The following is a 71,714-nucleotide window of genomic DNA, read 5'->3' on the forward strand; positions in this document are numbered from 1 at the left end:
CCACGGTTTGTGGCAGTGTGCCTGGTCCCCAGGGTCCCCCCGGGGTCCCCCAGGGCCCCCCGGGGTCTGTGGGCGGTTGTGAGGCTCCGCCCCTGTGCTCTGCCTCCCTGCAGCCATGCACGGGACCTTTGTCATCCTGCTGCCGCTCAGCCTCATCCTCATGGTCTTTGGGGGCATGACGGGCTTTCTGAGCTTCCTCGTCCGAGCCCACCTCCTCTTCCTGCTCGCCGGGGCCCTCTTCCTGTTTGGAGGTAGGCGCTCCAGGACTCGGTTTCCCATCTGTGATGTCCGCCCCAGGAAGGGAGCGTGGCTTTGGATGCAGGGCCCTGGCTTGGCCACTGGGTTCCCAGCGAGAAGCCTTGGGGGTGGGGGTGGGGATGGGGTGGGGGATGGGGAGTGTGGCGGGGGATGGGGTGGGGGTGGGTGGGCCGGGCCCTGAGAGCTGGTTCTTGGTATTTCCCACAGAAAGCTGGGTGTTGGCTGTGCTCCTGGCTGCCTGTGTTAGCACCCAGGTTTGGCAGGCGAGCTTCGTTCCAGCCACCTGACCCCTCTCTCATCCCGTGTGTGGGTGTGACTGAGACCTGTGAAGACACAGGCTCCCACGGGGTGGGGGTGGGGTTGGCGGAGCATTGCATTGGCCGGGCTGAGTTTTTGAAGTTCAGCCTCAGGCGGTGGCTGTCAGCTGTGCAGGCACTCCACCCCGCCTGCGAGTGTGAAATGGCTCCCGGGTAAAATACAAAGGAAGAGAAAGATGCTCACACACAGACACAGCTGTGCACATATGTGTACATGCACAACCCCCACACGTATGCGCAGCGCCCATGAATGTGTAGCTCATGATGCACATGCATGTACACACACGTGTAACAGCACACACGTAACACGCGCACGCACACCCATTAGAACACACATGCATGCACACACAGATGCACACACATGCATGCGCATACACACACAGATGCAAGAGTTTGATCCACAGGGAAGAATGAAAGCCCTTCTGGAGGTGGCAGTAGGGTGACGGCCTGGGCTCTTCCTGCCCCTGTGGTGACCGTCATCGACAGCAGCCAGGGCGGTTTGTCCAGTGAGGTCATTCTCCAACCCCACGCCCCCCTGGAACGACGAACCCTGATGCGGGCTGTTCAGCTTGGTGCTGTCTGTTGGAGCCACAGACCCTGCCTGGCTTCTGAGCCCGTGGCCTGTGGAAAGTGCCAAAGGAGACTGAACCGTCAGCCCCCCAGGGCTTGGCATTGGCAAGCACCTGTGAGCAGCGGCCACTGTGCTGACCGAGCTGCTCTGAGCCCTGCCGGGCGCTCAGTGGGGTGTTCTGGGACTCACAGTCTGGGGTCTACTCAGGAGATCACAGTAATTGCAGGGGTCTCCCCAGGAACCCCGGTGCCATAGTGGTTACACATTGGCTTGCTAATCACAAAGTCAGCAGTTTGAAACTGCCCGTCACCTCCTGGGAGAAAGATGAGGCTTTCTATTCCTGTACACAGTTCCAGCCTGAGCATCTCACAGACAGTTCTAGCCTGCGTCGCAGTCGGCATCTACTCTGTGGCAGTGAGTTTGAGGTCTTCGCCAGGAAGGCTGTCAGGAGGGATGGTGCTGGCCATGGCCCTGTGGTGACTGGTGGACGGTGGGCCCGGGGGCCAAGTGGGGCTTGTGAGTCTAGCCTGGCTCCCCTGTGGCTGCTGGGCAGGGCGGGCACAGTGGGCGGTGGGTCTGACTGGGCCCCTGCCGCCCCTGCAGCGGCGGTGACCCTGGCCGGGATCAGCGTGTACATCGCGTACTCGGCAGCGGCCTTCAGGACGGCGTTGTGGCTCGTGGAGGAGAAGGCGCTGCTGCAGCAGCTGGACGTCCGCTTCGGCTGGTCGCTGGCCCTGGGCTGTCTCAGCTTCCTCGCCGAGCTGCTCACCGGGGCTGCCTTCCTGGCTGCGGCCCGCGAGCTCCGCCAGAGGCCGGGGCAAGACCAGGCCATCTGAGCCCGGGCAGGTGGGGCCCTCCCCTCGCTCATGGGCGACAGCGCTCACTGTCCCCAGGGATGTCGCCTCTGTGCATGTGTGTCCCGTGGTGTCCCCGTGCCCGAGGACCCAGCGTGCTGTGTTCGCATCACCATCAGGCGATGTTGATGTTCAGACTCGTAGCGATGCTGCCTGTCCCCCACCCTCACCACGTGGGTGTTTGCAGCCAAGTCTCCTCAGTGGGAGTCAGGCCCCTTTGCCCCACCCCCGCCACTGAGGTTGGCTCCACTGGAGGAGGCGGATTTCTGTTACGGCTCAGAGCAGCCGACTTCCAGGCTGGCAGTGGGAAGCCCACAGCGCCTCTGAGCTGTGGCAGCCTGGGAAGCCCCGGGGCCCTTTCTACTCTGTCCTGCCCAGGCCCATGGGGCGCTGGGAGTCGGAATCCGCTCCATGGCAGTGACTGGGACTCCTTGCCCAGCACTATTCAGACGAGGTACCCCCGGTCCTCAGGCGGCTCCCTGTGACCCCTGCTGTCTGAGGCCCACCTCCAGGCTTCCTTGTCTCCCTCAGTCTGGAAGCCCCACAGAAACCAGCCCCCCACGGGGCATTGCTGGCATCCGAAATAGCGGTGACATTGCTCCCAGCATCCCAGCCACCACAGTGGGACCGACTGACGGACAGATGGGTGGTGAGCTGTCCTGTCCTGACCTCTGCTCCAAGCTGTACTCAATGCAAGTCAGATTGTACTCAATAAATATCTGCGTGTCTGGGGGCCGGCCTCAAAATGTGCCTTTTGTCTGAGGAGGATGGTGTGGGGGGCTGGCACGGGGGCCACACGGAGCAATGGGGGTTTGTGAAGCTGACACACACGCACAGATGTACCTATGCACACGCATGCAGCACACACGCGCACACTGGCACAAAATGCACGGCACGCTCAGAACGCACGCACGCATGCACGTGTATGTCCAGGGTGCACACGCCCTTTCAGAACGTGCACCTGTGCAGGAGGCACATGCTCCCCCACCCGCCGCAGCAGCGTTACCCAGGCCCTTCTGCACGAGTGAAGGAAGCCTGCTCTCTCGTGACACCAGGGACAGCTGTTCCTGTGACATGATGATGGCTGGAGAAGGACTCTGGCTGTACCGGATGTCTCCCGAGAGCTGTGCCCCCATTGTTTGGGGGCTGTGGAGGGTAGCCATCTTATGACTGGCTCTGGGGTCCGGTCAGAGGTTGGGTGGTCCTCAGTGATGAGTCACCCCCTCCCTCCCTTTCCAGAACAACCCACCCCTCCCATGTCCTGGTTTCTCTCTCTTGGGATTGGGGTCCCCTGGACAGCTGACTGTCTAAGGAGGTCTGCTGGGCTGGTGATAGTGGCCCCCGGGCCCCCGTTTCAGGTTCAGAAGGGCTGGCCCGGGGCCTGGGAATGCACATTTCTAATAAGCCCAGGTGCTGCTGCGGCTGCCAGGTGGGCAGCCAGCTCTGAGTCAAGTTCACCCATTCCCACCCCCTTACCCCACCCCTGTCCCCTCAGCCCCTGAGCATTTGTGTCAGGGCAGTTTCGGCTCTTCCCCTGGGGGGCTACCTCTTAGGCCCACCCCCAGATCCGAGCTCACTTGCAGCAGGAGGCCCGGCACTGGGCTAGGGGCCCCACGAGGCTGTGAGATTCCACATTGTCAGTGGTGGGAGGCCGGGAACCCCCCCCCCCCACCCCGTGAATGAGCCCCCAGGGATGCTGCAGCATCAGCAGGTTTGGGGGCCATTGAGGGTGGTTATCAGATGATACATTGTTTCCCCCGTGACCTCGTCACCACGCAGACACCCCTGGAACGAGTACTGTACACCCCACAGTTCACTCTGCCGGGCCTGCCAGTCACTCTGCCATGAGGTGGACGGGCACACAGCCCCAGAGAAGAGACACAGGCTCAGGCCGGGCAGGTGCAGTCAGCCTCCCAGGGGCCTGTGGAGAGAAAGGGCTACACTCGGACCCACACGAGAGCTGCCTGGATTCTGTGGCTGCAGTGCGGTTGGTGCACACAGCTGCTCCGCTTTTTGGGCCTGGGAAATGTTCAGACGTTGCAGGTCGTGGCTCAGGGCCCTGGGGCTGCGAGTTTAGCTCTAGGTCCTAGACAACCAGAGCGATCCATGGAGACAACCGCAAACATTGCGCACAGCGAGGGCACCCGGGCTAGCGAAAGGGCGGTCTTTGCTTCCACCTGCTGGCCATATGGCAGAACTACATCAAGAGCAGGATTTGATGAATCACATCCAAGGACATTGTTTTTCATCCTCTGAATGCCCAGCCCAAAGAACCCTGATAGTGCAGTGATTATTTGTTGGTTTCCTAAACACAAGGTCAGCAGTTAGAAGCCACTAGCTGATCCACAGGGGAAGTATGAAGCTGTCTGCTCCTGTCAAGATTTACAGTCTTGGAAACTCTCTCTTCATGGCATCTCAGGGCCTCTGCGTGTGATGTCTCCACATGGGCTGTCCTGGGGTTCCTCACAGCATGGTGGCCCAGGGAAGCTAAGTGGCTTTCTCAGTGGCTCAGGGCTCCCATGAACAAGGCCGAAAATTGTACTGCTTTTCATGACTCCGCCTCAGACCTTGTACAGCATCCTTTCTGCCACGATCACACGTCTGCTCTGATCCCGGGGAGGGATCATGGACCCCAACCTTCCCGGGAGGATTAGAGGTAAATGTTGCAAGAAACCTGGGGGTGGAGGTCGTGCGGCAGTCATCTCCAGAAAGTACAGTCTGCGCTCACATGTGTCTGTGCTGGACCCAGTGGGGTGATGGGGGCCACTGCCCCGCTGGTTCTGTTTGCAGGTTCTGGGCCCTTCTCCTCAACGCCTCCCCCACCCTACCCCCTCCAGCAGAACCCAAGTGTTCATTTGAGTCTTTAAGAACAGGTGGGGATCAGGCCATGGAGGACCACAGAGAGGACCAGGATGACCAATGAGGAGCTTCTTCTGGGTTGTGGTGAAATACGGGCGACACAAACTCCACCTCCTCATTTTGCTTTCATCCCTCCCTTCACTGTGATGGAAACATGTTACCTGCTTCCGACGGCGACTGAGTCTGTTCTGATTCAGGGTGACTCCACCTGGGTCAGAGCAGAGCAGGGCTCCCCAGGGCTTCTTGGGGACTGAGAAGTCGATCACAGGCCTTTCTCTTGAGGCACCTGTGGGTGCCTCAAACTGCCAACCTTTGGATTGACAGCCAAGTGTGCTAACCAGTTGTACCATGCAGGGACCATCTACCTACCTACCTGCCTACCTGCCTCTATCTATCTGTCTGTCTGCCTGCCTGTGTGTCTGTCTATCCATTCATCCATTGATCTGCTTGCCCCTCTCTATCATCTATCCATCCACCCATCCATTCGCCTGTTGGCCTGGCAGTCTGTTGATCTGTCATTCTGTCGACCGTCGATCCATCAGAGACAGATTACTCAAGAGTCCTGACGCAGTCACACAGCTGGGATGGCAGAGTCCCAGGGGCTCAGGACCAAGCTGGGGACCTATTATGCACAGTCTCAGGCAGTGTCCTGGGCTCACACAGCCTGGTCTCTGTGCAGGGCCCGGGCCTTGGCGGAGGAGACCCTGGCAGGCTGGCTTCAGGGGCCTGAGGAGCTGGCAGAGGAGCTGTGACCCTCTGCTGAGTGGGCTGCAGGCCTTCCCTGCTGAGGCTTAGTTGGAAATACACTGCCCTTGCTGTTGAGCCACCCGGATGGCGGGATCTTGTTGATTGGACTGCTTCTTATGCACCTAAGCATCTCTGGAGGGTCTTTTTCAATAGTAGACGCTGATCCCATCTGTCCAGGAGGGAGTGGGAACGTGGCCTCCTACGGAGACCAAGACAAGTGTACTACTGAGGGCACCCTGCCTGCAGCCACCCATGGAAACACGTGCTACGCAGGGACACGGTCACACGGGTTCTGCTTGCCACAGAGCAGGGCTTGTCCCAGCTGCAGTAGCAATGCTTTTGGACTCATTGTCATGTCTTTGGGTCGAGAGGATGCTTTCCGTGTCTGTACCATCTCAGGGTTTTCCAAGTGCATTGACTTCTTTGTTTGAAGCTAGCTAGCTCCCGTATCACAAAAGAATTACATGGTTTCAGTTTTACATATCCTCCTTTTAAAACCACTCAGACCAGCATTTAGATCTGATGGGGCGGGTCTGGAGGATTTTTAAGCCTGTGACCATTCCTTCTCTCTTTAAACAACAACAACAACAGCAACATATATATGTGTGCGTGTATATCTATATATAAACGTACGCACACTCTTTCCTGGTGGGCTAGAACACACACAAGGAAGACATACTCTATGTAGCGGCACAGACAGTGCATGTCATGAAAGCAGAGACGGCATCCCAGTAAAGACACCCCCACCCCGTGTATGCGATCCTTTCTTCTTGGTTTTCCTCTGCCCACCCACCTTCCTCCTGACCTCGATGCCCCTCCGCTCTCCTCCTCCCTGCTGGCCTTGGACTTGTCCTCTCGTCTTCAAAGTCTTCTCCTTGGCTGTGAAACCATTTGTTTGCCTTTGGCATCCTGGTGTCACGAGCTGTTTGTCTTTATGACACGGATTGACTTTGCTGCGCACAGTGCCCTCCCGTTCTGTCCATGTCACGCCGGGCGGGGCAGACTCTTCACTGGTTTGAAGGATGCACCACATTCCCTGTGTCTGTGCACCAGCGCTGGTTCCTCTATTCCTCCACTGAGCGGGGCTTTGATTGCTTCCACCTTCCTGCTCGGCTAGAACCCGCTGCAATGAGCATGGGCGAGCACCTGTCGGTTGGTGCGTTGTTCGTTATTTCTTCTGGGCACATACCCGGTAGAGAGAGGGCGGGCCGGGAGCTATTTGCATTGGCACTGGTTTAAGGAAGCGCCGTGCTGATTTCCATCGTGACCGCGCAGTTCTGCCACCCCGCCAGCAATGTGTGAGCATTCTCATCTCTCCACACGCACTCCCGTATTGATTATTTTCTGTTATTTTTTGTTTACATAAAGCGTGTCGGGGCGAGGCGGTCTCTCGTTGTTTTAAGTTTAGTGGTAGGGCCAGTGACAGGGAACACTTCTTCATATGGTTGTTGGTTATCTGGATGTCGTCTTTAGTAGATATTCTGATCATGTCTTGGGCCCGTTTTTTGATGGGGTTATTTGCATTGTTCTTATTAAGGTGTTGTGGTTTCTATAGATTTTTGATATAAGCCCTCCATCTGATAGATCACTGTCAAACATTCCCCCCAGTCTGTGGTCCTCATGTACTCCTTTGATGACATCTTTTGATGACAAATGTCATCTTTTGAGAAGGTCCCCCCATCCACATTGCTTTCTGTGCAGTGGGGGTTCCTCCTGATGTTTGGCCGTGTATCTACGCCTTGTATTAGGGCCTTGCAGGGAGTCCTGGTGGTGCATTGGTTACAGGTAGGGCTGTGAGCCTCAAAGTTGGCAGTTCGAAACCACTAGCTGCTTCTCGGGAGAAAGATGGGCCTTTACATTCCCGTAAACAGCTACATTCTCAGCCACTCAAACGAGCAGTTCTGCCCTACCTACAGGGTGGCTGTGAATTGGCATTGACTTGGTGGCAGTGAGTTTTTTATTATTATTTTTTAAATTAGGGGCTTATACAACTCTTATCACAATCCATACATATACATACATCAATTGTATAAAGCACATCCGTACATTCTTTGCCCTCATCATTCTCAAAACATTTGCTCTCCTCTTGAGTGTTTGTTTTTTATTAGGGCCTTTAAGTTTGTCCCCATTTCTTCATGGATGACCCTTATGATTGTGGGGTTATTATTCAGGTCTTTAGTTCATTGTCAGTTCATTCTGTCCGTGGTGTGCGGTACGGGTCCCGGTCCATCCTTGGGCAGGTGGAGATGGAATTTTCCAGCACCACTTACGGTGAAGGCTCACCCTCTCTTCCCCACTCAGTGCACTGAGTCCTTCATCCAAGGTCGGGGTTTCTGGGTGCTCGGTGCTATTACCGAGTCTCTGTTCTCAGCCACCGATCCGGCAGTGTGCCAACACCATGCTGTTTTGATTACCGTGCCTCTGACTCTATCGTCTATTTTGAAATCTGGCTTTGAAAGGCCTCCTATTAGTTTTTGTGTCTTAGCAGTGTTTGGTTGATCCCGGGTTTAAAGTGCGTTAACTCCTGAGAAGCATGGGGAATCTCCAGGTATCCAAGAGAACATCCAGGCCCGGGGAGCCTGGTCACCCCATCTCAGATGAAGAAATCAAAGCACAAGGTAAAGACTTGGCTCAGCTTCACACGTCAAACAACCAAGTCCTAGGTCAGGGGGATCGCCCTGCTCTGTCTCCAGCCACATTAACAAACCGCCTCTGAGAGATTTAATCAGACACGGTCTCCCTGGCTTCTCAATGGAACAAGAGTGAAAATCTCCCCTAAGGACAACACCCAGGGAGAGCCCCTGTTAGTGCTGTTGTGATTGTTAGGTTCCAGTTTACATGATTCCGTGCACAACAGAATGAAGCACCGCCCGGCCCTGCGCCACCCCACCATTGTTCTGGCTGTCCTTCTTCCAAGACAGATTTGTCTGTTCTTCTGACCGTCCACGTTCTTGTTGCTGGGCGCCATCAGAGAGACACAGCTGAGGCACAACTGAGGGAGACATCAGCCGGTCCCGGGCCATCCGGTAATTGTCATGATTGAGCCCAGGATTGCAGCCACGGGGACAGTCCATCTCGTTGAAGGCCTTCCTCTTGTTCGCTCACCCCTCCATCCAACCAAGCACGATGCCCTTCTCCAGGGACGGCGCTCTCCCGCCAACGTGTCCAAAGTCTGTGAGATGAAGCCTGCCCATCCCTACCTCTTCGGAGCCTTCTGGCCGTGCTTCTTCCAAGAATTGCTTGTTCTTATTCTTTACCGGCACCATAGTGCAAATGCATCGAGTTTTCTTTGGTCTTCCTTATTTAATGCCCAACTTCCACATGCATAGGAAGCAATTGAAAAGACCATGCCCTGGGCCAGGCGCACTTTAGTCCTCAAAGGAATGTCCTTGGGTTTGAATACTTTAAAGGGTCTTGGGCAGCTTGAAGGTGAACAAACGGCCATCTAGCTCAGAAGCAACAAAGCCCACATGGAACAAGCACACCAGCCTGTGCGATCACGAGGTGTTGATAGGATCAGGTATCAGGCATCAAAGAACAGAAACAACCCCATATCATTGTGAATGAGGGGGAGTGCAGAGTGGAGACCCAAAACCCATCTGTAGGCAACTGGACATCCCCTTACAGAAATATCTCAGGGAGGAGACGAGCCAGTCAGGGTGCAGAGTAGCAACGATGAAACATACAACTTTCCTCTAGTTCTTAAATGCTTCCTCCCTTCCATTATCATGACCCCAATTCTACCTTACAAATCTGGCTAGACCAGAGGATGTACATTGATACAGATAGGAACTGGAAACACAGGGAATCCAGGACAGATGATCCCTTCAGGACCAGTGGTGAGAGTGGTGATACCGGGAGGGTGGAAGGAGGAGTGGGTAGAGGGGGGAAACGATTATAAGGATCTACATATAATCTCCTCCCTGGGGGATGGACAACAGAAAAGTGGGTGAAGGGAGACGTTGGATAGTGTAAGATATGACAAAATAATAATTTATAAATTATCAAGGGCTCATGAGGGAGCGGGGAGCAGGGAGGGAGGGGGGAAAATGAGGAGCTGATGCCAGGGGCTTACATAGAGAGCAAATGCTTTGAGAATGATGAGGGTAACGAATGTACAAATGTGCTTTATAAATTGATGTATGTATGGATTGTGCTAAGAGTTGTATGAATCCCCAATAAAATGATTAAAAAAAAAAAGAGGTCTTGTGCAGCAGATTTATCCAATGCAACATGTTGTTTGATCTCTTGACTGCTGCTTCCAGGAACATTGACTGTGGATCCGAGCAAGAAGAAATCCCTGTGCACGTCAATCTTGTCTCCATTTAGCATGCTTCAAGTGCTCTTCACTTTCAGCAAGCTACTCTGTGCTATCTGCATAGGCAAGGTTGTTAATAAGCCTTCCTGCACCCCTGATGCCACATTCTTCCTCATGCGGCCCAGCCTCTCAGAGGATTTGCCCCGCGTGGATATGGAGAAAGTGTGGTGAGAGGATACAACCCCGATGCACACCTTTCCTGGTTCTAAACCGTGAAGTCTTCCGTAGTTCTATTTGCACAACTGTCTCTTGGTCCCCATATGAGTTCTGCATGCTAAGTTTGGTGAATTTCCTTCTAGTCTTTCCATCCTCTCAGCTCTTCAAGATCATCAATTCCCTCACCTTCCCCACACGATCGCTGAAGATAAAGCGGGTGCATAAGCAACTGTGGTGAAGCAGGTGGGTGGTGCTCGGCTATCAAAACATAGAGCATCTAGGGTCTGAAAGGCTTGAAGCTAAACAGGCGGCCATCTATCAGGGAAGCAAATAAGCCCAAATGGAAGAAGCGCACCAGCCTGTGTGATCATGAGGTGTCCATGGGGTCAGGTATCAGATATCAAAAGATCCAACACAAACATGTGAATGGAGTGGAGACCCAAAGCCCATCTGTAGACAATTGGACACCCCCCCCCCCCACACACACAGAAGGGTTATAAGGGAGGGATAATCCAGCCAGGGTGCAGTATAGCAGGGACAGACACATCATTCCTCTAGTTCCTGAATGCTGCCTCTCCCCCCTGCTTCCCCCACCTCCTCCACTATCATGACCCAGTTCTACCTTACAAATCTTACTAGACCAGAGTACACACTTTGGTACAGATGAGAGCTCTAGACACATAGAATTCAGGACAGATAAAACCCTCAGGAACAGTAGTGGGAGTATTGATATCATGAGGGTAGGGGGATGGTGGGGGCGGCAGGAGGGAGAGGGAGAAAGGAGGAAGCCATCACAAGGTTGGATATATAGCCCATCCCCCAGGGGGATGAGTAACAGAAATGCGGGTGAAGGGAGACAACAGATAGTTTAAGTCACGAAATAATGATAATATATAATTGATCAAGGATTCACGAGAGTGGGAGGGTAGGGAAAGGAGGGGGGAAAAGAGGAGCTGATGCCAGGGGCTTAAGTAGAAAGATGTTTTAGAAATGTTGATGGCAACATATGTACAAGTGTGTTTAATACAATTGAATGATGGATTCTTATAAGATTTGTAAGGACTCCCTAATAGAATTGGTAATTAAAAAATACTAACATTTAAAAAAATCATTAATCCCTGGGTGGTACAAACAGTTGACACGGTCGGCTGCTAACCCAAAGGTTGAAGGTTTCAGTCCACCTGAAGCCACCTCCGAGGGCCTGGAGGCCCGCATGCAACAATCTGCTGAGCATCCTCCTCTCACCGAGGAGACAACTCAGATGCAACCTTTGCAGTCACAAGCGCATCCCGAGAGGGAAGAGAGGGCCTTCGGGTGCCAGGTTGTGGTGACACAGCTACAAGGGGGAGCTTCGAGGAGGGAGATGGAGGCCCTCAGGCACTAGCGGTCCTCTTTCATTTGCATGCCTGCCCTGGAGATGGGACAGTCACGTTCGGCTCCAGGAGGGGGACAGGGCTATGCTGGCGAGTGGAGACACGGACACTTGAATCCCATCTTCCGATTCCTTAAATCCCGTCGCCATCTTCCTTTCTTGAAAGAAGGTTCTTTGACCATTTTGTAGTTATTGCCTGCCACTGCCACACTTGCGTGGCTCCAATAAACAGACACGCACACTCTCCCCGTTTGTTGTTGTTGTTGTCAGGTGCCATCTGGCCAGTCCGACTCACAGCGACCTGATGGACACAGAACAGAACACTGCCCGGCCCTGCGCCCCCCGCTCGCCCATTGTTCTTCGGCTGGGGCCCTTGTCCAGGGCCACCTTCTTCTTCGCCGCCACCCCCACCTTACCAGTCATGACCTCCTTCTCCAGGGACGGGCTCTCCTGACAACACATCCAAAACACTTGAGACAGAGTCTCCCTCCTTGCCTCTAAGTTGCCTCCTGGCTGCACATCCTCCGAGACAGATCTGTTGGTTCTTCGGCCGTCCGTGGTGCTTTCAATGTTCTCCGCGCAGTTTAGGGCGCTGGGCGTCTACATTCAAGGCTCTGGCTCCTAAGGAAGGCTCCCTTGTAGGCGCTGCTCCGTGGGTGGGGCCCGCATCTCTGTTCAGCTTCTGGTCCTTGGATCCGTGGCAGTCTTCTCGTGCCACGACATTGTGTGTGTGTGTGTGTGCGCGCAGGTGTCCTCATGTGAGAGCTGGAGGATTGAGAAGGGCCCAGATTTTCAGGTTCCACAAAGTAGAAATGACTTTCTGGGGACTAAGGGGCGCCATGGGGCTTTCAATGGCCTCCCATGCGCGGGAGACTGACAGTGGCGGCAACGGTGGGCTCAAACAGAAGAATCATTGTGAGCATGGTGCAGGATGGCCAGTGCTTTGTTCTCTTGTGCGTAGGCTTGCTATGGGTTGAAACAACAAGGTCGCCTAGCAACTAAAACAATAATGCCTCTTGGAGGAGCCCCGGTGGGGTAGTGATTATGCTCTGGGCTGCTGGCTACAAGGTCAGCAGTTTGAACCCACCCGTAGTTCCACAGGAGAAAGAGGAGGCTTTCAACTCCAGTAAAGACTTAGTTTTGGAAGTCCACAGGGTGAGTCCGACCCGGCCCTGTGGGGTCTTCTGAGTCAGTGGAGTCGGTGGCAGGGTTTGGAACTCCTGTCACTTGCTTTTCTACTTCTTGTGGTCATTATAGAATCGTTTGTCAGTTTGAAAGGATTCAGAGTGAAGGGGTGGAATCTAGCCTGTCAATCAGGTGATTGCCAATGAGACCTCTCTGTGGGCATGGTCTTCTCCTGAGAATTCTGGGAACTCTGGTATTCCTCCTTGGAGGCAGGACACACACACACACACACACACACACACACATGCACACACAGTGTGCACACATAGAAAATGGCAGTTACTTCCATTTCCTGTCACAACCATGTAAAACACCTATGTGTGCGCACACAAGCCACATGCAAGATGACAACTACTAGCATTTCCTGTCATGACCATGTCATGTGTCCGCGCACACATGACCCACAGAAGACAATCCCTGACATTTCCCGCTGCGGTCCCACCTTACCCCACCCCCAGGCACACGGGAAGGAAAATATGTCAGCATGGAAGGTGGAACTTTCTCCGTGTTCACAGTTGACTGTAGCACCAGCATTTTCCAAGTCGGTGGGAATCTTACATCTTAGAATATCACAGTCGCCGGGCGTAGCGTCTTCTCATGGCTTCTCAGGGGGGATGTGATCATGAAAAAACTAGGAAAATACTCTTGCGGGGTGGCGATCAGGAGAAAAAGGAGCCCTGGTGTCGCTGTGGGTTAGGCACTGGGCTTCCAGCCTTCAGGGCATTCTGATGGGGGAGTCATTTCCAAGGCCCCCGCCAACCCAGATGTTGGCGTTCAGAAGAGCCAATCCTAGGCCCATTGGGGACCAATGAGCCGCCCCAGTTCAGCAAGTTGGAGTGAGAACGTTGGCCTTGGTGTGGCTCTTGGTCCCATGTGCCAGTCCGCCATGCGCATTCAATGGGCTCGGGCGTGGTGGCTGCACTCAGACTGCTCTGGAGAGAGGCGGCTGCCAACCATGGTGCATGGGGAAGGAGTTGGACTCTCAAGGGCCATGGGCGCCCATCCCAGGCGCAGGGAAGGTGGCCATGGAGACAGGCATGGTCCTGGGTGGTGGCCTTCCAGTGGACTCATCCTGGAACCCCTTCCTCTCCGTCCTCCAGCAGCTGCCAGGGTGGTGTGTGGGGTCTTTGCCGAGTCTGTTCTAGTTTTTGGTGGTGGTCGAAACTGCACAACAGGACATGCACCAGCTCCACAGTGTCTCCATGCACGGCTCAGCGATCCTGATGACCTTCTTCCAGATCATCAATACCTCATGATCACACAGGCTGGTGTGCTTCTTTCATGTGGGCTTTGTTGCTTCTCAGCTGCTTGTTTATCTTCAAGCCTTTAAGACCCCAGATGCTATATCTTTTGAAAGCCGGGCACCATCTGCTTTCTTCACCACATTTGCTTATGCACACATTTTGTCTTCAGCGATCCTGTTGGGAAGGTGAGCATCACAGAGTGCCGAGTTAGCAGAACAAAGTGTTCTTGCGTTGAGGGAGTACTTGAGTGGAGGCCCACACATTTACTTTCTGTTGAGCCCTTGGTGTCAGCTCCTCTTTCCCACCTCCTCCCTCCCCTCCCTCACTCTCGTGGCCCCTTGATAAATGATAAATTATTATTATTTTCATATCTTACACCGACCTCTGTTTCCCTTCCCCCATGGTTTCTGTTGTTCATCCCTTTTTTGGGGGGGTTGTGGTGGTTAATTTTATTTTTTTTGAAGATCGTTTTCTTGGGGGCTCTTACAGCTCTTATGACAACCCACACATCAGTCGTATCAAGCACAGCTGTACATTTACAAACAAATGCAGTCACCGTGATCTGAATAGCAGGGTAGTTTTCTGTTCGTTTTCAGTTTTACTGCAGAGCCACGTGTACGTGCGGAAGGAACCTCATCTGGCCGGTGAGCCCATTAGCGACTCCTGATCTGAACCGCTGTTGGGTTTGAGAAGGGAAGGAAGGTTCACTCCTGATCTGAACCGCTGTTGGGTTTGAGAAGGGAAGGAAGGTTCTAAAAGAGCTCGTGGGGATAATTGTGCAGCTCTTCTCGATGCGGCTGAGCCTTTGGGTTGTATGATAGATGAATTATATGCCAATAAGACTGGTGGGAAAAATATGACTTCAGGGGAGGGGAGTGCTTTAAAGTGTAAGAACTATCCCTGGTCAATCATTTTTTTGGGGGGTGGGGGCAGGCATCCATCAACCTTTCATGGCTCCAGGCAGTCTGGATTCCGTGGCCATTTGAAACTGTGATTTGCGCTTTCCGCCCTTGGATTAAGGATGCTTCTATGGAATCTGGGTGAATGAGGAGAAAGCCCTGCGGAGAGGCGCCAGGTGCAGCGCGGTGCTGCAGGAGGAAGGGAGATGGCCTGATGCAATGAGGCCAGTGCTTAAGCACGTGACCATTTACCAAAAGGGCAGCGGTTCGAACCCACCAGCTGTTATGTGGAAGAAAGAGATAGCCGCGTGCTTCCGTAGAGCTCACAGCTGTAGGCACCCAAGGGGGCAGCCCCACGCAGTTCTACAGGGTCTCTAAGGACCAGAACCGACTCCATGGTGACAGGCACAGGGCACCCGAGATCACACTGGAAGCCACGGCAGGAACCTGCTCCCACTCCGAGCGTCACCACGTGCCGGGTGAGCACGCGCCTTGGACACCTTCACTGTCCACTGACCTTCACATTTCAAAGACCGGCTCCTGCTTTAGTGGGCTGCACGGGTTCCTGTGCCTGCAGGTCTGATTGGCTGGGACCGAGTCCCGTGGGTGGAGCTGCCTCACGGAACACATTGAGATGTGCTCGCTCAGTCGGTGCGCACAATAGGGACAGGGAGGGAAGCCCTCTCGGGTCCGGCCGCCTCTTGGTTAGGGGAGGACTGCGCTGGGGGGCGGGGAGAGGGGCCGGATTCGGTGCCTGAGTTCCCTGAGGCAGGTCGCCAGGTCTTCTTTCCAAGGCACCTCCAAGCAAACCATGTGAACCACGGAGAGGTCCACCGCCCAGGGACTCGGAAGCTCAACGCCGCCCGCCACTTCTCAAGTCCACTGCCACGGAGACCCCGTGGAGGGTTCCATCAGAGCGCGTGCGTCTTTCTGGGAGCAGCCGCCTCTTCTTTCTCCCGAGGAGCAGCTGGTTGGTTTGAACCACCGACTTTGCCAGGGCTCCTGCACCACTGAAAAGTAACAAAACCAAACCGAACCCAAGCCGCGCTCCAAACCATCGAGTGGATGCTGGCTCCTGTCAAGAGTGGCAGGCTCAGAAACCCACAGGGCCGGCTCTACCGTGTGCTATGGGGTCGCTGTGAGTCGGCATCCACTTGACAGCAGTGAATTTGGTTCTGGTTGAGAGCCAGCAGTCGGAGGCACACCTTCTCCGCCTCCCTGCAGTCACCTCTCTGACATCCTTAGCCACTTAGGTGATGCAAAAAATACCAGCAAAACCGGTTCCCGTCAAGTTAATTCTGATTCATGGGTACCCCCGTGTGTGGCCGAGCAGAACGGTGCCTGGTAGGTTTTCAACAGATGGTTTCCCCCAGGAGTAGATTGCCAGACCTTTATCCTGAGGCATCCCGGGCGGGCTCACACCCTCAACATCGCACTGCCCCCACACCAAACCAGATTCGCTGCCACAGAGTCGATTCTCACTCACAGTGACCCTGTAGGGCAGGGTGGACCTGCCCCTGTGGGTTTTCCAGACTGCAACTCTGCAGAGGAGTAGAAAGCCTCATCTTTCTCCCGAGGAGTGGCTGGTGGTGTTGAACTGTCGGCCTTGTGGTTAGCAGCTCAACTCATAACCAAGCAGGCACCAGGGCTCCTATGCACTCTCCAGGGACTAAAAAAGAAAAAAAGTATTAAATTTGGAAATAGAAAACAATAATAATAAAATGAGAGAGAAGGGGAGGGGAGGAGAGGAGGAGGAGAAATGAGGAAGGAGGGGAAGTAAAAGATGAATCAGCAAGAAACCTCAGCTAAATAGGTATGGTTAAGCATAACATTCAGCTTTGAGTTTCCCGGCAGTCCAGGCAAGAAGGGAACATCTTGAGCTAAGTCACTCTCCACGTGAATCAGCAGCTCATCGGAGGGAGAAGTGGGTCCACAGCAGGCACCTGCCGTGTAAGGCCTTGTACAAAAGGCACCAGGAAAGCACTGGACGGCGACCACGGCTGTGGAAGGCATTTTGTTCTTCCTCTTGCCAGTACCTCCGGAGCACAGATGCTGTCCTGGGAGGAGCAGGGGCCTCCAGAAACAGAGAAACCCATTCTCGTTCCACGGGGGGAGGGGCAGTGGGAGTGGAATCAGGACAGGAGTACCACAGGGCGTGCTGAGTTCTGGGTCAGAGCCGTGCTGGGGGCGGTACGGGGGAGGAGGAACGGCTTTGCAGAGGAGAAGATGCGGGGACCGAGCCTTGAAGGATGAGCTGGCTTGGTCAGGGGAAGCCGTGTGGAGACAAGGGGGCTGGGCTGGGGCATCCAGGCAGTTGGCAGAAGGAACGCCTGGTGCATTGGAGAGTTTGCAAGCCTGGAGGGGCACGAGACAACATTGTCGAGGCAGGCAGCAAGTGTGGCAGCACCATGGAGAACCCTGCCTAGCTGTTGGGCCCTGAAGGGCAGGTGGCAATGGGAGGGGGCAACATAGCCTTCCTGTGTTTAGAAGATGAGGAGTTCCCCCAAGGTGCCCCCCACCCCCCACGGTCCCGAAACCTCTCAGCTCCAAGGCCAAGTACTTCGGAAACACTGCAGCCAGGACTGACATCAATTATGCCGAAAGGGGGGAAATTAATTAAAAGTTTTCGAAGGGTTCTATGCGGCATTCTTCCTCTTTTCCTGTTATCAGCAGCCCTGCCTTTTCTTCCGGCCAGGAGTTATTACAGTGTAACATTTTCATGTTGCTTGTAGGGTAATTATGTCAAATATATGGGGGCTGATAAGCGGCAGTTTGTATTATTCTGTGATTAATCTCCATACATTCTGGCATTTCAATCTGGCCTCAGAAGACTCAGCTTGCTCAACTCTGATGTGGGGGGAGTGAGAGAGAGAGCGAGAGAGAGAGAACAAGCAAAAAAGCTAGGAGGATCCAGGGGGTCCAGATGGAGGAGATTCTACCCTGAAATGTCTGTTTCCCATCAGTACCACCTACCCCAATTCCACTCCCCCTGCCCCCCCGCGAGGGACCCCCCAGTGTTTCTGAAAGTGTGATCTGCAGTTGCCGTCTATCCAACTCTGCTGCGCTGCTTGTCTAAGGAGCCCTGGTGGCAAAATGGTTAAGTGCCTGACTGATAAATGAAAGGTTGGCAGTTTGAACCTGTCCAGAGACTCTGCAGAAGAAAAGACCTGGCTAGACCCCAGGGGGCAGGTCCGCTGGGTCTGGTCTCACCAGGTCACTGTGAGGTGGGATTGACTGGATGCACATAGCAGCAACAGGATGCTGTGAGAACTATCTACACCTGCCACATCTCCCTTTCCTGCCCGGAGCCTGGGGAATCGGCTTTGGTCAGGCCCTGGCCCACGGCTCAAGGAGCCCAGGGGGTGTAGTGGTCTACTAACCACAAGGTCAGTAGTTCAAAACCACCAGCCGCTCTGCAGGAAAAAGACAGGGCTTTCTACTCCCCTAAAGTGTAAGAGTCTCAGAAACTCACCGGGGGCAATTCTGCCCTGTCCTATAGGGCCACTATGAGTTGGCATGGACTCCGCGACAGTGAGTGTGGTTTTTGACCCAGAAATTGGCCTCAGAAGACTCGGCTTTCTTTCAACCACTTCCCCAAATCATTCTTGTCCCTCTGAGTCAGAGCACGGCTGTCCCAGGTCTCCGGGTGAGGGTCTGATCTTTGCCAGCCCCTGGATGGACTGCAAAGGTCCTCGCAGGGGCCATGCAGAGAGGAGCTGACTGAGGACTAAAGCCAACTCTGGGTGATCAGAGCAGTCCCAGCATGGGGCACAGGGCTAATGCAACCAGTTCCTAATGGAAAGATGGGCAGTTCAAGTCCACCCACAGGAGCCTCAGTAGAGAAGGCCTGGCCCACCTGGCTTTGTGGTTAGGGACCATGGAGCCAGTTCCAACCCATAGCGATCCCATGCACAGCAGGCCGACACCCTGCCCTATCCTGTGTCCTCCTCGCCATGGTTCTCTGCCTGATTCCATTGGGGCAGCCTCAGTGCCAGTCCATCTCATTGAGGGCAGCCAAGGAACACCCCTTGGCCCACGGCTCCCCAGGGGAATCCGATGTGATGGCAACTGACTGGGGGTTTCTGGGGGGTGGGGGTCGTGGGATAACAAAGGGGGGAGGATGACATCTTCCTCTCAGGATTTCTTTTAGCACCTGGGACAGGCAGGGCAGTTCATTGATACGCAGGAAGAAAATTCACATTTCTTGAAAGGCTTCGTACAAAGGGGTAGCACAATTCCAGAAGAGCCTCTGGACAAAGATTTATCAACAGACCTTGCAGGCGCACAGGACAGAGTGGAGGAAACAGTCATGGAAGAGATGGGCAGCGTCCTGTGGCCTCTTTGGACAAGGGATTCAGCCTGGGTGGGCAGTTTCAAGGGTCTCAGCCAGGAAGGGTCAAAGCAGATGATTTCTTTTGCTTGGACACTGCCACTGTTGTTGGGTGCCATCCAGTTGGTTCAGACCGGTAGTGACTCTGCACAACAGAACACAATGCCACCTGGTCCCGAGTCACCCTCACAGCTGTTCTTAGGGGTGAGCCCATGAATGCGGTCATGTGTCAGTCCATCTCGCTGAGGGTTTCCTCTTATTCGCTGGCCCTCTGCTTGACCAAGCAGGAGATCCCTCTTCAGCGACTGGTCTCCTCTGATAATGTGTCCAAAGTACGTGAGATGATGGCTCATCATCTTTGCTTCTAAGGAGCTTCTGGATGTATTTCTTGTTCTTCTGGCCATCCAGGGTACCATCAATATGCTTGGCCAGCACAGATTCTCTGGTTTTCTTGGTACCCTGCTTCACGTCAACTGCATGCCCGAGACCCTTCAGAGGTGTCCTGCAGGAAGCTGTCCACCTTGCGTAGCAGTCACTAGAAGTAGAGTCCACGTTGGTCCACCATTCCGTGTCTTTCCAGCTCACCTCTACTGTGGCCACACTCCCTCTGGTCTTTTGGGTCCTGCCCACCCCAGAAATGGCCCAGTTCCAGCGTGGAAGGAAGCCTGCTTCCAAGTAACGGGGCAAACTCTGGACAACCCCAGCACTGACGGGCAGGAACTGCATTGGCCTGTGCTGCGTTCTCTCTGACCTCTGATTTATTGATGTGGAGCCTGAAATTTTCATTAAAACAGGCCGCTGTTCCTCACTCATTTCTCACGTTTTAAATTTATACTTCAAAACATTAATAAAACGGACCCAATTAATTATTTTGGAAACGTCAAATATATTTAAGACGTGGATCTGCTAGGTTGGGGCTTTCTGATGTGGGAGAGGGACCACTCGGTCCATGTAAGGCATCCCCTGGTGGCATTGTGACCGCATCCTGACCTTGAACCTGGAGTCAGTGTAATTGTCTCTTATCTCTTAATTCCCATCATTGTTTATGAAGCATGGCCATTCTCCCTAGCCTGAAGGTGTCCAGCACCACTTGGGTCGCGTCGGTGGCCCTGTTGTTATTATCAGGTGCCGTCCAGTTGGTTCCGACCCACAGTCACCCTGTGGACACCAGAAGGAAACCCCACCCCACCCTGTGCCATCCTCACAATTGTCCATCTGTTCGAGCCCATTGTCGCAGCAGTATTCATAAAGCAACCCCTCCCCCATGAGCCGAGGGGGAACAGTGGCGGTTGAATGATAGAATTCGGACCTTGCATGCAGGGGACCCAGGTTCTACTCTGAGCCAGCGCAGTTCATGCACAGTCCCCACTGGTCTGTCAGGGAGGCTGCATGTTGCTAGGATACAGAACAGGTCTTGGCGGATTCTGTAACAATCATGAGGTTAGGAAGAAAGATTCCAGAACAATCATGAGTTTAGGAAGAAAGGCCTGGAGAGTGACTTCTGAAAACCAGCCCGACTCCCATGGATTCCAACGGTCTGATTTGCACCTGGTCCTGGGGAGGGCGCAGGACTGGACAGCATTTTGTTCTGTAGTGTATGTCGGGGGCTTGACTGGACAGCAGCGACCAGTAACCCCGATGCACATGCACACAGGTGCACAGGTGAGATGCAGGAGTCACCAAGCGCGTCATCATTTATTTATCTATTTGGACATCTCAAGCAAACGTTTTTAGTCAATGCAGTCTTATGGGCTACAGCTCAGCAGGTTGAATCGAGCCTATAATGCTCCATCTTTTTCTTGCCTCTGCCCCTTGCCTATCGATCCTCCCAAAATCAATCAATTATCAATCCTGGGGTCACCAGCTCCTCTGCTGCTGCTCGTTCTTTGGCACCAGTGCAAGGAACGTGAAGAGAGCTTTCCCCTTGCATTTTCATGCGGAGCTTGGAGACTGTTCCAGATGGGTTCATAAAAAGCTCGCTCGCTCGCTCTGTCGTTGCAGCTGCCTGTTTTTTTATGGCGGCATGGACGGCGATGGTGAATTATGCACCATAAATCGATGCAATGAAAAACGTCTGCACGTCTCTGTTGTCATGGAGAGGCGTTCCGACAGAGAATAAAAGGACAGAAAAACCATCTTGTCATCCAGCCCAGGGATAGATCATCTTCATGTGAAATTGAACTTATAGGTCTATAGAAATAGCTATGTGAGCGGGGGGCCCTCGCATCTGTCAGTTAGTCACGCTTGGTGGGTTGGGTGTTGTGATGGTGTTGGAGGCCCTGCCACCATTATTCCAAATAACCAGCACGCTCACCTGCGGCGGACAGTTTCCTGTAGAGCTTCCAGACCGAGACTAGGCAGAGAGGCCTGAGGATCTACTTTTGGAAACTGGCCAGTGAGCCCGTTATGGATGAGAACTGTGCGTGACTCGCTTGCCGTGGCCATGACCTCAGGAGGGAACCGTTACTGTAAGAGGACTTCCTGGTTGGTAACGAGGCCGAGGGAGAGGCACGGCGGGATGACCTGGGCCGTGGTTCTGAAGGGGGCCTTGAACATGCCGAGGTCTGGAAGTTCTAGGCAGTGTTTTCTTCTGCTGTACGTTAGGCAGCTGTGAGTCGGGCACACCAGGCCGACGCGCATGGGAGTGACTCACTGGCAACCACCCACCCACCTGTCCCCATGAGCCGGGGAGAGCGTTTGCAGTAACCTCAAGGAGGTGGATGGATTCTGAGTTTTGACTCGACATTTTCGGAGGCAGAGAGGATGCCAGCAGCATCCTCGTAGCCAGAGCAAGGGAAGAAGGCCGCGGAGCCCGGCTAAGGCTGCGGAAAGCAGCAGGTGAATGACGGGCTCAGTTTCTGGTCTCGGTGGCCAGGGCATGGCCGTCGATGCCAGGGAATCTCCTGCCCAAACACAAACGGACCAGACTGGCGTTGCCACAGGGATCTTGCGGTCTAGTTTGTTTCAGAAGTTCATCTGCGGACTCCATGGCTTTAGCTGATGTCAGCCATACGTTAGTTGCAACTCTCCCCGGCGCTAGTTGGCGCTTGCCAGAGCATGGAGATCCGGCCTGCATCCGGGCACTTCCCCGACGGTGCACGCAGCGTGTGTGAGTCTCCAGGAACCGTCTTGAAAACGTGCCACGCCCGGGGAGTAGAACCTGAGCTCAGGAGGCTTCAGGTCCAGGATCTGAGCATCTAAGGCTGGAGGGAGGAGCTGGCCCATGCCCCTCGGCCAGTGCCTGGTGGCCGCAGGAGGTCCTTGGGCTGCAGACAGGTGTCACCGGCTGCCCATCTCTGTCCTCCTTGTGCCTGTGTATCCTGTGTAAAGACACAGTCACATATGACCAGGACTCTCCTACGCCAGCATGACCTCATGTTAGCCTAAGCTATCACATCTCCAAGTGGGGTTCAAATCCAGACACAGGGGTAGGACTTCAGCCTACCCTTTGGGGTGACACAATTCAACTCATAACCCCAAACCCAACCCCTTGTCAACTCGATTCCAAATCACAGCAGCCCTAGCAAACTCACTGCCACTGAGTCGACGCTGACTCACATGACCCTAACAGGACAGGATGGAACTGCCCCTGTGGGTTTCCAAGACCTGACGCTCTTTATTGGAGTAGAGAGCCTCGTCTTTCTCCCATGGGGCTGGCCGGTGGGTTTGAACTGCTGACTTTGGGGTTAGCAGTCCAACTCGTAACCACTACACCACCAGTGCCCCTCTAGCAACCCCTAGAGCAGCGGTTCTCAATCTGTGGGTCGAGACCCCTTCGGGGGTCGAAGGACCCTTTCACAGGGGTCGCCCGATTCATAACAGTAGCAAAATGACAGTGATGAAGTAGCAACGAAAATAATGCTATGGTTGGGGGGTCACCACAACATGAGGAACTGTATTAAAGGATCGCGGCATAAGGAAGGTTGAGAACCGCTGCCCCAGAGGATAGGCTTCCACACCTGAAACTGTGCAGGCAGCCGACTGCCACACCTTTCTCCTCAGAGCAGCTGGTGAGCTGCCGCCGGTGCCCCAGCACTCTGTGGCCACTCTGCCAGCAGGTATCCCTCCACCCATAATAGGGCCCTGCATAGAACCTAACCAAGAGCTGACTGTTGGTGAAGTTAACGATCTGCAAATTATTATAGGCCTGCCACAGTCCCGAGGGTGGGTGGGGGGAGAGGGCACTTTGTGAGAGAGGCCTGAACTCAGGACTCAGGCCAGCCCCTTCATCCTGTTTGCATCTTTGTGAGCTTTCTGGCCAGTGAGGGTGCAGGGATCAGTAGTGGGAGGGGCAACGGAAGAGCTAGGCTGGGCTCCAAACTCTGCCCCTCCTTTTTTTTTTTTTTTCTTCTTACTTGCAAGGTAGAATTGGGATCATGGTAGTTGGCGGGGAGGAAGCATTTAGGAACTGGAGGAAAGCTGTATTCTTCATCGGTCCTCTGCCCCTCCTTATCTCAGTTCTGGAGCGTTCTCTGACACCCTGTTGGCACCCCACAAGAAGCTCCTGCATGAGAGAGGGCTCTGCCCATCTCCCAGCCCCTTGGCCTTGAGTCCCCCCCCCCCCCCCCGTGGGAATTCTGCAGGAAGCAAAGGCCCAGTGTGTGACGTAGGAGGAACCGGACTCACCGGCATCCGTCCCCAAACTTAGGCGGCAATGCCCGCAGCCTGCAATTCTTTCCCCCCCCTTCTTCTGTGACAAATGATATATTTCATTTATTTCCCATGATCGTCTCGCATTATTTCAATATTATTAATACTCGGCAAATATATTAAAAAAGTAATAAACTGGTAATTATGATTGTGCTAGGGACCCCAAACTGCAATTATTCATTACATGTCAATTATTAACTACACTTCAAATGTCTTTCAGCAAAGATTACCAAAAGGAGACGGGGTGGGGGAAGGACCTTATGAAGCTCTCTGCCTTGCGTTTCCCAGCCTCCGGGCCTCCCTGGGATTTATCTGCTCTGTCTCTGGGCTAGAAGAACCAATGTCAGAAGAAAAGCAAACCCAAACCCAAACCCAAACCCAAACCCTCCCCTCTGCTTCAACAGTGGCCCCCCCACACCTTGTCTTCGCAAGGCTTTTGCCACAGGTATTTCCTGGGGCCCAAGTCCACTCTGGGTCTTATCAGCTCATTGGACTATGGTGTGCTGGGGTTTTAGCACCTCGTGGTGGGGTTCCAGCGGAGCTTCCTGAGGAAGGCAGACTAGGAAGAAAGGCCTGGCAGTTGGCTTCCAAAAATCAGCCAGTGGAAACCTATTGGAGGACCACAGGATGCTGCCCAGCGTAGTTGCTCTGAGATGTGCTTCCTGGGTTGGGGGCATTCAGTTCACACAGTGGCCGCCACAACGGACTTGGACATATCCGTGACTGTGAAGATGTCCCGGGACAGGACAGCACTTTTCCTTGTTGCCCATGGGACTGCTGTGATCCTGAGGTGACCCCACAGCAACCAACAATAACTATGCATGCATTTTACTTCAAAATAATTCTGCGGAGGTATGAACACACTGCCTTCAACCCGATTCCCATAGCTGCCCATAGGACAGAGCCGAGCTGCCCCACGGGATTTGTGGAAGTGGATGACCACAGACAGCTGTCTCCCGCAGAGCTGCTGGTGGGATTACAGCACAGACCTTTGGGAGCCAGCTGTCTGTGGTCATCCACAAGGCTCCTCCTACTGAGGTCTGTTGGTCCAGGCCAAGCCCCCACGAGGCTCAGGGATTAGGCAGAGCGGGCAGCTAGACGGTGAGACGGTCCCTTCCTCCATGTTTTGCTCGCCCCAGACTGAGTCCCCAACAGGTCCTGATCCGAAAGGGATCCCTAGGTCACTGAGGAGGTCGCTGAACCTGCATGGGGTTCCACATTGCCTTTTCCGGTGCTCCCAGGCGCGGTGACTGAACTGACCCCGCTCGGGGTGGACGCTCGCCTCTTCTCCCTGGGCCCACAGCCATGATCTAGTCACACCCCAAGCACAGCAGTGACAAGGAGGGCAAGGAGTGAGTTGCATTAAGTGCCCCCCCCCCCGCCAACGTGCCTATTGGGGTTCTAACTGCTAAACTTGTGGGGACCCTCCTGTTTGGAAATAGGGGTTTCCTTGCCATGCTAATTAGATCCTAGGGTGGCTTCAAAATGGAATTGCTTCTGTGTTACAGCAAGAGGGAGACTAGACTCAGATACACACGCACACAGGAGGAAGACAGACGCCATATTGGGACCTACAAGCCAAGGAACCAAACATGCCTGGGTGGCTCTCTACAAGGAAGAAATGCACATGGCCAAACCTGACTGGTTGACGTTGTCAAGGATTTCACCTTGTCGATTGGACCCACAATCTCTGCTCACGGAAGCAGCAGTCAAGAGGTCCAAAGACCTTGCATTCTGTCAAACTGCTGTGCACGATGTCTTCAGAGTTTTGAAAAGCAAGGGTGTTATTTTGAGGACTAAGGTGAGCCTGACCCAAGTCATGGTCTTTTCCTCATACACGTGTGAAAGTTGGACTTTGAATAAGGAACGACTGAAAAAGGATCAATGCGTTTGAATTGTGACGCTGGCAAAGACTATTGAGAGTACTGTGGACAAGCTGAAAGGACAAGCACATCTGTCTTGGAAGAAGTACAGCCAGAGTGCTCCTTTGAGGCAAGGATGGTAAGACTTCGTCTTACATACTGTGGACAAACGGGGGGTACCCCCAAAAAACTGGGAGACGGAAAAAAAGAGAAGCTGATACCAAGGGCTCAAGTAGAAAGAAAATGTTTTGAAAATGATGGCAACATATGTACAAATGTGATGGATACATTTGATGTACGGATTGTTATAAGAGCTGAAAGAGCCTCCAACAAAATGATTTATATAAAAAAACAAAACCGGGAAGAAAGTGCTGCTGGTTGGTGGAGTGTTCTCAGTACGGATTTCCCTGCTAAGTGGGCGTCGAACAACTCGCTCCGAGTGAGTGCACCCAGTGGCGTCATCTGGGAAGGTTCTCTCTGGTCACAGTGAATTTTTTCGTGAAAGCAATTTTGCTGGAACCTCATTTTTTTGCGATGTCCAATTTAAGAGAACGGCATGTAGCTGTTCAATTTTTGTTTCCTGCTCTGAAAAACTGACGCAGAACCTGTTGTGATGTTGAACATGCTTACAAGGACAGTGTTATGGGAAAAACTCCAGTGTACAAGTGGTTTTCTTGTTTCAACAAAGGTGAAATATCTATTGATGACAAACTTCGTTCTGGACGTCTGTCAACTTCCAGAACAGACAGAAATATCAACTCTTAGTGCATTTGGAGTTTGTTCCCCCAGGTCAGACTGTTAATCAAGTTTTCTATTTAGAGTTTCTGAAAAGATAGTGTAACAGGGTGACACAAAAAAGGCCTGATTTGTGGCAGATGGAGTTCTGGTTTTGCCACCAAGACAATGCACCTGCTCACGCAGCCATCTCAGTGTGCCAGTTTTTGGTAAAAAAACCAGCATGCTTCTTTTGCCCCATGCACCTGGCTCATCTGACCTCACTCCGTGTGACTTCTTTTTGTTTCCTTGAATGCAGAGGGACATGAAAGGACAGCGATTTGATGACGTAGAAGAGGTGAAGGAAAACATTTGGGAGGTGCTGTCAGCCATCCAAACAGATGAGTTTGAAAATTATTTCCAAGAACGGAATCACAGATTTGACAAATGTATTAAGTGTAATGGAAAGTACATTGAAAGTGATAAGGTGGTTCTGTAAAGTAAAATAAAATAAATGCATAGCTTTTGGGGGAAAAATTCTCTGATATTGTCAGGAGAGACCAGTTTCTGGAGAAGGACATCATGCCTGGTAAGGGAGACGGGCAGCAACAAAGGGGAAGTCTCTCGACAAGATGGACGGACACAGTGGCTGCCACAGCGGACTCCAGCACAGGAACGATGGTGAGGATGGTGTAGGACTGGGCAGTGTTTCATTCTCTTGGGCACAGGGTCACTATGGTTTGGGACCAACTCGATGTTACCTAACAACAACAACATCATCAACAACAACAGGACCCTGACTTAGACGTTAGCCCCAGTGTTGTGAGAAAACAAATGTCTGTTCTTCAAAGTCACACCTTGTTGTAGTAGCTGTGTGACAGCACATGGGTGACTGTGACGATCTTGTGTCTGATTGGACGAAATGCCAGCCATTGTGGCGATGGTACCAGTCCATCCTGTGGAAGGCTGCTCCCATGTCTTTGGAGACTTGGAGTCTCCCTTGGAGCTGCGGGTGGTTCTGAACTGCTGACCACGTGGATCACAGCTCAGCGCCCAACCACTTCACCACCAGAGCTCCTGCCTTATACCCCATGGTGGAGTCGGAAAATGCATTGACTGTGATTACATCGTGATAGGTCAGGCCATGGGGGATTGATTTCTAGGTGTTAACTGCCCACCCACTGAGAACCCTGGCCCACACTGACAGAGAACTTTAGCTATCATACCCATCGCATGCACCATGTACCCCCCACCATTCTGGCAGCCAGCCAGGACGCTCCTTCGCGGCAAGGATGTCCAGATGTCGTCTCATGTACTTTGAGCTTATTGTCAGGAGAGACCAGTCCCTGGAAAAGGACATCATGCTTGGTAAAGCAGAGGAGCACCCTCATCGAGACAGAGTGACACGGAGGCTGCTACAAGGTGTGGAAGCACAGGGACAGCTGTAAGGATGGTACAGGACCAAGTGGTGCTTTGTTCTGTTGCACATTGGGTTTGTGTGCCGTGGGGATGACTTGAGGGCCCCTTGAACAACAACAACAACAACAACAACAGCAACAACAACAACAACAGCAACCTGGACCTGGATGGAGGCCCCTCTCCTCAGGTCGCTGCCTTAGCGAGAGTCTCTTTCAGGGATTTGGCTCAATATTCCCCTTCAAAGCAGCATGTGCCCTTCATCCTCCCTCTGCCACCTTGTGCTTTCCCCGTGGGGTGAGTGATAGTCATAAAGGACATGAGGAATTCCATTAAAAAAATAAGCAAATTGTATTAAATTTTAATGGTGGTCATTATGGGCCTAGCTTGTGTCTGGTGTTTAAGCGAGGGCTCCGGTCCCCGTTGAGGGCTCCATTTGCATAGATTAATTGTCTGCACTTTAGTCTGGCCCGGCCTCGTCCCAGTCATCAGCAGTGCAAAGCTCTGTTCCCATCTGGGCAGAGCGCGATGATGTAGCACTTTGGCCTTTAAAATATGCACAATAAATATTTTAGATTTGCTGACGAATGACTTGCTCTCGTTATAAGGCTGCCGAGTTTGCAGGCATGGGGGAAGGAGGAGGAAGCTGAGCAAATCTCAAAGAGGGAGTCGTTTTAGATTTTGTGCCAAGAAGGGTTGGGTGCTAGTGGAGGTGGTGTCCTTGGTCAGAAGGTCGCCGGGGTCACCAAGGAGACACTTTCTGATAAGCCCTGTCCCACCCTTCTCGTGAGTAGTGTCATCCCCTTGGGGCTGACTCTCTCCCAAGAAACACATAGTAGATGCATTGAGCGCCATCCCACCAAACAGTTCCATTTCCCAGGGAGCCTTTTCAGTAGTGTGAATGACCACGCCCAGAGCATGCTAAACCTTCCATAGGTTCCAGTCACCCTGCCAGGCCCTATATAATCCATTCTCCCCTGCTCCTCTGACCCTCCTCTCCTCCCAGCCTCTCATTCACACTGCCCCATGAGCACACCCAGCATCATTATGCCTCAGGGCTTTTACACTGCTGCTGCCCCTACCCAGAATGCTTTGTCTCTGGGTCATCACCTAGGCACCTTCTTACAGTCATCTGAATCACAACTCAAAGACCCTGTTCTGGGGTGTCTCATTCAAAATAGCCCTTCATCTCAACCACACTCCACTCCATCACCTTGGTTTATGAGCTCTGGTCACTACCACCTGTCAGTTTGGCGTACTGTGATGGTTGGGCTAGGGAAGCTCGGCCACTAGTGTTTGGAATCCCAGGAGGGTCACCCATGGAGAACGGGTTTCAGAGGCGCTTCCGGAGAGGGACAGACAAGGAAGAAGGCCTAAGATGTCCACTCCTGAAGGTTTGCTTGCTGCAAACATTATGGAGAGCCGGGGATGCTTTGTGAAGGCACGTTGGCGATTCAGTGGGGAAGTGTCGGGCGACTAAAAGAAGGTTGACAGCTCAGACTCACCAGCCACTCTGAGGAAGACACAGGTGGCAGTTGGCTTCTGAAAAAGTTGACAGTCTCAGAAACTCTATGGGACGGTTCTACTCTGCCTTTTAGGGTCACTATAGGAGCCTTGGTGGCGTAGTGGCTACTTGTTAGGCTGCTGACCGTAAGGTCAGCAGTTCAAAACCACCAGCAGCTCCTTGGGAGAAAGATGGGATTTTCTCCTGCTATAAAGAATTACCGTCTTAGAAACCCACAGGGGCAGTTCTACCCCGTCCTTTAGGGTCGCTATGCGTCAGCATCGACTCAATGGCAGTGAGTTTGGTTTGGCTCGTGAGAAGGAATTCACTTGACGACAATGCATTTTAATCATATTTGAACTTGGCTGTTTAGTTTGTTTACGTCTGTGTGTTTCACTTGCTTGTTACCTCTGTCAACTGCTCTAAGGTGGGGACTTTCTCTAGCTGGTTCATCACTCTGTCTGAGGGTCCAGAATGTAGCCTGTCCTGTTTCCAGTGCTTGGAAGGCGTATGTTGATTGGATGAGTGGTTCTTCCTGAAGTACCGTTGGTGTGCAGGCTGGGTGATGCACGGAGACGGTGCTCGAGGGAACACAGAGGTCCTTGGGAATGCCCTTGCCCCTCCAGTGAGAGTTCGGTCTGTGACCCAGGAGCGTGGATAAACCATCTCTTGATGCTGAGCATGCCGAGACAGGAGTGACCAGTGTCCAATTTCAGTCGCAGCACTGGCGTCATGGCTCCAGGTGATTGAGGTCTCAGGTAGAGACCATGACATTCCCACCTACTGCCTCCGTGATCAAGTGCTGCTAAGGAACAGCCATACCACAAGTGGGGGGCTTAACACACCCAAGTGATTTTCTCACAGTTTAGGAGGCTGACCCGACCACTCCCGTGAGTTGGTACTGACAGCAATCCTGCAGCGCAAAGCAGGGTTCCTGACGGTGCCGGCCTTTATGAAAGCGGACGGCCTCGCTTCTCTCCGGTAGAAGAGCTGGTGAGTTTGAGCTACTGATCTGCAGTAGCACAGGCCTTAATCTGGAGGCTAGACATGCAAATCCAGACCTCTGACGCTAGTGCAAGGCTTCCTCTCTGTCGGCTCTCGAGGAAGGGCCTCATCTCTTCAGCTTCTGCTTCCCGATTCCTTGGAGATCTCTATGTGGCTTGACATCTCTCTCCCCCACCTCTGCTTCCTAGTTTGCTTGCTCGATCTATCTAGTCATATAAAAGAGAATGACTTACAACACCCCCCCCCCCCCCATCTCAATGCCACTGAGAGGGTGTTGATTTGTAATGACTGTGTTCGGAAGGGTTGCTTCTAGAGAAGCAAATCCAGTGACACTTAGCGATGGATAAGAAACAACTTTATACCAAGAAGGAATTCTGTATCAAGAAAGCATCCCAGCCCAGTCTGACTCAAGTCCACGAGTCCAATGCTCATTCATAAGTCCTCTTCAGACTCGTGTAGCTGCAGGCGGGTGATGCAGAAAGGTGAATCTGGAAGCAGGAAAACCATAGGCCCATGGGAGCAGAATCACTTGGCTCTAAGGTTGGTGGGATCATGGAAGGGTGCTGCCAGCTCTCAGGATTGGGTGTCCCCATGTGGGGCCCACCATGGCAGCAGACATGGGGTCTCATGGAAGCCCTGGTGAGGAGGAAGGTAAAGGGATAGAGAGGGGGCATTTCCCAGAGTCCTTCACTCTTATATCAAAGACCACACTTTCAAGAAGGTGTTCTCAAGTTCCCACTTGATTGACAGGTCTGACTCTCCCCCTCTTCCCAATGTGTCTAGTTCACATAAAACCATCCAAGTGATTCCATAGGACAGGGTAGAATTGCCCCTTTGGGTTTCTGAGACTGTAACTCTTCATGGAGTAGAAAACCCCCTCTTTCCTCCTTGGAGTGGCCCGCGGTTTTGAATTGCTGACCTTGTGGTGAATAGCCCAATGGGTAGCTTGCTACAGGGTTCTTTTTTCTCAAAACGCACCCTCCACTAATCCTGCCTCATTACATTGCCAAGATTACCCTCTCCCAAATGGGATTCTAACCCCAGACATAGAAGTTAGGATTATCAGCACACAGTTTTAGGGGACACTGGTTGTGATAGGGGTGGAGTCTAGCCTGTCAATCAGGTCACAGCCTGATGATGCCTCCTTGTGGGAGTGTCCTTCTGATGAGGATTCTGGGAACTTCCTCTCTTTCTCCCTGGAGGTGAGCCACACTCTACTGCCACTGGATCCACAAGACTTTTCTCCCACTGGCCTGTGATCTTCCTGCCTGTGCTCTCCCTGCCTTCAGTATCAGTGCATGTGCTGCGTGAGTCTGAAGAGGAATTTACACTCTAATATCGGACATATGGGCTGATACCAGACTTAAGGGCTTGATGTGGATGGGGCTGGGATGTTTTCTCAATATGAAATTGCTCTATGATGTAAGGCTCTCTCTTACACCTACATGAGTGTCCCTGGATTTGTTTCTCTGGTCAACCTGGACCATCAAACTAGTCAATCCATAACACCTACTTGATTCCCAGTCGCAGTGACAGGAAGTGCCTTGGATGAGTTCCCGAAATGGGCTGAAGGCAGAGAGAGAATTAAGCTGTGGGAGTCCTACTCCAGGGCGTGTGTTTGTTGCATTTTATGGCCTTGGCATTGATGTTTGGGTTATGCAGGGTAATGAGAAGGACGGTTATCCTATGGATTGCCCCAGCGGAAAAGCGCTGCACCAGACATGTCTAAGGACTGCTCCTAAAATTCCGATGGCCTGTCCATCCAAATGAGACAATCAGGATCTGAACTGAGTGCCACAGGACCTACCCCAGTAAGCACCCCTGCCCCCGCCCCCCTGCACCCCCTACATTCTGGATCTTTTATAAGCCACCTATTCCACCTTTCTACCTTCTGACTATTTCTCAGTAGAGCCCCCGTGGTGTAATGTGTTATGAGTTGGGCTGTTAACCACAAGGTCAGCAGTTCAAACCCACCAGCAGCTCCTCAGGAGAAAGATGAAGCTTTCCACTCCCATAACAAGTTAGTCTCAGAACCCCACAGGGGTGATTCTACCCTGTCCTATAGGGTGGCCATGAGTCAGCATTGACTCGATGGCAGTGAGCTTTTTGTTGTGAGTTCCCTTGTGATATGAAACAGAAATTGCCAGAGACTCTATTGGCTCCAACTTGGACTTGGACACCCCTGCTACCTCACAGCAAAGAATGCCCCCATCTCTAGTTCAGAGGAATTGAGCATCTTCAGCCCTTGACAGTCAGCATCTGGTTGGTAATATTTCACTGGCGTTCCATGGACGATCCTGTCCAGCGTTGCATTGTTCATTTCTTCTGAGAGCCCCGCAGGCTATTCAACTGGGGACTCCATGGGTGCTTCTATTGATTACTGTGACCCTTTCGTTCCTTATTCTCCTTTGATTGCTTGCCTCTGTCAGCAGGAGATGGGGTCGCAGGCAGGTTCCAGAGAGGGGGAAGGTGAAATAACCTTTTACGTGGGTGTGAGAGATCCCATGAGCTGTTAACTTAGTGTCCCTGAATCCTTCCGGGCCTGCTCGTTGGGGAGAAAGGACGCAGGTCTTGCTCTTGATGACGATATGAGCCGCTGGAAACAGGGCCGTTGAAAGCGTTACTTCATTTTCTGGCTGAACCACGTATTTTCCCAGTGTCCTAAGGAGGGAGTTGGAACGGGATAAGTTATGTGTTGTGGTTTTAGGCATTAATGAATATGAGAAACGAAATGATTGGATTTTGCAATGCAAATGCTATTTTGAACACAAATTCTTCATTTCCGAATGCGAAGGACTCATAAAGAATGCCAATGGTTTATGAATTAGGCCATTAGCATGCGATTTGTGAGTCAAACAGCTCACCAGCACCAAGTCGTAAGTAACTGTATAAAGAGGAGTATTGCCTACATTTTCCAAATATTCTGGTTGGTGCATCAGCAAGTTCTAAAACTTAAAGGTTTCTAGTGACTCCTCCCTTCCTTTCTTCCTGCTTTCTTTCATTCCCCACCTCTCCTTCCCAACCGCCTGTCCTCCCTCTGTTAGTGGAGCCCATTGCCCTCCTCCTTCCTTCTCTCTCGACCCGCCTTCTCTCTGTCCTCCTCCTCTCTTCCTCCCTCTGCTAGTCGACCACACTCCCCACCGCTCCTTCTCTCTTTGCTCTTTCCGTTGACTGAGGACATTAGTAATTCCTCTCCCCTTACAACCCTGTCTCAGGTTGGCTTGTGAGAGTTCAAGGGTCACAACATTCACCTACTCTAGCCATCTGCCCCATTTTAGACCCCGGGGCACCGAGACCCAGGCAGCGGAAGGGCTGTCCGAATGAAGTTCAGAAGGGGCAGTCAGGTGGAGCTAGATCTCTGGCATCCAGTACTTCTCCTGACCCGAATTCATGCTGGTGTGCAGTGACTCATCTCAGGCACCTTCCCCAGAGAAGGTTTTTACAGAGCGAGAGCAGTAGGGTCCAGGTAGCCAGGTGGGATTAGAAGGAGGTGAGGGCGAGTGAGGAACTATGGGAGAAAGAAGGCTGCAACTGGGCAAACTAATGGAACTGTCATCAAATCTACAGCCCACTGATTGGGACAACTTGATCCCAGGCTACCTGGGACCAGTGAGTAGAATGGAATGAAATGAAATGTCAATCCAGCTGAAGAAATAGGTCTTAGAATCATCAGTCAAGGAACGGATGACCTGGCTAAGTGGTGAGCATCCCATCGCTTGTAGAGGTTCAAATTGAGTGGACACGAGTTCTGAGAATTCCAGGGAACTACAATGTCTCCAGCTCAGGGGTTGTCCATCTTGGCTGCCCAGGTGTCATGGCTCACCAATGCAATCAGGCTGGCACCTGGGATATCTGTAGTTTTTAAGGTTCCTCTTTAAAAATGTCAATGTTCAGATTCTGAGCAAAGATTTTAAAGAAGTATCCTGATCAGAAAGGGGGGACGTGTAGGGCAGAATTTAAAATCCTCATGGACTCCAGAATTTCTGGAGCCATTGGGGCTGCGTGAACTCTTGAAACTATTTCCCCGAGACCATCTCTAAACCTCAGGCCAAAAAATACACCTCAGAGTCTTAAAACTGAACAATAGTTTGGCTTCATGAGTAAAGAAGATGGGCCTTGAGCGTGGCGCTCTGAAGGACTACCTCTACAGAGTAACACTCCTCACAGCCTCTGAGTAGACAGGCCCCACAGGCGCAGCAAGCGGATCTGCTCATGCCTTATTTATTGTGACTTGGGTGAAGGTTTAGAGAGCAGTCTTCCACTCGACAGTTCACACACGCTTTATCTCATGCCATCGGTTTCCAGCCCACCGTGTCGCACCATTTATCTCACTGTGTTCTGCATTCCCTGAATTTTACCCTTAGACAAAAGCTGCTTTATGGCTCTCAAACCAGAAACCAAGGCAAACTGACTTCCATCAGGTTGATGCCAACTCACAGAGACTACCAGACAGGGTAGAACGGCCTCTGTGAGTTTCTGAGACTGTAACCTTTTCTTTTTTTAAGAAAATAGTTTCATTAGGGGCTCATACAACTCTTACTACAATCCATACAGACCTCAATTGTGTAAAGCACATTTGGACATTTGTTGCCCTCATCATTCTCAAAACATTTGCTCTCCACTTAAGCCTCTGGCATCAGCTCCTCATTTTTTCCCCTCCCTCCCTGCCCCCCTCCCTCATGAACCCTTGATAATTTATAAATTATTATTTTGTCATATCTTGCCCTGTCCAACGTCTCCCTTCACCCACCTTTCTGTTGTCCATCCCCCAGGGAGGAGGTCACATGTAGATCCTTGTAATCGGTTCCCCTTTTCCAACCCACCCTCTCTCCACCCCTCCCAGTATCACCACTCAGACCACTGGTCCTGAAGGGATCATCTGCCCTGGATTCCCTGTGTCTCTGGTTCCTATCTGTACCAGTGTACATCCTCTGGTCTAGTTAGACTTGCAAGGTAGAATTGGGATCATGATAGTGGGGGGCTGGGGAGGGGAAAGGAAGCATTTAGGAACTAGAGGAAAGCTGTATTCTTCATCGGATGTTATATCACACTCTGACTGGCTCGTCTCTTCCCTGAGACCCCTCTGTAAGGGGGTCTCCAGTGGCCTGCAAATGGGCTTTGGGTCTCCACTCTGCACTCCCACCCTCATTCACTATGGTAAGATTTTTTGTTCTGATGATGCCTGATATCTTACCCCTTCCACACCTCGTGATCACACAGGCTGGTGTGCTTCTTCCATGTCGCTTTGTTGCTTCTGAGCTAGCTGGCCACTTGTTTACCTTCAAGCCTTTAAGACCCCAGTTGCTATATCCTTTGATAGCCGGCCACCATCAGCTTTCTTCCCAAAGACTGTAACCTTTTACGGGAGTAGAGAGCCTCAGAGTTCTCCCTCAGAGGGGTTGGCGGCTTTGAACTGCTGACTTGCAGTCAGCAGCCCAACACATAACACTCTGCCACCAGGGCTTGTTGGAGCTCAAAAGTGGGCTTATTTTTTGGTCTGTGTACCTTCCTAGAGTTAATGTTCCCTTTACAGACCAGGCAATTGTTTTGCTAAAAACTGAGCATTAGGGTGAGTGTAGGCCTGAAGGGTGAGCAAGGGCATAACCTCAAGGGTTTCACCAGTTTCTGTTGACTGTAAGTAAGCCTGGCCTTGTTCGTGAGTGTATGTTAGTGGGGCGGGCCAGCTAAGAAACTGGAGGTGAGAATGGCTGCCCAGCTGTTCAGATATGCAAATTCAACAACAACAACAACAACAACAATTCTACTGTTCATCTAGGACTCCGAACTGCGATATAGCCCAATGTGTATTCATATAGCTCCACATTTCATCTAGCCCTAGCATTTTAGTGTGCATGAAAAAAGATATGAAAACAATCATAATTTATAATTCATCAAGGGTTCACAAGGATGGGAGCAGGTGAAGGGGTGGGGAGGGAAAAGAGAGAAGCTGATACCAAGGGCTCAAGTGGAAAGACAATGTTTTGGAAATGATGATGGCAACATATGTACAAATGTGCTTGATTCAATTGATGTATGGATTGTTGTAAGAGCCCCCGATAAAATGATTTATAAAAAAGGAGAGAGGAAAAAGAATCTATACCACCAATCAATAAAACATGTGGGAACTGGGGAAAAAAGAACTACCAGGTCAGTTCATTATCAATGCAGGCTCCTGAGTCCCCCTCACCAGGCATTCTGATTCAATTAGTGTGGAAAGGGACCTGGGAACCAGCATTTGGAAAAACTACCCAGGTAGTTGAGATGCTGGCTATCTGAGAACCATTCCGTGGTTCATGTCCCTAGGTGACTCCTGACTCTCTCCAGCAACCAACTCCGCTAGTCGTTTGGTCATCACACCGCCTCCGCCAGCGACAGGGAGTAGCTGGTGACACCGATGGGTTAGCTTTTGTGTAAGAGAGTTCTGATGTGCTGGGAGATAGAAGTGCCTTTCAGGGCATCCACTTCATGAGACTTGGTGTTTCTTCTAGACCTGCTTTGAAATAGAGAATTCTTCTCCCACATGCACAAGACAAAGAAGACAGGGAGAAGAGGAGGGAGTCTGGGACACCCTGCTAGGTATTTCCCAGTATACAAAAAAAGTGACCCCAAACCATTTACATGGATTGGGCTCTGACTCTTGGCAGGAGAAGAACGGAATTCTCAGAAGTAGATCACTTTTCTTTTGTGTTCCCTCTGGGAGGACTGGGACTACATTCTAGATTCTCCTCTTTGAAAACAGCTTCCCCTGAGGGGTTAGCTGGGCATCTCCCTGGTCAGTCAGAGACTACATTTCCCAGTGTCCTTTGAGGCTGCATATGGCCATGTGACTACACTTTGACCAATAGCATGCACCTAGACAGAGACCATCTTTCAAAGAAGGCCACTCATCCTCCACTTCCTGTTTTCCCCTTCCCATAGTCTGGGTGTGGGTGCCTGGGTGAAGGAGGAGAACGGCTCCGGCTATGGTGGAGCAACAAGGTGGAAGGAGCCTGGGGTGACTGTTTGCTCTCTTTCCCTGAATAGCAATGTGAGAGAGAAGTTAATGTGCATTGTGTTTAGGTTGCTGTGATTTTGCGTGGCAATTGTGGTCCTCATTCATCCCCAAACTCAGATTTCTTAAGAGCTTACTAAATGGGAGCGACTGTGCCTGGCATGCTCAAAGGGTCCCTATTTGGTCCTTGTTGCTTCTGCAGATGTGACTCATTGCTAGGAATTGACTGGGACCAACGCACCCTGGTGGCACAGCCATCAAGCGCTCCACTGTACCCCCAAAGCCGGCAGTTCCACGGGGCAGAGGCTAGGCAATCTGCTCCCGTGATGATAACGGGCTACGCAATGCTGCAGGTTCTCTTTAAACCCACCAGATGCTCCTTGGAAGAAAGACGTGGCAGTCTGCTCTAAGACACACCGACATGAACACTGTCTTGTTAACGGAACAAAAACCTTATCCCGAAATGTGATTCCATCTGCAGACTCGGGGGCTAGAATGTTCAACAGGCTTTGGTGAGAAGGCACAATTCAGTCCACAACACCTTCCAGCTCAAGGTCCTGCATCACACTTGCCCCTCTGCCATGCAGGTAACATATCCCCGGGTTTGGGGAATGAGGATGTGTGCATCTTTGGGGGGCCATATTCTGCATCCCATAGGGCTGAGCAAGTGGATAACATGTCATGGGCTAAGGGTCTTGGATTCTATTGCTGAGAGATAAGACAATAAACAACAGGGAAACAAACAAGGTGGTATCAGCTAATGCTGCCGCCGAGAATGACTAATAAGCCCATGTTGTAGAAAGGGGCCCTCAAAGCTCTGTGGGTTAAGCACAGGGCTAATGAAAAGGTTGCTGGTTTGAACTCACCAGCTGCTCTGTGGGAGAAAGATCAGGCTTTCTGCTCCTGTAAAGATTTACAGGCTGGAAAGCCCACAGGGGCAGTTCTACTCTGGCCTATGGGGTTGCTGTGAGTTGGAATTGACTCGATGGAGTGGGATTTGGGTTCTGGGTGAAGTAGAGGAATAATGGTTATGCACTGGGTGGCTAACCTCTAGGTCAGCCGTGTGAAACCACTCGTTGCTTCTCATGAGAAAGGCGAGGCTTCCTCTTCCAGCCCCATGCTGCCCTATCGCGTCTCTGCGAGTCAGAATCCACTCAATGGCAGTGAGTTTGGTTTCTGAGAGAATGACTTGGGGGAGTGGTTTATTTAAGGCAGAAGTCATGGAAAGCCTCTGTTGCATGTAACCAAAGACCCAAATGATGACAAGGAGCCAATCATGTGCTGGCTTTTGATCCCATTGTGATAGGAAACCCTTGAGTCCTTGTGGGTAGGGAGCAAGGCGACCAATGTTGTTTACCTGGCTGCTGTGGAGGAGGCAGGTGGAGGAGAAGCAGGGAGACCAGCAGGAGGCTGTCTGTCTGTCCGTCAGGCACCTGTGAGCCTGTCATCGGTGCCGGTTTTGAATGTGTTCTGAGTTAGCAGCCCAAAGCATAGCCACTATGCCACTCCACACCCCAAACCCACCCTCGGGGACTGACATGTGGGGCTGCTAATCTCAAGGTCAGCCATTCGAAACCACCAGCTGCTCTGAGGGAGAAAGATGGGGCTTTCTACTCCCATCAAGAGTGACAGTCTCGGAAACCCACCGGGGCAGTTCTACCCTGTCCAATGGGAGGGTTTTTTTGGGCTGGACACTATTCTGTTGTGATCCACTGGGCTTTCATCGGCTGCTTTTCTAAAGTAGATCGCCTGGCCTCTCTTCCGACTGAGTCTGGAAGCTCTGCTAACACCCACTCACAATGGAAATCTCGGTGGCACAGCTTCGAGAATCCCAGCAGCATGGAAGCCACACTGTGGGACACGCTGAGAGAGGGGTGGGTGGGGTGGGGAGCTCGTGATAGGAGAAAGACCGTCTCCCAGGCGTAGCTTTTCTCTCCCTCCCAGCTGTATGAGAGTCTCTGGGCATTCCTGCTTCTCACCTGGCCAGCTGTGGCCTCTCCCATGTGGCAAAAAGGCTGGGGGAACCACTGCCGTCTCCCAGGTGTTTTCCAGAGCCGCCTTCTCCTGAGGGTCCCTGGCCTCCTGTTGGGAGGACTCTGACTGGGGGTGCTCCCACGAGTGTCACGACAGAGCTGTGCTCCACAGGGCTTCCAATGGCTGTTGTTCTTCAGAAGTTGATTGCCAGACCTCTCTTCTGAGGTGCCTCTGGTTGAACCTGAACCTCCATCCTTTGGCTCAGCAGCAAGTGTGTGAACTGTCATCACTGCCAGGGACCCCTCCATGCAGGAAACACCTCGCTAAGTCAGCGGCCTGTTCTTCAGGTCTTAGGGATGAGGGGGACCGAGAGTCCATTTCCCTGGAGGATGGTGGCTCAGATGAGCGAGTCTCCCTCCACCCCTTCCTGGAGGGGAGCCCTGCCTGAGGATGATGGAGGAGCCTCCGCCCTTCACACTGTGAGTGATGGCTGCAAGGCGAACAGCTCACCTTGGGCGATAAAATATTTAGAAGTTAACTTAGCACCCCCATGCTTTATAAAGAAGACGGCTCATGCATTTTTAAATTATTTTGTAAATCATGTTGAAGGCTGACAATGCAGATTTACCACTTTGGCTGCGATTTAAATGCCAGGGTACCCCCTCATTATGTGAATGGAGCTGGAGGGGGTGGGGAGCCAGTTCCTCTGATCTGTGAGGAGCTGGGCCTGCCCCTGGAGACGAAGGCTGCTCTCCCTTTGGTGACAGGCTGGAGGGAGGCAGGAAAGGTACTTTTGGGGGAACTGCCTGAGTTTACGGGAGAAGATCCAAAGGGAGGTGGGGGGGTGATGCTTGTGAAGCAGAACAGCATGGGAACTGAGAATCAGGCCCAGCTTGTGGCTGTGGAGAGGCAGTGGGCTAGAGCCAGATGTGGCCTCTACCTTTACTAGGGCTTCGGGGCAAAATTAAAGTGTGTGTGTGTGTGTGTGTGTGTGTGTACATGCACACCTTTTGGTAAAAAGTAGATTCATACCAGACGTTGCTGGAAAAAGAGAGTCTTGGCAGATTCTCAAGGTAATCCTGCTGCTGCTGCTGCTGACCTTGATGCTTCTGAAGATGACAATGATTCTGACAGTGCGGCTGTTGACAATGCCTATGACGATGTGGTTGTTGTTGCTGATGATGATGTTGCTGTATGTGCACCATCAAGTGGACTGGGACTCGCTGAGCCCTGTGAGTGATCATAAACAGTGCCCCCCCCATGGACCCCGTTTGAGCATGGGGCAGATGCTGTGCTGGGCCCTCTTGTTGAGGGGCTTTTACGTTTCCTGTGGAAAAAAGCAGGTGGGGGCCGGGGGAGGAGGAAGTAGTAACTTGCTGGAAATAGTGGACACACACTATGGGAGGAGACCAGGTGATGTGGATTTGGGGTCAGAGCTTTCCCAGGAGCGCTGTAAAGCTGTGTGACTTTGGGCAGGTTACTTAACTGCTCTGTGCCTTAGTTTCCTTTTCTGTCAAGAAGCAAGCACAGTACCTCCCTTCATGGTCTGATGTGATGCTCCAGACAACCAAAGGAAGGGCACAGGGCAGGGAAAGGGGTCAGTGTAGACACACACGCATATACACACGCTCACACATATGGTCACCCCTACACATGTACATGCTCATGTACACACTCATACACACATCCTCTCTCTCACACACACTCATACACACACATGCTCACACTTGTTCACACACAGGTGCACATGCTCATACACACATGGTCTCACACACACTCATATACACATGCTTATACATACTCACATACACACATGCACACACATGCACATGCTCTCACACACTCATACACACATGCTCTCACACTCACTCATATACACACACACTCACATATGTTCACCCCCCACATGCATATGCTGACACACACTCATACACACATGCTCACGCACACACAGACACTCTCACACACACACTCATATACTCTGAATGGTACAGTCTTCTCATCTGGAGACCGAGGTCAAGTCCCAACTGCACACCCCCTGGGTGTTTCGTATGCAGGGCCTCCCGCATCCTCCCACCCGCACTGCTATTTCACAGGTACCACCATCGAGGCACAGACACACGAGGCAACTGGCATGGCTGGCTGGGGACTCACTCCTGGGCTAGGTTTCCCAGGCCCAACTCTTGGCATTTGTCCCAGCAGCATGTTGATTGCCGGTGACTTACTGAGCCCAGTCTGACGATTTCCTCCCTCCTGGAGTGTTTGTGTATCGGTTCAAGTTCTTTGGCTGGCCAGGCACTAGCAATGGACTGTGACTAACAGGTTAGTGATGGGGGGGCGGGCGGTACTGGGTAATTCAGGGAGCCTTGGAGAGTATTGGATGGCCACGAATCCAAGCAGCAAGACCCAAGGTGCTTTCCTCTAGTCTGACCGCACCTGGCTCTGAGCTAACTCTCTCTCTCTCTCTCTCTCTCTCTCTTTCTCTCTCTCTCTCAACTTGGCTGTCCCAATGGTGGCCAGATTCCCAGCAGAGGGTAGCCCATGTGCGCAGCGCCAGTCCAGAGCCATGCCTGGCACCAGTCTGGCTGGGCTGGGGGCTGCGGGGACAGGGAGACCCAGAACAAGCCTCCCTTTCCAGAGCTGTCATTGTCCAGAGAGTCAGACAGACACCCGAGGGGGTTTTGTCCCCACTCCTAAGTTTCCCACCCTCACCCCCAGCCCAGACAGCTGTGAGTAAGCAGGTCCTCTTGCCCTGAACCGCAGTGGCCACCACCAAGTCAATCCTGACTCCTGGGGAGCCTGTGTATTCAGAGGAGACCCCTGCTCCACAGGACTCGCCCCACCTGATTTCTTAAAAGTGGCCAGCCCTTTCTTCTGCGGTGCCTCTGAATGGCCTGAGCCCCCCAGCCTCTCCCTTAGCAACCGAGTGTATTAACTGTTTGCATCACTCTTGCGGAGACCTATCAGAACACGCACCAGGAGCAGGGGACCACTGAGTTTTCAGAACCCGGTGTTCGTCCCCCTAATAACCACGGCTCAGAAGCTTGGTCCACGAACGATGATCGGGGAAGGGAAGGGTCAAGAAGTGGGGTGTGGGAAGGGAGTGACAAGAAAGACAGAAAACGCCCCTCACCCCCAGAGAGCATGAGGGTGGAGTAGGACTGAGCACCCCTCCACGTAATACACAGGTTTACCAGGAGTTGCAGTCGCTCCACAGCAACTGACACCATCAGCATCCTGCACTGGGCTGCTAACGGCAAAGTCAGCAGTTCAAAACCACCAGCTACTCCTGGGGAGCCAGATGAGGCTTTCTGCTCCCGCACAGAGTTACAGTCTCAGGAGCCCAGAGGGACAGTTCTACTGTGTCCTGTGACGTCATTGTGAGTTAGAACGGACTCCATGGCCGTGAGTGAGAGCAGGGCGTCAATCTCATCTGAAGAAGCCCTGCAGCCTTCCCATCCTACCTTGCCACGCACTCTCTGAAGCCCCCGCCTCCTGGAATCCACTGCAGTGGCTCTTGGGTATTCTATTGTGGCAATTGCGTTTCCACGGTTTGCCCTGTTGATGCACGGTCAGCTCAGCCCCACCTCTCCATCTGTCAGACAGTGCATCGGGGGCAAAGGCCGTGGTAAAGCCTCCTCAGCCGACGAGAGGATCCCGGCCAGCAAAACCCCACACGGAGCCCGTAGTGGCGTCTGTCACCTGTTTCTGCTAACTCACCGTCTCCCAGGATCCACCAGGTGCTGACGATTTCCTATTCCGCCCCCTGTCGATCCTGCTCCGGAAAGTGTTGCCGTGACTTTGAACGACCTTGAAAGGCTTGTGCATTTGTTGTAGGAGAGAGCTCTTGCTTGGCCACAGGGCCTGTTTGTAAAGGCTGGGTGGGGCTGGCTCATGGGGGAGACGGTGCTCCTCGTTAGGACCCGGCTGCTCACCAGGCCCTCTGGTTGAGCCTCTGAAACACCCCCTGGCTCCCTTGGATACCTGTACCTCATTGGTGGGATGAACATCTCTGAGCCTCACATGAAAAATCCCCCTACAACGATTTGACTTTCCAGATTCTCTTTCTGTAATAAACACCTGCAAAGTAAGCTGGCAATGGGCGAGAAGTGGTGGGAAGTTTTCCCCTTGACTTTTACGGTTCAGCGACCCAATAGACGTCTGCATCTTCACTTTATTGAACTCCCGGCGGTGCAAATGGTTGATGAGTTCAGCTGGAGCCACTGTGGAGAGAGGCACCACGGAAGAAAGGCCTGGCAACCTGCTTCTGAAAAACCAGCCTACACAGCCCAGCTCTACCCTGATGCCCACATGGGGTGCACTGAACAGCAACCGGAAGCTTTGCTTTGCTCTGCAGCTGCATGTCTTGCCCCGGATGTCCCCATGAAGCAAGCCAGGTGTGGTCATCAAGGGTCCCCCAGGAGAAGGACCCACAGCCCCCCTTACTGTGACACAGCTGTCAGAGCACCAGGGGAGAGTGTCCTCTGTGCCGGACACACGTGCCAAATGCTTCCAGTGATGAGACATTTAACCTGCCCAGAGGCCCTGAACTCCCCCCACTTCACAGGTGATACAAAAGGAAACCAAGCAAGATCAAACAGCTGGCTCCGGAGTCCCAATCGGGCTGGGGACACCAACCGCACCCCTAGTTACTCTGTCACATTGCTCTTCTGGCAGCGACACACAGGCCACAGTGGGCTGCACTTTGTTTTGCTTGATGGTGACTGTAAACACTCTGCCCCCCCCCCCCATGTCACACTGCCCACGCGACTTCCTTGGACACCGAGGCAGGAAGGGATGTGTGTGATCAGTTCCGTCGGTGGGACCATAAAGAACACCAGCTCCCACCAAGTCGGGCTGCACAGCCAGAATGCTCCGTACAAGCCAGGGTGGCCAGACTTGGTCTCCCAGACTGTGGGTATGCTGTCGGGAGGACTGGTCTCTCCCAGGGAAGGACGCCGTCATGCCTGGTAAAATAGAGGGGCGGCGGAAAAGGAAGCCCTGCATGAACTGCCACCCTGGACTCCCACGCGAGAACAAGCGTGAGGGCAGGGCGGAGCTTCCTTCTGTGGTGCACAGACAGGGTGCCATGAGCTGGACCTGAGTTAAGGGCACCTAACTGCCACATCAAGGCAGCAAGCGGTGTCCTGACCAGTATCTGAGTGGAGCTCTGCCCGGCGGAGCTTCGCCAGCTGATTTCTTGGGAGCGGATCACCAGGCCTTTCTGCCTCGGTGCCTCTAAACTGTTGGCTAGCGGCTGAATGGGTGAAGCCCTTGTACAATCCAGGAACTCAGCTGGTATAATCAACTCAACTCAAAGATCACTACCATTGAGATGATTCTGACTCATAGTGACCCCATAGGACTGGATAGAATTGTCTGTGAGTTTCTGAGATGGTAACTCTTTGTGGGAGTAAAAAGTCTCATTTTTCTCTCTCAGGTAGGTTGGTGGTTTCAAACTGCAGACCTCATGGTGAGCAGCCCCAAGGGTAAGCACAGTGCCATCACGGCTTCCGTAGCTGGTGTAATGCTACCTACATAAGCCTCTTTGTGAACCTTCCACGTCAGGCGTCCTATCCCTTAATTGCAGATTTGTCCCCAGTGTTCTCTCTCGGAACGCTTTGACCTGCAGCCCCACTCAGGACCATTTGTTGGATCTGAGCACTTTGGTTCTGTTTTTACGTTTCTCCACTCTCCACGGCACACACCGTACCTGCCTCCTGCTGGGCTCCCCTGCTGGCCTGACCTGCTGCTGAACAGGCAGGCCAGTCAGGGCCTCATCATGGTCAGAAATGTAGAGACATCCCGGCCAGAGGCAGTGGTGTAGAGCGTGATGGGTGTGTGCTCTGGTGTGTGTGTGTGTGTCCCTTGTGCCATGGGGTGTTCTGGTTATCGGAGAGGTGATTTTTGGGAAGCGGGTCACCAGGACTCTTTTCCGAGGTGCCTTGGGCAAACCTTCAGGTTAGCGGCAGTGAAGCTGAGAGCAGAGGTGACAGGCTTCAACCACCAGGTGGAAAATGGTCTCAGGACTCAAGCACAGCACTGGGAAGAAGATGCTTTCTTCCCTGCCCTCCCATCCTTCCACTGCTGGGCTCCGCCCTCCGGGTCCTACAGCTCCTGGTTTTGTGTTTGCTTGTGTTTTGAAAAATAGAATTGTCTGCAGACTTTTGGGTTGACAGAAGGATTGCACTAGAAAACACAGAGTGCACCAAGCACACCGCCAGAGTGCTCCCAGCACACCGCCAGAGTGCTCCCTGCACACCGCCAGAGTGCTCCCTGCACACCGCCTCTCCTCCCCGGCACGGCTTCTCCTTCGAGTAGCAGCTAGCTTTCCTTGCTGCGCCTGGCACCTTTCCTACACTGTGCTCGGTCTGTGTGTCTTTGTCCAGCCCCGTGGGCTTTGAAACAAGACAGTGTCACGCGTGTGTGCCTCAACAGCATCATGAAGGCGGACTTCTTTGCCCTTCACTTGGCGCCTTGCCCCGCCTACCCACCCCTCCCTGCTTCTCCCGAATCCCCTGGCAGCCGCCAATCTTGAGACGGTCCGGTGGTTTTCCCAGATCCAGAGGCTGTCCACCTAAATTCATAAGCCCCCAAAAGAAAATCAAGAGCACTGGTGTCGAGGTGCCCCTGACGTGTGGCAACCCCGTGCGCAGAGGGGAACTGCTCCACGGGGTGTCGTGGCTGCTTTTCCAGAAGCAGCTCACCAGGCCTTTCTTCTGTGGCGCCACTGTGGGTTTGAACCACCAACCTGTGGGTTACGAGGCCAGTGCTTCACCATTTGGGCCCCAAATCTTCTTAATAGGGTTGAATGATGAAGTCATATGATGCGTGACGTAGACACCATATATTTTCTACAACAAAACACAGAACATAACCCACGTCTTTCTTGGGGCTCTGCCACCACGCTCCCTAAAGGTCGTGGTGAGGTTGCTCTGAAGGGGAAGAGGGTTTTGGGGAGAAGGAAGCAGAAGTCTGGGGGCCTGGTTTTCTCTCTGTAGCCCTGGGGGACACTAGGTAGTCCAGGCTCCAAGCAGAGTTTCTCAGGACCACACTGTAACACTTCCCCATCTCCCTGCCCACACACGTACCTCCAGTCCAGACACATGCTGGTGGCCGTGGCTAATGTCTCAGAACGGCCAGAGACTCAAACAAACAGCCCATGATCTCTGGCCAGTGGCTGCCAGCTCTCTGCTTGGGGCCTGTCTGGGGCCATTTCTCTCTTTCAGGAATCAGCCAGGGGTCTGGGCCCTGCCAGGAAGATAATTAGGAAAGTTTGGCCATGGAAGGCCCCCCACCTGGGATAGGAAGGGAGGTGTGTGGATGGGAGGTTGGTTTCTAGGCAGCTGCCTGCATGGAGCAGCTGGGTGTCAAGTCAGGGGGTCGGGCTCAGCAGAGAGAGCACAGAGTCTTGTCTGTCTGTCTGACAGTCCACCTGCTCATTTGTCTTCAGTATAGGCAGAGGATAAGCACAGAGCTTTGGGGGGGGGGGAGAATAAAAAAGAGGAATTAAATCTTGACTCTGGCGTGGGCCTTATTGAGCTGTGGTGGGCTACTCATTGGGCTGCTGACCACAAGATCAGCAGTTCAAAACCACCAGCCGCTCCTTGAGAGAAAAATGAGGCTCTCTTCTCCTGTAAAGAGTGACAGTCTTAGAAACTCACAGGGTGCAGCTCTACCCTGTCCTATAGGATCACTATTAGTTGGCATCAACTCGATGGTTTTTCTTTGGTGGCACTGTTGAGTGAGCGTGGGAAAGCTAACTGCAAGGTTGGGGGTTCATAACTAGAAGCCGCTCCCAGGGGAGAGCTGAGGCTCCCTACTCCCATACAGAGGTATAGACCCGGAAACTTCTGTAGGGTTGTTATGAGATGGGACCGACTCCTTGGCAGTGGGTTTGGTGGGCCATGCTTGTTTCCCTTTTTATTTCCTCCATGTTTGAGAAAGAGCTCTTGTTTTTCCTGCAGGTTTGAGAAGCGACTGCTGTTTCCCCTTCGACTGGCCGGCTGATCAGAATCCTGTCTTCTGAGTCTGGACACATGACTGAAACTCGACAAGTCCAAACCAAGGAAGATGACGACGCGTCTCCTGCTGCCTGGCCCACACCCAGACACCATCTGTGTCTTCTTCCCTTGCCCCAGCCCCAAGGGGCCCTGGTGGTGCAGAAGTTAAGCAGTTCGTCTCGAGCCTGCCCAGCAGCTCTGCAGGGAGAGCCTGTCAGTCTGCTCCCATAGAGTAGACAGCTGCAAAAGCCCCACAGAGCAGTTCTGCTCTGTCGTGGGGCCACTTTGGGTTGAAATCAATGAGACGGCCCTTACAATGGTAACGAGTTCTATTGTCTTTGCTCCAGCATGTCACTGCCATTGAGTTGGCTCCGACCCACAACAACCCTTTACACAACAGATCGAAACACCGCCTGGCCCTGAGCCATCCTCACGGTTGTTCCTGTACTGAGCCCGTACCTGCAGTTTATGTTGAGAATTGGCAATTCCCCCATATCTGCTGCTCTCTTAGTCCAAACCATCCCCACAGGTTGCCCAAACCACCAGGGTGGCCTCAGGGGTGGATGAGTCATTATAGATGCCCACACCTTATTGCCAATGGCCTCCTTGATTTTTTAAAATGATGTTTTTTGGTTGGGAATTAGGGGGCAGGGGGAGGTTACATTTCAGATCATTAGCTCTGCATTCAATTGGTCACCCCCCTGCATCCTATCCCACACCCATCCCTGCTCTCGGATCCCCTCCTTTCACATTTAAGGCCAACTTCTGAGCATGCACCCCTAGCGGTTCCTCTAGGTCAGTTCTTCCCCCACAAAACTCAATGGAAGCTGATCCACCAAGCCAGGGTCTGCACCCCTCCCCAGCACTCATCCCACTTCTGACACCTGCCCCACACCATGCCCTGGGATCCTGCCACGGCTTGGAGCTGAATCCCTCCTCTCTCTCGGGTCACGGCATGGCCATCTCCAGCAGGTCTGCATGCTGTTGTGATAACGAGCAGGGACAGCAAGGTAGGCACAGGCTTATTTGTGCTTACTTACATGAGTTTACAGAGTAAGTCCCCATGGAGCTGTTCACTGTAGATTAGTAAGTAACTACAAATGAGCCCGAGGCTGTTAGGGAGGGAACAGGGGAGCCGAAAACTCCACTAAAAACACCCCAAGAATAAAGGAGTGGTTAGGAAGAATTCAGCTGATACGCTGCAGTAAGAAGTGCCAATTCAAGGACTTTGCCATTAGAACACTCACTCCCACCTTGAGCCTGTGCCGGGGGTCAAAGAAATGACCTAGGGAAACCTCCTTGCCCATCATCATCATCATCATCATCACCACCACCATCATCACCATCATCACCATCATCACCATCATCACCATCATCATCATCACTATCATCATCACCACCATCATCATCACCACCATCATCATCATCACCATTATCACCATAATCAAAACCACACCTACGAGCACACGGACAGTTTGCCATCACCTGGGAGATTACCATGACATTTCCAACCTCAGCAAATAAGGGAGCGAGAAAGATGGTCCCCCCCAAATTGCCAAGTTCCCCCACTTCTCCCAGCAGCCATGGATGTTCCTCCCCTGCGTTATGCATTTGTAAATGTCGAATACACCTCTCTGCCTCGCACCACCCAAGGGCAAACAGTTGTGAGGATGGCGTGGACCGCGTGGCGTTTCTTTCTGCTGTACGCTGGGTCGCTGTGACACGGCACCCACCCACAAAAAAACAGCAGCAGGTTGTCTCCCCCCGCAGAGGCTGACCGGTCCATCTTTGGGAAGGGACTTCCACTTTGAAATGCATGCTGCCTGAGTGAGGTACTGTGCCTGCGTGAGGCTTTCCAACCTTCCGAGGGAAGTGGGGCACGAGGCCAGGCGCGTCCTGAGAGGAGAACACACCGTCGTGTTTGTTTTGTGTGCTGCTTTGCAGAGCGGCTCCTCAGGAAGCAAAGTGGGGCCACTTGGAGGCACTGAAGGGCTTTTGGTCCAGGAGGAGCAGGGCAGGGTCTGGAGGGAGTCATTTGACTCGGACCCCTGATAGCAAAGCGAGTTAGGCCTCAGGCTGCTTACCCAAAGTCGGTTGTTCAAACCCACCATCTCCCCGCGAGAAAGAGGACGCTGTCTGCTTCCACAACAGCTAACAGCCTTAGGAACCCTGACGGAGCCACTCTGTGCTGAGTTGGGACCGGCAGTGGGTCTGCGTCTTGTTGGTCTGGGGGTTCACCGTGCAGCTGTAGAGAGCCACGTGCAGAGGGGGCCTGGGCAGTGTCTGAAGGGCCATTCCCAGGCTCCGTTACAAGTCTGGTTTCAGAGTCTGGAGCCATGGAGCCTCCACTCCTGGCACGATCCTGGCTGGAAGGATCAATAGTACTGACTTTGGTTTTCCTCTCTGCTGAGTCATCAATGGGGAGGCGCGGAGAGGCCTGGACTTCTTGATCACCGGAACCCCTGCTAGTCCTTCTTCCAGAAAATGAGCATTTGCTTTTCTACTCAACTCAGATCCAAACACATTCTCAGGAATGGGGTGCCGTTGAACAATCTAGAGGTCCTCGTTATGTCAGTCAGAGGTTTGATGCCGATTTCAGCTCGCTTCAAAGCGAGCTTCTTGGGGTTCTGCTTGTCTGGTGCTTGCTCATCTTTTGTCTCCTGGGAGCAGTCATTGGCTTTTCCCCAAGGGAACCATCTCTCCCCGGCCTCCCCGGGGACTTAATGTGGCTTTCCAACAAGGTGGATGCTTGAGGACGGTGGCCGCCCGTCAGAAATACCTGTGCCCCGTGGCTTGTGACGCAGCTGTTGTGAGGGGCTGTGGAGGTGGTTCTGACTCAGGGCAACCCTGTGCATAACAGAGCCAACCGCCGCCTGGACCTGGTCTCCACCCTCCTCACAATGGTTCTTCTGTTCAAGGCCATTATTGTATCAATCGATCTCCTCAGGGGGCCTTCCTCTTTTTCACCGCCCCTCCACTTGGCCAAGCAGGATGTCCTTCTCCAGAGACTGGTCTCTTCTGATGACAGGTGCGAAGTACGTGAGATGAAGTCTCACCATCTTGTGCCTGGATATGCACTGAAAAGACCTTGGCTTGGGTCAGGCCCACCCTCGTCTCCAAAGCAGCATCCTTGCCTTTCGGTACTTTACCGAGGCCTTAGCCGGGGTTTGACCAATGAATCCATCTTGCCCCTTCCTGCAAGCGGACCTTCTGAAAGCTGACTTCATCCATAAGTCAGGGCACCCGGAGCAAGTCTGCTAGTGAGCTGCCTCCCACCAGGACCCCAGAAACTCCAGCGCAAATGTAAGTTGAGAAGCAGTGTTCTTACCACTTAGTAATTAGGTCCTGATTGTTGTTTATCTGTGCGCTGTACTGTAACTCCCTGTGCCCGGGGCTGCTGCAGGCGCTGCGAAATACAATTTCCTCCAAACTAATTTAGTTTTAAGAGGAGAATGAAAGTTTAAAGTAGTTTAATGTTTGGGCAAAACACCATAATGGCTGGGGAAGATGGGGCGATGCAAACCAATAAAGCCCCCTAATTCTGATAATAACTCAAGGCTTAACTCTCCCCACATCAGAGCTCACCCTGGTGTAGACACTCCGCCAGGACGCCTCGGATCCGGCAGTTTCTCTGTCTTTTATTTATCTTCCTAATAAACAACTTGGTGTTGAACTTCAGCAGCGCCCCAAGCCCACAGCTGCTAATATCGGTGATGTAGCCCTGCAGTCACACCCTAACAGATGTCCTGGGACGCACACAGCCCCTCTACTCACCATCATTCCCTCAGACCTGGGCCTCGCAGCGTGAGCTTCCTGCCCTTGGGCTGGATGAGGGGGTGTGGAAAAGGCCTGAGGTCAAAGGTCAGTTCTAAACCATGAGGCCTCTGGGACCCTCAGCTTCTCAGCTGTAAAACAGAGAGGATGAGAATGACCTTGTAGGGAAGTCGTGAGAATTCAGTGGGACAGTGGGGTAGTAATGCAAAGCATCTGGTGAGGAGGAGGAGGGGGAGGGAGAGGAAGAAGAGTCTTCCTAAGTTTGATGCAGTCATGTGCTCAACTGCTATCGGAAAGGTAGGCGGTTCAAACCCACCAGGGCTTGAACTTGTTTCTGAAAAGCAGCCATTGAACACCCTGTGGGGTGCAGCCCAAGGTCAACCATGAGTTGGGATGGACTTGATGGGACCTAGCTTTAAGGACACACAGAGGCGTAGTCATGAGATTGAACTCAAGGGGGCAAACAGCCACCCCAAGAGCTCAGTCCTTCAGTCTACTCGTCTTCTCATCCATGAGGTTGTTGGGGAGCACGCACCTCAAGCTCTGAGAGGAGACTCTGGGGCACAAGACATGCTTGAGGAAGACTGCTGACTTCAGAGACCGACAGGTCTCAAGGAGGGCTCCCCGTTTGTGACAGGGAGCCCACCGTGTCTCCCGAGTGCTCCCACTTTGGGGACCACAGTTTGGTGGGCCTGGGAGAGTCTGCACCTTTGAGTCCTGGTGTTCCTCCCAAGGACCCTTGCTCCACGAGTGTCAGGTGAGTGCTGTGGGGGTCATGTGGGGTCTGGTTCTCAGCAAGCCTGGTTCGAATCTTGATGGAGCCAACACGCTCGACTTCGGTTTTTGCCCATCCCACCCCAAAACTTTGCCTTGAAGACTCTCTTCATTTCCCCCCCTTATTCTTTACAGGCACATCAGATTGCAGCCATCACTTGGACCATGACGTGACATTTAAACTCTCACAATGACACCCCTTTGGTTTACCAGAGCCCTGGCGGTGTAGTGGTTTCACATTGGGCTGTTATCCGATCCACATGGTCGGCAATTTGAAAAAAAATTTTTTTTTATTAGGGGCTCATACAACTCTTATCACAATCCATACATACATCAATTGTGTAAAGCACATTTGTACATTCATTGCCCTCATCATTCTCAAAACATTTGCTTTCCACCTAACCCCTGGCATCAGCTCCTCATTTTTTCTCCTTCCTTCCCCACTCTTCCCTCCCTCATGAACCCTTGATAATTTATAAATTATTATTTTGTCATGTTTTGCACTGCCTGCCGTCTCCCTTCACCCACTTCTCTGTTGTCCTTCCTCCAGGTAGGAGGTTATATGTCCATCTTTGTAGTCGGTTCTCCCTTTCCAACCCACCCTCCCTCTACCTTTCCAGTATCACCACTCACACCACTGGTCCTGAAGGGATCATCCATCCTGGATTCTCTGTTTCCAGTTCCTATCTGTACCAGTGTACATCCTCTGGTCTAGCCAGATTTGTAAGGTAGAATTGGGATCATGATAGTGGGGGAGGAGGAAGTATTTAGGAGCTAGAGGAAAGCTGTATGTTTCATCGTTGCTACATCACACCCTGACTGGCTCATCTCCTCCCCAATACCCTTCTGTAAAGGGATGTCCAGTGGCCAACAAATGGGCTTTGGGTCTCTACTCCACACTCTCACCCTCATTCACAATGACATGATTTTTTGTTCTGATGATGCCTGATACCTGATCCATTCGACACCTCATGATCATGCAGCTTTGTGTACTTCTCCCATGTGGGTTTTGTTGCTTTTGAGCTAGATGGCCGCTTGTTTACCTTCAAACCTTTAAGGCAAACACGGAGAAGTTCTCTGGTGAGTCTAGACAGGTTTTTACAGAGGCGGGAAGTTACTACTTCTCACAAGAGTCAACCCGACTCCGCCCACTGATCGATCCCAGCCCTCACTGGACTCAGCGATTCTTGGGAGGGGTCAGAGTGTTGGTACCCAAAGGCCCAGGCACCAGCTGCAATCTCTTCTCCCATCCAGGCTGCCAACACCACCTCCAGTGATCCTGCCTGCTCCGCCTGTTTCACCCTCCTCTACCATCCCAGCCTCTCTCCTTGTCCAGTTATTCCAAAGGGACTTCCACTGGGATTTGGGAAGAGAGTTGAGGATGAGTGATGGGTTGGCAAGAATTTCAGGTTGATTGTGGCCATGAAGGAGGAATAAGAGGTGAAAGGAAACCAAATTCTTCCCAATCATTTTTCCTTTTTCTTCCTTTCCTCCCCCTCCCCCCACTGAATACAAGAGGTTTACCTGGCTGGATCCTTCAGTGCAGGACAAGGAGTAGTTGTGTTATTAGGAGCCTTTATGTACGTTGTTTCAATGACCGTGACTCCTTGTGACTAAAAAAACAAAACAGCAAAACAAACAAGAAACTCCCTGCCATCGAGACCATTCCGACTCATAGCTGCCCTATAGGCTGGAGCAGGAGGTGCCTCTGTGGGTTTCAGAGACTGGCACGGTTCACAGGAGTCCAAAGCTCGTCTTTCTCCCGAGCAGAGGCTGGGAGCAGCCATTTGCAAAACCAACTATGGCACCAGGGCTCCCTGTGACCACCACCTGTGATATCAGTTACTTTATTTTTATTGCTGAATAAGCTAGAGTGTGGATGCTGGTCAGAGCATTTCATTCCATATTCCTAATTTATTGATTTCTCTTTATACTCACACAGGGGAGCCCTGGTGGCATACTGGTTATAAACTGGGCTGCGATCCACAAGGTTGACAGGTCGAAACCACCAGCCCTCCATGGGAGAAAGGCAGGGCTTTCTACTCTCAGAAACCGTTACAACCTTGGAAACTCACGATGGCAGTTCTACCCGGTCCCATAAGGGTCACTGTGAGTTAGTATTGACTCCAGGGAAGTGAGTTATACTCATAGAGATTGAGTGTCTGCTAGGGGCCAGGTCCCCAGCTGAGGCTGCACTTGACTCCTCACCTAAAGGTTGGTGGTTTGTAATCACCCAACAGTGCCTCGGAACAAAGTCCTGGCAAACTGCTTTTATACAGGCGACTGCCGAGAAACTCCAATGGAACCCTTCTCCTCTGTAGCACAGAGGGTTCCCATGAGCCAGCGGCAACTTGAGGCCAGCAGGGTCTTTTGTTAGTTTGCTGTTCCAGTAAGTCCTAAGGCTTGTGCAAGGAGTGGTAAGGTGGGGATGCAGTGGTTAGGCACTTGACGGCTAACCACAAGATCTGCAGTTCAAACCCAGCAGCCGCTCTGCAGGAGAAATTTGTTGCCATCTGTGTGTAAAGATGACCATCTCATGAACCCGATGGGACATTTCTATGTTGTTCTGTTTGAGTTAGCACCCACTCGAAGGCAATGGGCCAGCTATGCAAGACACATGCGCCAGTGGATGATCAACCAGATAGCCCAGTTCCTATGGCAACAGTGATTGGTCCAAGGGGTAATAGGTACATGACCCATTAAATTCTCTCCCTGAGAGTACACAGAGATGCTGGGAAAGAGTGGCTGTGGGGGAAGTTTACAGAATGGGGTAAGGCTTCCAGTTGGGATATGGGGAATCCCTGGAGTTCAAGCCACAGAGGGATCTTCCAGCCTCTCTCGCAGAACAGAGGTTGCTGTAACCACAGGCAAAGCTCTTTGAGAGTTGTTTTACTCCCAAGAGGATTGGGTCCTTCAAGTGGAGTCCCTGGGAAGTGCAAAGGGTTAATGGCCTTGAGGTTGGCAGTTCAAGTCCACCCATAGGTGCCTTGTAAGAAAGGCCTGGCTAGAGACTTCTGATATCTCAGCTCTGGAGAACCTACGGGGTACAGTTTAACTCCCATAAACATGTCTTGCCTTGAAACCAACTTTACGACACGTAGCAATGACATCTCTTTCCCTGTATTTGCCCCTCTTGCTCCTCCTAACTCTTTGGGAGAGAAACTTCTGGAGCATATCTATCCTTGGCTGGAACCAATAGAAACTGTGACTTCTCCCAGAAGTCTGTGCCCAGAGCTGTCATTCCCACAGCCCCTATATTGATCCCAGGGAAGGCCACTGATGGACTCTGATTGGGTCATATACCCCACTCTTGGTCACTCCCTTTGCCAGTGGGGTGGGCACTTCCTGCAGTGAGTCATCTGTTCCTCTCGCTTCCTATCACTTCTGGTCTCTGAGCTTGTCCGGCTTCCTCCTCCCCTCCTCTCTGCTGTGACCCTCTGTAGTTCTCTGAGTCTCTCTGCAGGCCTCCCCTGAGCCTCTGCTCTGTCTCCGTTGGTGTGCCTCTCTCTATTTTCTCCTGTCTCTCTGCAGGCTCAGCTTGTCTCCCTAGGAGGACATAGCTCGGTCTGTCTGGTTCACCTCCCTGTCACCCAGGATACAGTTGCTAGGTGCCATCGAGTCCGTTCCAACTCGTAGTGCCCTGATGTTCAACAGAAGGAAGCACTGCCTGGTCCCCACCGTTCTCACCACTGTTGTTATGCCTGAGCCCATTGTTGCAGCCACTGTGTCCGTTCATCTCGTTGAGGGTCTTCCTCTTTTTCACCGCTCCTCTACCAAGCACGATGTCCTTCTCCAGGGACTGGTCTCTTCTGACAACATTTCCAAAGTATGTCTTTGTCTCTAAGGAGCATTCTGGCTGTCCTTCTTTCAAGGCTGATTTGTTTGTTCTTCTGGCAGTCTGTGGTACTTTCAGTATTCTTGGCCAGAACCATGATTTAAATGCATCCATTCTTCAATCTTCCTTATTCAATGTCCAACTTTCACATGCATAGGAGGCAATTCAAAAACACCGTGGCATGGGTCAGGAAAACCTTAACCCTCAAAGCAACATCCTTGCTTTTCAACACACTACAGAGGTCTTGTGTAACTGAATGCCATGCGTCCTTGGGTTTCTTGACCCAACAACCTGCAATATTCGGATGACACACACGTTACTTGCTGAAAATGAGGAGGACTTGAAGCACTTGCTGATGAAGATCAAGGATGGCAGCCTTCAGTGTGGATTGCAACCCAATATAAAGAAGACCCAAATTCTCACAACTGGACCGATAGGTAGCAACACGATAAACGGAGAACAGATAGAAGCTGTCAAAGGTTTTTTGTCTTGCTTGGGCCTAGAGTTAGTGAAAGACGGGGAAGATCAGCCAACATGTGAAGATGCGCAGACAATGGAGATCCAGTTCTTCTGGGGAGGGAAGGGTTGCATTATTTTAGGAAGCAAGAGACTTCTGGCTTTCTTGAAACCCAACCCAACCCAACCCAACCCAAGGCTGTCAAGTGGATTCCAACTCAGGACATCCCTGCATTACAGAGCTGTGTTAGCCTGGGTTGACTAGGGAAACAAATTTATAGACCCTCATATGTGTATAAGAAAGAGCTTTATAGTAAGAGTACTAGTATATTAAGAAAACATCCATCCCAGTCCAGATCAAGTCCATAGTCCGATATTAGCCCATATGCCCAGTCTATAAATTCCTCTTCAGACGTACACAACACATGCAATGACACTGAGTGCAGGAACATCACAGGCCAGTGGGTGGAAAGTCTTGTGGCGCCAGTGGCGGTGGAAACATCTTAGTGCTGGTGTGGGTCTCCATGTGGCTCCTCCAGCTCCAGGGCTCTGGCTCTATCAGTGTAGCTCTGTGTGTCTTGTCAGCAGGAATGTCTTGCAGGGAGAGTGTGTGGAAAGCCCCAGGTGTCCAGCTCTGTTCTCTGCGGTCTCAGTGGCTCTGCCTGCGTGAGTGGCAGTTTCCTATCCATGCAATTATGCACTGGACCTGGCGAGCCTCAAGCACCGTCTGTCCAGGATGTGTTTTTTTGGCCTTTCCTGCAGAGGCCGCAGCATGTGCGTGGCAGCTCAGGCTGCATCCTAGACAATGATGCAAATGCCATCTGGCCCCATATTCAGTCACTCCCCAGAGGCTTCTAGTGCCTTCTCCACGGCAACCAGGGGCAAGGGCTGCACTGAAACCTGGTCCTCACCCTCTGTGCTGGGCCGTTACGAAATGCTTGTCTCCAGTGGCCCAGGAAGAAAGGGGTCTGTATTCAGACATTAATGCATCCACCAAACCAGGCACCCTGCAGATTCCTTCAAAATGTTTTATGTCAGGCAACAGGACGGAATGGGAGGGCTCCTGGGGTGGGCAAGGGTGTCGAGAAGAGAAGAAGGGGCCCCGTGAGCTGCCCACTACATCCAGGAACCCTTGTGGTGTAGTGGGTGGGTTATGCAGTGGGCAGCTCACCGGAAGGTCAGAAGTTCGCATCCACCAGACACTGCAGGAGAAAGATGAGGCTATTCGTTCTCGGAAGTCCTGCAGAGTCGCTATGAATTGGAACGACAGTGGGCTGAATTGACAGTGCTCCTCTGAGCCATAGGCCGAAAGTGGTTGGATGCATCTCTTATACTCTGTTAATATCCCATGAGTATATGTGATGTCCTGGGAACTACGCCACAACGTCAGACTTCTCAGGCTAGAGAAGCATTCTGGCTCAAAGCCCAAGGCTCCAGATTCAATGTTGCCACCTGCTGACAGGATCCCTGAAGGGATAGTCGGTTACACAGTGCACTGCTAACCGTCAGGTCAGCATTTCAAACACACAAGCAGCTCTTTGAGACACAGTTGAGGCTCTCTGCTCCTGTAACGATTGACAGGCTTGGAAGCCCAAATCGAGTAGTTTTACCCTTTCTAAGAGGGTCACTGTGCGTCAGAATCCACTTGATGACAATGCTTTATTTATTTATTAATCATTTTATTAGGGCTCATACAACTCTTATCACAATCCATACATACATCAATTGTGTAAAGCACATTTGTACATTCATTGCCTTCATCATTCTCAAAGCATCTGCTCTCCACCTAAGCCCCTGGCGTCAGCTCCTCATTGTTCCCTTCCCTCCCCCCTTCCTCCTCCCTCATGAACCCTTGATAACTTATAAATTATTATTTTGTCATATCTTGCCCTGTCTGACGTCTACCTTCACCCACTTTTCTGTTGTCTGTCCCTCAGGGAGGAGGTGACATGTAGATCCTTGTTATCAGTTCCACCATTATATCCCACCTTCCCTTCACCCTCCCGGTATCACCACTCTGACCACTGATCTTGAAGGGATCATCCGTCCTGGATTCCCTGTGTTTCCAGTTATATCTGTACCAGTGTACATGCTCTGGTCTAGCCAGACTTGTAAGGTAGAATTGGGATCATGATAGTGGGTGGGGAGGAAGCATTTGGGAACTAAAGGAAAGTTGTATGTTTTATCATTGCTACATTGCACCCTGACTGGTTTGTCTCCTCCCCAATACCCTTCTGCAAGGGGATGTTCAGTGACCTACAAATTGGCTTTGGGTCTCCACTCCACACTCCCTGCCTCATTCCTAATGGTATGATTTTTGTTCTGATGATGCCTGATCCCTGATCCCTTTGACACCTCGTGATCACACAGGCTGGTGTGCTGCTTCCATGTGGGCTTTGTTGCTTCAGAGCTACATGACCACTTGTTTACCTTCAAGCCTTTAAGACCCCAAATACTATATCTTTTGATAGCCGGCCACCATCAGCTTTCTTCACCACATTTTCTTATTCACCCGCTTTGTCTTAAGCGATTGTGTCGGGAAGATGAGCATCACAGAATGCCTGTTTTATAGAACAAAGTATTCTTATATTGAGGGAGTACTTGAGTGGAGGCCCAATGTCCATCTGCTACCTTAATACTAAGCCTATAAATACATGCACATAGATCTATTTCTCCATCCTCATATATAAATATATTTACATATGTACATGCCTGTATTTAGACCTCTACAAATGTCCTTTACCTCTTAGTTCTTTCCTCTATTTCCTTGGACTTTCCTCTTGTCCCACTATCATGCTCAGCCTTCATTTGGGTTTCAGTAATTGCTCTTGGTTACATTATCATTGATCAATCCTTACTAGGCCTCCTATACCCTCCTCGACACTGATTAGGATCACTTGTTGTTCCCTTGTCCCTGGATTTGTTAACACCACTACCTTTCCCCCCACTTTCCACTCGCCCATGGCCCCAGGAACTGTTGGTCCCATTGTTTTCTCCTCCAGATTGTACATCTAGCCTATCTTATTTAGAGACCTGCAGAGATAATAACATGCACAAAAACAAGACAGAGCAAAATAAAGCAACACTATACAACAAAACAACAACAACAAAACAATGACAAAAAACACAGCAAAACACAAGAAAGAAAAGCTTGTAATTAGTTCAAGGACTGCTTTTTGGTCTTTAGGAGTGTTTTTATTTATTTTTTTGAGCTGGGCAAACTTGGGCAGGTTTCTTATTTTAAAATTTTTATTAAAAGGTCATTTTATTGGGGGCTCTTACAACTCTTATAACTGTCCATACATCAATTGTGTCAGGCATATTTGTACATATGTTGCCATCATTCTTTTCTAGACATTTGCTTTCGATTGAGCCCTTGGGATCAGTTCCTCTTCCCCCCCCTCACTTTGTGGCTCCTCGATAAATTATAAATTGTTATTATTTTCATATCTCACACCGACTGTTGTCTCCCTTCCCCCATGGTCTCTGTTGTTCATGCCCCTGGAGGGGTGTGTGTGTATGTGTAGTTGTGTAGATCATTGCGATCGGTTCTCCCTTCCTCCCAACCTCTCCCGATCTTCCCCCGACCTTTCTGGTATTGCTATTCCCATTCCTGTTCCTGGATTCTGTGTGTTGTGAACTCTTCTCTCTTATCTGTACCTATGTACATGCTCCAGTGTAGTCTGAAGTGAGAGGCAGGACTGGGGCCATGACAGTGGAGGGTGAGGAAGCCTCAAGGAACCAGAGGAATGTGGTATGTTTCATCAGTGCTTTACCACACCCTGGTTGGCTCATCCCTTCCCTGTGACCTCTCTGTGGGGGGATGTCCCATTGTCTACAGATAGGCTTTGGGTCTCTGCTCCGACTCCCCTCATTCTCAGGAATGTTTTTTGTTGTTGTTTGTTTGTTTGTTGTGGGTCTTCTGATGCCAGTTACCGGGTCCCGATGACACCTCATGATCGTACCAGCTGGTGTGCTTCTCCCATGTGGGCTTGATGCTTCTCTGGGCAGATTTCTTCAACTGTTTCTGTGAATTGGGGGTACGGATATGTGTCCTTGAGGGGATGAGGGGCAGTGTGTGCAGAGGTCAGTCAGCGCAGTGCCCCTGGCTTGACCATTAAGAGTCCCAGTGACACGGTGGGTAAGCGCTTGTCTGCTCACCCAAAGTTTGAGGCTTCGAAGCCACCAGCCACTTCTGGGGCGAAAGATGCTGTGTGCTTCCATGAAGAGCCACAACCTTGAGAGGCCCGTGGGGCAGCCCTGCTCTGCCCTGGTGTTGCTATGAGTTGGAATCAACTTGACGCCAGAGAGCAGCAGCAGCAACAGCAGACTGATACCGTGCTGTGTGGCTTGCGTTTGATGCTCAGTTCATGCCACTGCGTTTGGGTTACTGATGGCTTCCCCAGCTCTGACTCGTGACAGATGAGAAAACAGCCTCGCTCAGGGTCATACAAGTCGTAATATTCGGCCACAAAAACCCACTGCTGCCAAATGCAGGTAGGCCTCTAGGGCCTCCTATCCATCCTGGTTTATTAGCTTGGATAGATCTTCTCATTGGCTCTGCAAGCAGACCAATGTGGGAGCGGGTACGATGGCCTCCTTTGCACAGGTAAGGATGCTGCCTGGGTGCTGGTCACTGGCCACACGGCCCCCTGTGTCTCCCTGCTGCCCCGCCCTCCAACAACCCAGCCCTCGGGGAATTGCCACTGAGACTGAGAGAGAGGAAACAGATGGCTGGCTGAGGGCTTCCAGGAATGGGATTCAAAGGTAGACCTCCATGTGCTGGATTCTCAAGCCCCGGGGTCACTCCCTTGACCAGTGTCACAGAGTGGCCAGGAGACGGGGTGACAGAAACAGAGGCTCTGTGTTTTAACCCATTTCAAGTGACGACAGTTCAAACCCACGAGATTGCCCCACCTATCATTCACCTCTCCATCCATCTCCCAAATGCAGCCTGGTGCTCTGTGGTAGGATCCTCACCCCCTAGGAGGGACACCTGATTTCCATGCCCAGCCAGTGCACCTCATGTGCATCCGCCACCTGTCTGTCTGTGGCGGCAGGTTTGGTGGTGTTTCCAGCCCATGATGAACTAGGAAGAAAGGACTGGTAATCTATTTCTGAGACCAGGCACTGAGAACCCTGTGGAATGCAGCAGTCCACCCACGTGGGGCTGGGCAGTGATTTGTTCCATTGTGTGGGGTTGCCAGGCACCTGGCAGACTGGGCAGCAGTTCACAACAACCCTATTGCACACCGTGTTCATCGATGTGATTGCCTTCAGCCCCTCAGCTAGAAAATAACCAGGACTTGCTTTTAACCCACTGGTCTGTCCCCCACTCCTGGCATATACATGTTGCCCCCAACCCAACCACTGCCAAGGAGTAGATTCTGACTCATTGTGACCCTGTAGGACAGAGCAGAACTGTTCCTGTGGGATGCTGGGACTGCAGATCTTTATAGGAGTAGAGAGCCTCGTCCCTCTCCCAAGGAGTGGCAAGTGAGTTAGCAGCCCAACCTGTAGCCTACTACACCCAGGTTCTAACTGCCCCAAGTGGGACATGTCTGAATAATTCTACTTCAGTGAATCATCTCAGCTCTGCCAACCCCCCATATCGTGGCCACCTGCCAGCTTGCTTTAGCCACTTCCTTGATCTCTCTGGACCTCCACTTCCTCGACAGAAAATGGGGCAAATGCTAGTGCCAGCTCACAGGGTGGCTGCCAGGATGGGAAGGGTTTGTAACCCACAATATCCAGATGAGATCTGGGAGCACGGTAGCACTCAGTCGCTCTTAATCACTGTCGGGTCATCCCCACCAGTGACTCGGGGAGAAAGAAGTGAGCTGTGCGTTTGGAAAGGTTAAAACTCTGGGGCACTTCTACTTGTCCTGCAGGGTGTTGCAAGGTGTTGGAATCAGCACGTGGGCAGTGAGTTTTGAGTTTATTGGGCCATCCATGGAGCCTGGTGACACAGCGGGTGTCTAACAGACAGGTGGTTGGTTAATGGATTCTGTGTGACAGAGAAGAACTGCCCCATAGGCTTTCGTAGGCCATAATCTTGATGGAACGGACGGCCAGGACTTTCCTCTGAGGAGCAGCTGGAGAGCTGGAATAACTGGCCGTCCGGCTAGCAGTAGCCTTGGGAGCCCTATGGACTGGCTCCACTCTGTCCCACAGGGTTTCTATCAGTTGGAAGTGAGCAGATGGCAATTATTTTTTTCTCATTTATTGTGTGATCCATCACACACCAAATAAGTGTATTTTTTTTCAATAAAAAGGAAAGCAGAACATATGAAAAACTAGAACAAATTTAAAACGAATCAAAAGGAAAGCAGAACATATGAAAAACTAGAACAAATTTAAAACGAATCAAAAGGGGTCAAATGATAATGAGTTACATTGTAACCTAACTACTTCTGCAACAATCTACTTTCCAATCTACTCCGACAGCAAGATCACATCCCTGGTCTACAGTCAGAGGGGATTTACCAGAGGCTTAACCCATGTGGGGACCTTAACAATGGATTTGGGGTTTTCCCTATCATCCATACCCTTCTGCAAACTGGGCGCTCCACATTTCAGCTCGAATACCATTCCCTCCTCTGGTCTTAGATTTTATTATTTACAATCCGTAGATCCCACAAGTCCTTCGGTGCCGTGTTGATCTAGCTGATACCATACTTAGATTGCAGGTGAGCATTTCTAATGACACCAGCCCTCTCCTCTTGACTGGCTGCTGTTAATACTTGTCTCATGCTAATTATCTAATTAAGTCTCTTCAACAGCCATTATCCCCACTTTACAGAGAAGGGAATGGAGGCCTTAAAAGGTAGTGCCTTTCGTCATTGCCTTCTTCACCAGTATCATGGTCCCCAGCAAAGGGGTCCACTCCATTTTTCTTCCTTCTACAATGGCCAGGGGAGCCACCATGCTGGCATTCCAAGTTTCTATTCAGCGAACCCCAAAGCTGCCCAGACCTGTGTGGCTTCGCAAAATGCCTAGTTGCCACCAAGCCACCAACATCAATGCCAATCTTAATGTAAAGCCACATTCATGGGACTTTCGTATCTCAAGGCCCCAGGCGAGGTGTCTCCCTGGACAATCTATTTATACGCCAAGTATTTAAAGCGGCTGCCCTGCCCCCATTCCGGCGGGGAGGGTGAAGAAATCAATTTATACTAAATGCAGTTGCAACATCAGGTTCATCACCCAGGGGATTAAGAAAAACGAAGGACCAATTTAATGTCAGGATTTAGTTCATTATTTATCTTTTAGCATGTAAATTATAGATTGTCATAAATTTTTCATTCTTTGGGTGCCCACTACCTAATTTCAGCAACAAAGAGAAGCACAACCCACAGAAGCCCGTGTTACAAAGAGCATCATTTGCTCTCTGGGTACATGAGCCTGCCCCTCTGCCTTCTGATGGACGATAATCTGTCAAAATGAAAAATTAATGGTCGTTCCCTTAATTCATCATCGCCTGCCTCTGTTCTATTAACACTCTTCCCTGCTTCCTTCCCACCTTCCTCCCTCCTCCTCCTCCTCCTCCTCCTCCACAAGCCGAATGTGACATGCTCTTTGCCAGCAGAAAATTGGGGACAGAGCCCCAGAAGGGTGGTGGGACCAGGGGAGAGAAGTAAAAATCCATGCTCTCTGGACCCATGGAAACCCAACTCCAAACCCCATGGCTTTGAGTTTGTTCTGACTCATGGCAACCCTGGTGGGCAGTGCAGAACTGTTCCATTAGCAGGTTACCAGGCTTTGCTTCCTCAGCATGGTGGGTGGGCTCACACTTCCAGTCTTTCTGTGAACTGTGAGTTGCGGTTAAAGTGTATTCTGACGCATGGCAACCTCCTGTGTGCAGAGTAGGACTTCTCCATAGGTTTTTCTTAAAAAAATGAATTTTAAAATTGTGAATCAGGTGTATGTGTGTGTATTATATTTCAGACCATCAACTCTCATTCAATAGTTCAAACCAATCATCAACTCCATCCCTGCGATGTATCGTCTCCCACTTCCCCCGGTTTCTGGTCTCCCTCTTATGAAACTCCATCACCCTGTCATCCAAGTCCACACCTGTCCACCTTTGCACCTGTCACTCTGTCTTCCTCCCCTTGCCCAGGGTTCTACCCTGGGAACCCCCAAAGTCTGTCTCCTTTTGGTATGCAAGTCTATGTCTTGTTTTTTTATCCTTATAGATCTAATATTTGTCCTTTGATGATTAACTAACTTAATTTAGCATAACCTTCTCCAGGTCCATCTATGCTATGAGGTGCTTTGTGGCTTCTTCATTTTTTTTAAACTACTGCATAGCATTCCATTATTGCGCGCACCAAAGTGCTTTTATCCATCCTTCCACTGGTGGGCATTTGGATTGTTTCCAACTTCTTGTTGTTGGAAAAAGTGCAGTGATGGACACGAGATTAGAGCGCTGTTCGTGTCATGGCTCTTATTCTTTTAGGATGCGCACCCAGCAGAGGGATTGCTGGCTCATAGCTACACAGGGGTTTTTAAGATCACTTCTTTCTAGATCCAGTTCTCTAGGCGTGTCTTCCAAGTCTTCCATGGGTGGGTGGTCATTCCTCCAACCTCTCAGTTAGAAGAGGTGTCCAAACCACTGGTCCGGCCCAGGGACCCACAGAGCATCTCTTATACTGAGGAAGGATGGTCGACCACCTGCTTTCCTCATGAAATGTCCCAGGCCCCGTGATGGCAGTGCTGATGTATTCTGGGGAAACTCCCAAAGGCATCATGGGTATTTTGCACCCTTACAAGGTTGATTGCTGGGTGGAGGTGTCAAGCGGTGGAATGCATGGGCACCATCAGATCCACTGTTCAAGCAATGACTCTCAGCATTTGGAAGGGGAGCACAAGCCAGGTGATCCAATGGCCCTGTCAAGAGATTTTCAGAAGGAGCTAAGTGTAGAGTGTGTTAGGTGGTGGTGGTGGTGGTGGGGGGTGTTTCTTGAGAAGTCAAACCAGTGATGCTTATATGCATGCATCTATAGAAAGAGACTGATTACAAGCAATGGCTGACATGGCCATAGACATGGGTAAGTCCAGCCCGGTTCAAGTCCATAGTTTAGATGTAAGATGGAGGTGTCTCCTGACTCCTGTAGTTCCAGAGGCTGATGAAGAAGAAGCAGGAAGACCATTGACTGGTGAAGGCTTGAGCTCAATGAATCTAAGGTTGACAGTCTGCAGATGGCTCCTGGGATCAGGAGGTGATATAACGGGAAGTTGACGAACCAGATGCAGGGTCCAGATCCAGCAGCTGAAGTGAGTTAGCTTCTGCACCCTGTCAATCCACATCAAGGGTCGGCCACACCTTGAATGAAACTTCCATCAATTGTAACAAGACTGTGACCAGATGAAGGAGGTGGTCCCCCACTCTATTATTTCCACAACTGCTTGGCTGCTTCGCTGAAGACCCCATCATGTAGTAGACCACACCATGGTACATTAACTCATAGGTGAATCTTGGCCCAGCTGAGTTGATATAAGACCTAGCTATTGCAGTGGGTTTTGCTAAAAGTTGTATGACTAGTGAGATCGGCACCACTCAAAACTATGGGTGCCAACTTCAGCTGGGCTCATGAGACCATCACTTAGGGTGGCCGTCACCTGTCAATCCGGGTCCGTGTTTGAAATCATCTTCCGCTTTCCTCAAAGACTCTCCCAAATCCTCATTTGACTTCCCGGACCCTTTGTGGAAACCAGATTTCTCACTTCTTTCTAACAGCCATCGGTGACATTTACCAGCTGTCTCTAGCTCTCGACTTTGGGAACTAATGATAGAGTGCACATCTCCATCATCTTTGAATCAGATTTGTCCCCCTGGCTTACATTGGGCAGTCGAATGTGAGCAGTAGCCCCCATTCCTTTCTCACCACCATGGCGATCATGGAAAGGCGATGGAGCCGAGTGACCATGAACCTGGATGCTAACCAACTACAATGAGAGGACCACTGTGTGGACTCCGGCTGCACATACACTGTGAGTGATTAGCTTGGTTGTGTCAGCCATCAAGGTACTAGGGACATTTTTTTCTCTCTGGAGCAAAATGTAGTCTACTTGGACTCACAAATTTGTTGAAAAAGAAGGCTCTTCCTTCTTCAGTTGTGGTGGTTGTTGTTGTTAGGTGCCATTGAGTCCATTCTGACCCATAGGAACTGTATGCACAACAGAATGAAACACCGCCCACTCCTGCTCTACCCTCACAATTGGTCCTATCCTGAAGCCCATTGTTGCAGCCACTGGGGCAATCCACCTCCTTGTGGGCCTCTCCCTACTTCTCTGGTCCTCTGTTTTACTGAACGTGATGCGCTTCTCCAGAGACTGGTCTTTCCTGACAACATTTCCAAAGTAAGGATGAAGTCTCACCATTCTTACCTCGAAGGAGCACTCTGGTCCTATTTCTCCCAAGATAGATCAATGTGTCCCTTTAGCAGTCCACAGTACTTTTGATAATCTTCTCTAACACCACAATTCAAACGCATCGATTTTTTCTGGTCTTCTTGATTCAATGTCCAACTTTCACATGCATAGGAGGCAATTGAAAATCCATCGCTTGGATCAGGTATAACTTAGTCCTGAAAGTCACATCCTTGCTTTTCAACGCTCTGAGGAGGTCTTGTGAGGCAAATTTCTCAAATGCACTGCATCCTTTGATCTCTCAACCGCTGCTTCCATGAGCATGGATTGCCGATCCAAGCAAGACAAAATCTTTAACATCATTTCCCCCCTCCATTTATTATGTTGTAACCTATTGGTGTAGTTGTGAGGACTTTAGTCTTTTTCCCAATGAGTTGTAATCCAAATTGAAGCTGTGGTCCTTGATCTTCATCAACAAGCGCTTCAAGTCCTCCTCACTCTTAGCAAGCAAGGTTGTCATCTGCATATCAACAGTTGTCAATGGGCCTTCCTCCAGTCCTGATATCACATTCTTCTTCATATAAGTCAGTTTCTCTGATGCTTTGTTCAGCGTACAGATTGAATATGTGGGTGAAAGGATCCAACCCTGTTTCACACCTTTCCTGATTTAAACCATGCAGCCTTCCCTTGCTCTGTTCACACACCTGCCTCTTGATCCATGTACAAGTTCTGCATGAGAACAATGAAGTAGATGTATTTAATCTGCACCCATCATCCTTTCATTTCCTCCAGGGAATGAGGAAAAGAAAGGTGTCCCTTGTCTTTTCCTGAAAACACATCATCTTCTCTTATATTTTCAGTTTCGTCCCTTCTGCTGTAGAAACCGTGTCGATGTACCAATGCGCTTGTCTCTCCCATCTCTAACTATCGTTCCATTGACTTCTTCCCTGCAAGATTTCACCCACTCCTCTTCCCATTCCTTATCCACTGTTCTGGATAGTGTTGTCTATTCCATTTCCCTCCATTGTTCACTTCAGTCATTCTAAGTCAATTGTTCCTAGACTTCTCCCCCCAGTATTTTAATGAAACTCTTTCCAGGACCCAATGGCATTGTTTTGGTTGTTGCTGTGTTTATTAGATGCCGTTGATTTGGCTCCGATGCCAAGCGACCTGGTGTCCAACAGAATGAAACACTGCCTGGGCCAGCCCCAGCCTCACGTGGCTGCTATGTCTGAGCCCATGGTGGCAGTTACAGTGTCCATCTATCTCGCTGAAGGCCTCTACTTGACCAAGCATGATGACTTTCTCCAGGGACGGTCTCTCCTGAGAACCACGTCCAGAGTACATGAGGCTAAGTCCTAGTATCTTTGCTTCTAAAGAGCCTCCTTTTTTGGTTAAGCCCCGTTTATTTATTTTTATTTAATCATTTTATTGGGGGCTCATACAACTCTTATAATAATCCATCCATCCATCCATTGTGTCAAGCACATTTGTGCATTTGTTGCCATCATCATTATCAAAACATTTGCTTTCTGCTTGAGCCCTTGGTATCAGCGCCTCATTCCCCCCCCCTCCTCCCCTCCCTCATGAACCCTTGACAATTTATAAATTATTATAATTTGGTCACATGTAACACTGTCTGAAATCTCCCTTCACTCACTTTTCTGTTGTTTGTCCTCCAGGGAGGAGGTTATATGTAGCTCTTTGTAATCGGTTCCCCCTTTCCACCCCACCTTTCCTCCACCCTCCTGGCATCACCACTCTCAGCACTAGTCCTGAAGGGATCATCTGCCCTGGATTCCCTGAGTTTCCACTTCCTATCTGTACCAGTGTACATCCTCTGGTCTAGCCAGATTTGTAAGGTAGAATTGAGATCATGATAGTGGGGTGGGGGTGGGGGAGGGAAAGAAAGCATTTAGGAGCTAGAGGAAAGTTATATGTTTCATCATTGCTACACTACACCTTGACTGGCTCATCTCCTCCCTGTGACCCTTCTATAAGGGGATGTCCAGTTGCCTACAGATGGGTCTTGGGTCCCCAATCTGCACTCCGCCTCATTCACAATGATTTGATTTTTTGTTCTTTGATGCTTGATACCTGATCCCTTCGACATCTCGTGATCACACAGGCTGGTGTGCTTCTTCCATGTGGGCTTTGTTGCTTCTCTGCTAGATGGCTGCTTGTTTACCTTCAAGCCTTTAAGACCCCAGATGCTATATTTTTTTGATAGCCGGGCTCCATCAGTTTTCTTCACCACATTTTAAGCCCAGTTTATTAATGATGCTTGTGGCAACAGGAAATTCCCTGGTATCATTCTTTGACCCACAGTCTTTGTTCCTCACACCAAATGAGTGAGTCATCATGAGTCAGCATTGACTGGATGGCAGTGAGGTTTTCTTTTGACTATCACTTCAATTCTTGTATCCTATCCTACTTCAAGATCTTCTTCAAGACTCAGACATACAATAGCCACCTGTCTACTGGTCCTCTCCAGTTGATGTCTCTAGAGTTGTCAAGATCAGTGTCTCCAAATAGCACTCACCCTTCTCCCCTACACACTTTTCCCTCCTAGATGGAATCCCTAGCTTCCCTATCACTTCAGTGAACAATTCCTCCTTTTCAGAACTCAGTACTCTCCATAGATCATGCTATCTCTCTGGCCTCTTCTGTCTCCAGTGGAAGAGGGAGAGAAGGGACAAAGGCCCAACCCTGGTTGTGCAGCACACCATGCTGCTTTGATTGCTTCCCTGAATAGTCAGAGAAGGGTTATTGATCTTGAAAACAGTATGCTGAGTGAAGTCAGTACGATCTTACTTATATGAACTAGCTAGACCAGGCCAATAGATAGAGACCAAAATGGTTACCAGGGGTTGGTGAGAGAGGTGAAACATTGAGCTTCCCTTTATGGTGGCAGAAATTTGGTATTGGGTGTTGGTGATGATTGCATAGGGTGCATGGAGCAGTTGGGTAACGATGCATAGCGTAATTGCAGTTGCTAAGTTATACCCATGAAAAGCATTACATTGACAGATGCTGTATCATATATTTATATATTTACAACAATAAACAGAATAAAAAAGATAGTTGCTTATTGGTCAAGGGAAGGGATGCTATCCTGAGCAAGACCCATGTGTTTAGCTCGAACTGGTTTAGTCATGGTCAATGTAGCAAAATAAGATCAGGCCCAGATGCATGAAATGTAGGTGTACCGAAATGACAACAGAAACAGGAAGAATGAGGGGTTGAAGCACTGTGACGAGAGAGCTCAGCAAGCCCTTTCATGAACCTGCTGTAGGAGATGGGATTAGTGTCAAGGCCATGGAGAGGGACACACCCACACGGACAGCACAATCTCTACCGTTCTTGAGCTGGGCACTGGAGTTTCTGACTCTGCCTGTTCAGAGATTTGGGGTATTTTCTAAGGAGAAGTAGAAAACTGTTAACAGTCTTATTAGCACTTCATCCATATGAAGAAATCATATCAAGAAGAGTTGTGCAATTATCCACATATTCAATTCTAGAAGAATTTCTTCTTCCTTGTACTCATTGCTATCCCTGTAATTATTTTATTTTCTAATTGGGGCGCAAATATACTCGTGCGCAGGAGAACATTTTTTCTAATTCCACAACTTGGATAGAACATTTTCCCTGTTCTCGTTACCATTCTCAAATGCTACACTCCTGTTTCACAAATTGGGTCTGTTCTGGTTTTGCTTCATTGACCGTGTCTGGACCAGGAAGAACTGACGTGAAGACCTGGGTTAGCGGTTGCTCTGAGGAGTCAGACTTCTGTAGATGACTTTGGGACAGTCCCTTCTCCCATCCAGGTTCCTCTCCATTGAAAAGCAGAGTGGGATGGGTGTCACAATCTCGTGGGCGGGTTCTGTGCCAACTATCAGTGCTCGGCAGTGCTCAAACAGGATCTGGATCCTCCACCGCCTCGCGGTTAGAGGCAGACGTGGCTTCTGTGGTCAAGGCGGAGGCTAGAAGGCGGCACTTTAATGGGGTTGGACTGAATGATGGGATGCAGCAGACTTATTCCTCATGAAGCACAGCAATACTGCTGTTCCTAGAGGAGGAAAGAAGAGGCAGGGAAAACATGCCGGACAAGTAAATGACGGATAATCCACCTCCACCACTGGCAGCTATGGGATAATCCTAACAAACCATAGCCAGGATGGGACTTGTCCACAAAATTCAATGTAGGACCTCCCCTTTTTTTCTTTAATGTGGGGCCTCTGGACAGCCATGTAGTTTCACCCTAATGACCCAGCCACTCTGGCTGGCTGCAAGTCTTAGCAAGTCTCAGGATCACCTTGGAAGGCAGTGTTTATGTTTTTGGACGACACCTCTCCAGTCACAGTCCATCAACCTATCCACCCCAAGGTAGGCTGGTACAGAAGGCTTTGCATGACCTGGACCCTTGTCTTGCCTTCTACCCATGCCCAAATTGAGTCTTGTGTGTGTGTGAATCTAAATATGGAAGTCATTTAGGTGGAGAGCTATGTGGCCACATTAGGGCACAGGAAAGCCCTGAAGGAGATGGTGGATGACACTCCTGCTGGGTATAGTAATGAGACCCTAAACCCTGCCTTTTCTATCTCCTTAACACCCCTATCTCTAGTCCCCACATCTTGGGTCAAAGATGCTAAGGGAGCCAACTCAAGTTGATCACAACTTTCAAGAACATGGGCTTTGGGGTTACATGCGGTCTGGGCTTATCTCCTGACTTTGCCCCATACTAGCTGTGTGACTTTGGGGATTTACTTTATCTCTCTGAGCCTATCACAGCGACTAAGGCTTAGTCTTCATTACCTCTGATATCCATTGTCCTCCAGGACGAGCTTCCACCTCTTCATTTAAAGCCGTGCAATCTCTCAGGGGCCCTGGGAATACTCTCCCCTGTGGCACCCCCTCCAATTTGTGACTTTCTTTTTGAAATACCATCCCAAGAGCATTGATATTTCTGTCACACACTGAAAAGCAACGTGGACAAGTAGGGGTCAAGAAAACAGCAGAGTGAGTAGAACCATAGAGGCCTGGGCTTCAAGTCAGGTTCATTACTTGCCCTTTGACCTTGGATGGATAATGTAACCTAGCCCAACTGATTCCCTGCCCGACTGAAAGAAGCAAATATTAACATTTTCTTGATTTTCCCCCCTCAATATGAAATGGAACAAGATTCACATGGTCTGGGCTCCAGCCATCTGTAGGTGGAAATGAAATCACATCAGAAATATAATCAGCTGACCTCAACTCACCCCCTAGTGGT

The 71,714-nt window shown here is 51.2% G+C and overlaps 1 protein-coding gene across 2 annotated transcripts in view; it reads left to right on the top strand.

The window, feature by feature from the left end:
- Positions 1–1,982, top strand: part of TMEM114 (transmembrane protein 114) — a 15,842-nt gene extending 13,860 nt beyond the window's left edge. The window contains exons 3-4 of one of the 2 annotated variants that reach the window (XM_075528792.1): positions 114–251; positions 1,750–1,982. In XM_075528792.1, the coding sequence (XP_075384907.1) occupies positions 114–251; positions 1,750–1,982 (371 nt within the window). The remainder of the gene's footprint in view (positions 1–113; positions 252–1,749) is intronic. The other variant, XM_075528793.1, reaches the window with a different exon arrangement.
- The last annotated feature ends 69,732 nt before the right edge of the window (positions 1,983–71,714 follow it).

Source organism: Tenrec ecaudatus, chromosome 12 (assembly GCF_050624435.1).
Source record: "Tenrec ecaudatus isolate mTenEca1 chromosome 12, mTenEca1.hap1, whole genome shotgun sequence".
Classification (NCBI taxonomy): domain Eukaryota; kingdom Metazoa; phylum Chordata; class Mammalia; order Afrosoricida; family Tenrecidae; genus Tenrec; species Tenrec ecaudatus.